Genomic DNA, 72,089 nt, shown 5'->3' on the forward strand with positions numbered 1-72,089 from the left:
CTCCCCCCACTACAAAGTATCACAAACCTCACTGTATTCTGGTCTAAATGCCCGTTGCATCACCTTGCCTTCCCCCGGAACAACACGTAGCGCATTGATATACTCCAACATTTCTGCACGTGTACGCTGCACGTAATAAATGTGGAGAGGCGAATGGGAAAGAACCATGTTTGATAGACATTAGTCTCGTTGTTTCATGGGAGTCCTGCATGAGAATAGAATAGAATACAATCCTAAAACCAGTGAATTCTGATACCTGTAGGAGGATAGAATTGAAACCTGAGGATCATGTGCCTAATGATACCACTGGTAAATGGATGTAATTGCCACCCCTCATGCCTGCCCCTTCTGGTGAGGAACAAAGCAAGGGAAGCTGTAGTCTTAGCTGAGTGTGGAAAAGCCTGTGAAATCTGAGTGGAAGAGCTACCTCTAATGCTGCAGGTGCCGCCTAGCCCCCATTGGCAGAAGACATGACAGTCACATACATTTCCAAGACACCTTTTGGCTCTGCTAACCCCTTTCTAATGCACAAGAGACTGCTGGGGGCAGGGATGGCACTGTTCAGATCCCCATGTTTAATGCTTTTCTCTTTTATTTCTCATTTTGTTTTACTGCCCTTGATGCACATTTGTTTTGCTTTGCCTCAGAATAAAACGAGGACACCCCACCTTTCCTTTTCTTCGCTTAGAACGGAACACAGTTTCTCCAAACAGCACTGCTCTGATTAAATCAAGCCGAAGACAAATTGAAAAGGCTTGTGTCTGATTTGTAAAGCTCATGTAGGCATTAAAAAAAAGGAGACAGAAACATCCATTTCCATTTTCAGACTAACGAATGCATCAGATGCAAAAAACAAATGTCATTAGCATGTTCTTTGAATAGAATGAGGGTTTCTCTCATTTACTCACACAAGTTTTGATTAACACCGCATCAAAAGAGCTCAGTGAACCTGCGAACCAAGCGGCTGTGGCTTAGTGTCTAATTATCAGACAATATTGTCTGCAGCTAAAGCAGATAGGCTGTTATCTCTGGGGACAGGCACTGTTTCTCCACGGTTTCTGCAGAGCTGGTTGGAAAGTGCTGAGAGTAATGTCAAGCGAGGCTCTGTTGGACACGGGGTGCAGCTGCTTGCGTTACTTCCTGGGATACACCCTGGAAAAATAGCATCTCCAAGAGCCATCGGCAATGCAGTGCTCTCCCTCTGTGGGTGTTTGTGTGACTTACTTTCTTTGACAGTGATTGAGTCTTATGGATTTGTTCTTTCCCGGCCCCCAATAAGCTGCACTTTAAATCCAAAATCCCAAAGCAAAACAAAACACCTATTTGGAGAGGTTGATCTTGTGATTGAGCCAAAGAACTGGAACCAGGAGATTTGGGTCCAGTTCCTCCTGGCTCTGCCACAAGACTCATTGTGTGATCTTGGGCAAGTCATATAATCTCTCTGTGCCAGATCCTTATCTATTAAATGGGGATACTGATCCTTCTTTTCAGTCTATTTCAATTGCCTACTAAATGTTTGTACAGCACCTCGCACAATGGGGCCCTGATCTCATTTGAGGCTGCTATTGCAATACACATGATATCACTGGACCCAGACACACTCAGAAAGTTCTAGTGAAAACTGACCATAGACTGATGACCCCAGAGACTGCTGGCTTAGAGAGGACAGGTACCACACAGACACTGCCGTTTCCTCCCCACCGTACACCAGCCAATAGGCCTCACCCCTTTCTAGGAGAAGGCAGTTTTCTTTCCAAGGCCCATTCAATCCTTGACCTCTCTGGTTCCTCTAAGTCAGCCTGTGGAGGGTGTTTTTGACATGAGCACTTGGAAGGTTAGACTCACCAGTCTCACAGTGATTTAGCTCCTTCAGTTGTTGAAATGTTTCTGTGCCTTTTACACAATCCTCTATTGAAGTCCCCCTCCTGTTCCAAAAGTGGTTTGCACCAGTTCTAGGAAATATTCAAGACGGAAAATGAGCTAAAGGCAGAGGCATAATTTCTACAACAGCTGCCCCCAGAGCCCCTCAACTGTTCCTATTAATAACTCACAGCATCTGCGGAAGGAGGAAAATAAATTTAATGCCACAGAGGTTTTTGATCATGTAAACATGAGATTTTTGTTCTCTCCAATGTCTGTATTCCAAGCAGCAACCCTTGGCAGCAGAACCCTTGCGCTTTTTGCTTTCCTACAGCCTCTCATAAATCCATCACTTATCTGGCTTTTTCTTCTGAGCTTCTGTAGTGGAAGGCAGTGGGGTGCAATGGCTAGAGTCCCACCATAAGAGTCGGCAGACCTGGGTTCTGTTCCCACCACTGCCACTAATCTGCTATGTGACCTCCAGCAAGTCATTGCATCTCAATCCTTTTGTTCTAGCCACAGCCCCTGGAAATATTTCTGCCCCAAACTGCAAACGCTTCATAGAGCACTAGCTGGAGGCTGCCTTGATCCACTAGATCAGAATGCCCATCCTGAGAAAGGAACCACTTGTGTGGCTGAGACACTGACAGCTCAGAAGTGTTCCTGAATTCTGGAACAAACTGGTCAATGGCACCCCTTCTTGGACCCTGCTCACTGTAGTTCATCTCATTAAAAAAAACCCATGTGTCTGAGTTGGCACAGCCTGTGAGATCAAACCAAACCCTCCCAAAATGCGAGAGGCACTTTTCTCTTTTTGCTCATGGGGCTGGTTTTTGGTTCCTAAGCTGCATGCATTTTGGAACAATTCTGTATTATTTATTTGGAGATTAACCTCCCACGTTTACCAGTTCCCTCTGAATGGCTCCGGTTAATTGCCTCCTGGAAAGTGCAGCATTATGGAGATGGCATTCATACAAAAGGAAGTTCTTCTTCACACAACACACAGTCAGCCTGCAGAACTCGCTCTCATGGGATGTTGTGAAGGCCAAAAGTATAACTGGATGCAAAAGAGAACTAGGTAAGTTCATGAAGGATAGTTCCATCAATGGATATTAGCTAGGATGGTCAGGGCTCCAATTCCATCCTCAAGCTGGGACATGATGACAGTGGATGGATCACTTGATAAGTTGCCCTGTTGTGTTAATTCTCTCTGAAGCATCAGGCACTGGCCAATGTCAGATATTGGGCTTGATGGAGCACTGGCCTGATCCAGTATGGCCATTCTTATTCCAGATGAAATGACAATGTCTGAGCTTTTGTTTTCCAAAGACAACTTTGTCTAATGATTTCACGGATGCAGTCCAGTGATAATCAGAAGGCAACTGTTGCTTTGATGGGCAGTGCCAGAAACCAGGCTGGGGTAACTTAGGTAGCTCGCCATTCTGATCCGAACATCACTGATCTCATCCCCTCCCCTTCCCTCGGCGCCTGGAGACATATGCCTGTCGGGAGCCTTCAGCACATGTTATTAAGCATGCACTCGCATTTCATGGGATGCCTGCACAGGGCCCTGAGTGACTTTCCTTTGGGGCATGTCTCCTGTTGGGGAATGCATGGGGAACCCGTTTGTCAGTGGTGGAGTGCAGGAATGGGGTTGTGAGCACTTTTCTACAGGTAGTTCCGCTTGGCGCACCTACTCACTGGCTCCTTAGCAAAGGTGGAATTGCACAGGCTTATTGGGCGACGCAAGGCAGCAAATCCTGTCTAAGGGAAAGGGTCTATGCTAAAAGCCACAGCCTCCCGGGAACACAGTAAGGATTATACACTGACATACGTTCTGGATGGACACGTGGGGTCAGATCCTCAGTGGATATGAGTCGTTGCAGCTCCTTTGCCTTGTACTAGCTGAAGATCTGGCCCTAGGTGGACTGCGCTAAAAGGCAACCTCTGTGTGTGATTTATACAAGGGAAAGCCGTTCCCTAAGCCAAGAGTTAAACAACATGGACATAAGATGCTGGTGCAGCAGCAGCTAGAGGGTCCCCAGTGCAAACAAGATGCACTGTTACTAATCACATACTGGTACCAAACCAAGACCTTTGCCTTGTACAACAGCTGAGGGCTGGAACTACTGCTTTATCAACCTATGCCATAACCTGACTGATGCTGTTTTAAGCTGCTCATTGATTGAAGTGATCGCAGGACCAACAGTAGCATCACTAGAGTAGGGACACCAGACAGCACCCCCTGACAGCTTTCTTCTTTGAAATGGAGAGATTTCAAAATCCTCTATACATTCAAATGAACAACAGTCCTTAGCCTTTTACTGCATGTCATGCTATACCGTGAGCCAATGTCTCCTTCTAGCTACGCTGCTACAGTTCCACTAAAGTCAAGGCACCAGTGTAAATGCACACAACTCTATCCTCACAGCCCCCCTACCCAGGCGATAAGATCATAGTCCCCATTTTACAGATGGGTAAATGGAGACATGGAGCAGGGAAGTGATTTGCCCAAGGCCATGCAGTGAGTCAGTGAGGAATAGAAGCCAGGAGTACTGATGCCCAGTCACATGCCTCATGAGATGATGGTCACACTCCTCCTGACGAAATTAAAGGGAAAAGGGGGAGCAGGCCCAAAATGTGCTGCTCTGCTGGAAGGATCCTGATCCCTGGGCCAGTGCAGGAAGCACCCTGCAGGATGGAAGGAAGTATACCACGACTCAGGCTAGCTGACTGTACCAGGTATTATCACTGGGACATGGGGTGCAATTATGGTGGCCTGGGTTGATGGGGTGGTGGGAAGGGCATAAAGGAAAGAGAAGCAACGAAGAGGTTCTGGAGGAGAGAAATCAGTATCAGTCAGTGCAAGAGCACGTCGGCATTGGATTAGTTACCCAGCTAAAGACAGGGCCTCACTGTTTTCTCACTTACCCTGGTTTTATGCCTGGTGCAACCCCCCCTCACTCCATTGCATTTGTTCCCAATTTACAGCAGGGTGAGTGTGATCACAGTCAAAGGCAGGAAAGAAAAGCACCAACATTTGTTTCTCATCAGAAGATGGATTGTAAAAAAAAACCTGTCACAGTTCATTGCACCTGGAATTCTGTGTCTGTTGATTTCAAATGAACTTTGCCTCTTTAGGTGCAGAGGGCACTTCAAGCAGCAACACACTCCATGTCAGATCTGCCCTGGGACAGCTCCTTTTATACTTGACCAGGGTCAGTTCCATATATATTATGCAACTGAGACCCATGAGTTGCTGTCTGGGGCAATAATTTGGCGCAGAGCCCTAGTATCTTTATGTAAACCCTAAGGCTCATTAAAATCATGTCTGTAAATATTTGCAGTTTTGAATCTTATCCAGAATAAATCTACCAAGACAAGTAAAATTCCCCAAAACCAACACTCCATAAACTGTAACTTTAGGCACCATTGAAGCAAGCTAGGATTAGACTGCTTTACAGATGCATAGCTAGGAGTAGCAAGATTCTTACTGATTGTAGTATCCGCTCTATTGTAAATGAAAATATACAGAGGTCAGTTTTGATGATCATCTTTAAATCAATAGCACAACTGATGTCCACCAAACCTTAGCAGCCTGTGACGACCATTCCATCTGGGTACCTGCACCAACAAAATATACTCCATGAGTGAAATTCAAACACTTTGTTAATGTTCACCATCAATATGAGCTGGAAGAATATCCTCAATTTCAGCATATTTTATGGGACACCCTTTTTCATACCTGACAGAGCATCCGAGGAATGGGTACACTCAGTGTAAGTGAGTTTGTTATGAAAGTAACAAGAACTTTTAATTAATTTTAGCTTTGTAAATTAGCAGAAACTCTATTAAATCAAATCAAAAGGTGTACTTCACAGTATATTACCTGCAAAGAGAACATCAGCCCAGCATGATATCAAGAACATGGGTATTGTATCTGAACAGAACTGAAAGTCTCGGCCTGGAAACTTATGCACTCTATGCTAGTGATTACGGGACTATGCCTATCAGTAAAGGTAGTCACATATCTCCGGGCCTGAGTGATGGGGACCATGTTACCTCCAATATCTGCACATCAGCACATTTATCTACGGCACATTATAAATAAATACATAAATTACAGCAAACACATCCAAGTGCTTCTTGCAGATCTGCAGAGAAAGTCCCCTCTCCCACGAACGTTTGAATTGCAACCTTTGACTCCATACAATCTGTGTGGAGCTCATGCCTTGACCATTGACACAGCCAGAGAGCTCACATTCTATAAAGACAACGATTACACAGGACGTGTGATTAACACTCTTGGCACCACCTAAGCTGCTACATGTGCCCAGCGTTATCCCAGCTCGGCTCTGATTTAGTTCATTCTTCTTCAAGTGACATTTTGGTTGTCTTCCCTAATACCAGCAAAGCTGGTTGCAAACAGCGATTTCCAGGTTGCCATGGATAAGGAATGAAATATTAAAAGGGGCTTGTGCGCTAATAAGCTCCAGCAGGTGATTTTTAATTAAGTTGCACCTACCAAAGAGAGTGCCAGGAGGATAGTTCCATCAATGGATATTAGCTAGGATGGTCAGGGCTCCAATTCCATGCTCTGGGTATCCTTTCTAAACCTGCTAGAAGCTGGGACATGATGACAGTGGATGGATCACTTGATAAGTTGCCCTGTTGTGTTAATTCTCTCTGAAGCATCAGGCACTGGCCAATGTCAGATATTGGGCTTGATGGAGCACTGGCCTGATCCAGTATGGCTGTTCTTATTCCAGATGAAATGACAATGTCTGAGCTTTTGTTTTCCAAAGACAACTTTGTCTAGTGATTTCACGGATGCAGTCCAGTGATAATCAGAAGGCAACTGTTGCTTTGATGGGCAGTGCCAGAAACCAGGCTGGGGTAACTCAGGTAGCTCGCCATTCTGATCCGAACATCACTGATCTCATCCCCTCCCCTTCCCTCGGCGCCTGGAGACATATGCCTGTCGGGAGCCTTCGGCACATGTTATTAAGCATGCACTCGCATACCTTCCCAGAGGTATTTTCCCCAATCCAGTGCAAATCACCTTTTCACGTGGATTATCTTGCACGCTGGTGACAGTCCTGGAGCGTGAACTGTGCTATGTACCCAGAATATCAACAAGCAGGATGCAGGCTCTGCCATCACTTTCCCCACAGAATTCCTTCCTCTGCCAGTGTGCATCACCTTTGACTAGAAGAGGCCACCAGAAGAAGAGCATCCCTAATATAAGAAAGGGGTTGATATCCTGTTCTTAATCCCTTAAATTAGCTATTAGATGGATAGTCTAGTGGGTAGGGCATAGCCTGTGAGTTGGGTGACCAGGGTTCTATTACCTGTTCCACCATACACTTTTTGTGCGACCTCCTGCAAGTCTCTCTGTGCCTCAGCTCCCTATCTGTGCAATGGGAATAATAACACGGCTCTACCTTGCAAGGTACATTTAAATATTAGGGGGTGCTCAGATACTGTGGTAATGGGGACCCGAGACAGGTTCCCTTCAGTGCTGTAGGCTATGAAAGGCGAGCAACTGTCTCTGCCTCTTGCCAAGTTTACAGTTCAGATTAATGGCAACTTTGGGGAATATACTGAAGGTGGACTGAGCACAATCGAGGTGATCTTGGTTTGCAGTAGAGAGGAGCTCAACGAGCTTGTGGGAAAGACATTTAGCCCGTGGGGAAGAGGGAGCGCCCCTGCTTGTTCTCAAGCAACTCTTGTTGGTGAGCAAACCAGCACTGAGGAGGGGACCCTCAGTCATAAGGATGGATCAGGCCAGTACAAGGCCCTTCTGGGACACATGGGTCTATTGTATGGCTCTCCTCCCCTACTATAAAAGCACTGTCTAGCAGTGGCAATATTTTATAAATAATGATGGTTGATTTCCCTTCCTGCTCTTCACTCATCCATTGTAGCTCTTTTAATAACAGCTTGCCTTCTGTGTACCTGCCTATTAGGCGATTAAAGAGATAGTAACTGGGATTGCTTGTTGAATGGAAATACTCAGCCCCACTTGACACCACTGTCTAATGAGCATGCCTCCCGGCGCCACTCAAACATGGAGATAGAGACAGAGATGTACAAATTGTAGTTACAACATTTACTCACTAATCTTAATTCTGATACCAGCCATGGCTCTAGGCAGGTAATTATAGTATTTGTGTTATCTCCATCTGAAACGGTTGTCGGTTGCAACGGGGTATGTTCTCAAAGGAAGCAAATCATAGAATCATAAAATATCAGGGTTGGAAGAGACCTCAGGAGGTCATGTAGTCCAACCCCCTGGTCAAAGCAAGACCAATCCCCAATTTTTGCCCCAGATCCCTAAATGGCCCCCTCAAGGGCTGAACTCACAACCCTGGGTTTAGCAGGTCAATGCTCAAATCACTGAGCTATCCCTGAATTCCTTTTACCTAGTGCACATTTGTGTGATTGATCTGACATGGAGCAGGAGGACAAGACCAGATTCCCATATGTGTTTGCTACATTCCATGACTTCCCCAAGGAAATGGATTTACCTGGAGCAGTATTCACAATTTAGCATTATTTCTAGAGTTCACTGGGGAAAAAAATACATTTTTTCTACAAGAAATATCAAACAAAAAAATGTTTGAAATGTTTTGGTCAAAAATATCTGTTTTCTCAGAGGAAGTTCTGAAATGATTTGAAACATAAAAGGTTCTTCAAATACAAATGTGGAGATGAAACATTTTATTATTAATTATTCTTATTATCGTAGCACCAAGGAGCTCTAGTCATTGATCAGGACCCCACTGTGCTAGGCACTGTACATACACAGAATATTAAGATTTGGTCCAAGCTGCAATGCACTTACACTATCACTACAAGCCAAGAGATAACAGATGGATACAGACTGATGGGGGAATGCAAAGGGACAATGAGACAATATAAGCGACAGGCAGTTGTTAAGTTTCTTTAGTTTCTTTTTTGGTTTAAAAAAAGAAATGACAGTTTAACTTAAAACAAAATGATTTTTTCCATTATTTTTTGAAAGATCCATCCAAAATCAAAATGTTTGTGCTGACAATTCCAGCAGGAAAAAAAGAATTTTTTGGTCAGAATAGATATTTTCCCATGAAAACTTTCGGCTTGAACAGAACCATATTTTCTGATGGGAAACATTTTTGCACTAAAAATGTCAAGCCCCTCTAAAAGTTTCCATTTGTGATTTAGTGACTTGTGCCCGTTTGAACTCTAGTCTGTAGCTGATCTGGAAGTGATTCTCTTGCCTCTTCATTGTCCCATTTTAAGGTCAGGAAGGCTGCCTCTTCTAGTTTCCTCGCCTGCCATGGCATCAGCCTGAATTGACATTCCATTACCTGGCTCTGTTGCGTTAGCAGTCGCTACCCCTGCTTGGTGTAATGAACTGTCACTTTTAGCTGCTGATTGCTATATCATCTCGCCACAATACCTTGTTCCAGATAGAATGCACTTTTCCTGTTAGAGATGGTAGCTGGGCCCATTTGAATGCAGCACAGATGGGGCAAAGGGAGGTGTTAAGCTTCTGACAGTGTGGTAAAGATTTCAGGTGTTTTTCTACAGGTGGTGGCAGGAAGATGATTATCCCACTAAAGAAAATGGGTGGAGTGGCAAGGAGCCTTAAACTTTGCCCTGGGACATTTTCCTCACCCTGGAAATGTATCTACATTGGGCAGATCATTGCTTCTTTACTATGTAATGAACCTATTTTTCCATCTTCCCACACAGCTGGCTCTTTGTCCTTCCCATCCCCACTTGCAACCCCATGGAATCTCTGCCATATCAGGAGATGGAAAGGGAGGGCATGTAATTCCTCACAGCTCCCTACCAGGTTGCTGGGTACCAGCCAGCCATGTACACTTCTACAATGATCTCCTCTTACTTCCATCCACAGAGGACAATGGTAAAGACATGTGTTACAGTCTTCCTCTGTGCCCGATCTATGGGGTATGTGAGTCTATTACAGCCCCAGCTGTAATCTCCCCTCTGTATTTTCCACCAAATGCATCCGATGAAGTGAACTGTAGCTCACGAAAGCTTATGCTCTAATAAATTTGTTAGTCGCTAAGGTGCCACAAGTATTCCTTTTCTTTTTTCGAATATAGACTAACACGGCTGCTACTCTGAGCCCCAGCTGCTATGCTTTTAGCTCTGGGCATCCCTGGGATGTCAGCCAAGGGGGCAGCTGTCACTCCAGCCTGACCAGAGGAGAATATACAGAGCTAGGCATTGGTGGGCACAACCCACATTACTTAGTACAACTGGCACTAAAAAAGCCCCTAGCTGCTGGCCTGTACAGAGAGGCCCAGAGAGGCCGAGGGTTGAGTTCACACAAACAGCATTTAACACAAGGTAAAATCTGGTCTTGATGGGGGCAGAGAAAAGAAGCAGTGTCCAGGGATCAGGTAATTAATGAGCAGGTTATGATGGTACCTGCTGGCAGAAGGTGACTCTGACCTATGGGGACCAGCAGCTCTAAGAACACCTCAGCTCTCTCAGCTGAGTGGCTTGCAATGTGCATGTGACCATGATGGAATGGAGCTGTAGGGAGACTCCTCCTACCACGTCTAATCCTGGGAGCAATGGCTGCCCTTTCCTATGGCGAGCAGCAGCCTGCAGCTCATCCGCTCCCTGCCGTTCTGACTCATGTCTCACTGCACAGCTCTCTGGTTTTTCCCTCCCAGGTCTCTTCTGCCAGACTAATTCAGTAGCCTCTGGTTCCTGTCCCCACACTGCAGGGCTTAGCTCCTGCTTCCCCATTGCTTGCACCATGCTTGCCTGAGGCTTGGTGGCTGAGGCTGTCACCTGTACACTGAGTGCAGCTGGAGTTTTGTATCATAGAGAATCCCCCTTGTGGGAGGGAGGAAGGGAGGGGTGTGGGTGGGCATATGCAGATCACAAATGCTGTTTTCCCCCCACTCTGACTCTTTGATGTCCATTTGTTCAGCTGAATCAGTCTCTTTCTGCAATGCATTGCCACGCTGCTCACAATGCCCTCGCTACTCCCCTGGCAGGAGTTCTGCAGGGTGCCCTTTTCCACAACTTTCCCTATGCTGCTCCCAACATCACTTTCCCCAGTGCAAAAACTAAGCTTGGACATGCTTCTAACCATTTCAGCATGGTACTAAAGAGAGTCCTAGCAAATGTAGGACCTGCAATAGGCCAGACTCCTGGCTAAACATCTCCTTAACTTGCTAGGATTCATGCAAGCTGGGAATTACACCCCCAGCTCACAGTGTAGATGTAATCTTAAGGAGCTATTCATTATCATAACCTTTATTTCAGTTTGGAATAAATAAAAGCACCTGCTCACAAGCTGTGCGAGCCCTGGCCCAATATTTAAAACCAACAATGGGAGGGAAAGTGACTTGCCCAAGGTCACCTAGCTGAGCTGGGAATACAATGCAGGTCTCCTGACTTCCAGTCCAGTGCTCTAGCCACTGGACCATCTCCCACTAACTACTCCCAGTCATTCAATGTAAATAAACAAAATACAGGCCTGATGCTTTTCATGTGCAAATAGACATGATGCAAGCCCCGCCAGCAAGCCCCAAGCCAACAAAGCTTTTCTGCCAGCTAGAGACCAACCTCTGCGCCTGCTTAAGTGAAGAGAGTTCTTGCGAATTGCAACTATAAGCTACCTTGTGATTCACTTTAATTCCAGCTGTTGCCAGCCCTGCATGGATACTTGATGGAATGGGCTGAGATCCAAAGGGCCCAAAGGAGAGGAGGCTTTCACGCATCTTTATTTTTACTTGTTACCCAAACCTTGCAATTGTGCCAAGCAAGACTTGGTTACATGTTTTGTTCAATGAAGATCTGAAGGAAGCAAAGCAATATACTGGAGTGCTGCAGGCACAGGCCTTGTATAATAACCAAGAGGTGACAGGCTAGAACTATCCTGTTGTTAGGCAGGTTGTCTGAACACTCTAGCTTGGTGATTTTTACAGCTCCGGGTTGCAATCTCACAACCCCCTGGATGCCCGCGGCATTACTCACAGGAGTACAGGTTTGTAGAACTAGCCTCTGGATTATACTGTAACATTTGCTGTTCCCAAATGCTTTTAATGAGCTTTAATAGCATCCCTTTTCAATAAATAGTTGCTCTTGTTCTATAAATTAGATGACTGTCAGCTCTCAACAGCAGCAATCCCTAGGTACTAAAACATCCTTGGAATTTCTAATTATTATAGATAACAATTTCCTAACTCAAAAATGGTTGCATCCAACATTGGAGAATTCTGTATTAGACCTTCTCTTAACAGATAAGGAGGAATTGTTCACAGAACTAAAAGTTAACAGTAACTTAGGTATAACTGATCAAGACTTGCAAACCAGAATAAAGTCCAGACCAGTGATATATATACCTGGTGCTTTAAAAGAGCTAGTTTCACAAAGCTGAAAACAGATATGAGCCAACTCAGCTAGGAAGAAGAATTTAATTTAATTAAAGAAATTAATTTAATTTAAAACTATGAATGATAATTGGGAATTGTTTAAGCACACTTTACTAGATTCCCAAAAGGCCACAATCAAGGAAGGAGGCTGTACTGTTTAAAAAATTGGCCTGATTCAGATGGGAAGTAAAGGTAAGTGTAAAAAAATAAAATCCTGTCAAACTAACTTGATACCTTTTTCTGATGAGAAAGCACGTTTGGTCGATAAAAGTAACTGTTGATGTAATATACTTAGATTTCTGTAAGGCATTTGATTTGGTACCACATGACATTTAGATTAAAAAACTAGAAAAATAAAGTTAACATGGTACACATTAAATGGACTAAAAGCTGACTAACTAATAGGTCTCAAAATGTAATTGTAATGGGGAATCGTCATAGAACATGTTTGTTTCCAGCAGGGATTCATTCTTGGCCTTACACTATTTAACATTTTTATTAATGACCATTTTATGAAAACATAAAATCTAGGGTTGTCGATGAATCACAAAAAGAAAAGGAGTACTTGTGGCCCCTTAGAGACTAACAAATTTATTTGAGCATAAGCTTTCATGAGCTACAGCTCACTTCATCGGATGCATTCACAGTTAACTCACACAATTAACTCAAAAACATTAATCTCAATTAAAAAATTAATCTTGATTAATCACACTGTTAAACAATAGAATACCAATTGAAATTTATTAAATATTTTTGGATGTTTTTCTACATTTTCAAATATATCAATTTCAGTTACAACACAGAATACAAAGTGTACAATGCTCACTTTATATTATTATTTTTAATTACAAATATTTGCACTGTAAAAATGATAAACAAAAGAAACAGTATTTTTCAATTCACCTCATACAAGTACTGTAGTGCAATCTCTTTATTATGAAAATGTAGCTTGCAAATGTAGATTATTTTGTTACATAAATGCACTCAGAAACAAAACCATGTAAAACTTTTGAGCCTACAAGTCCACTCAGTCCTACTTTTTGTTCAGCCAATCGCTAAGACAAACAAGTTTGTTTACATTTACAGAAGATACTGCTGCCTGCTTCTTATTTACAATGTCACTTGAAAGTGAGATATATATATCCGCATGGCACTTTTGTAGCTGGCATTGCAAGGTATTTACGTGCCAAATATGCTAAAATTCATATGCCCCTTCATGCTTCGGCCACCATTCCAGAGGACATGCTTTCATTCATACTGATGATGCTCGTTAAAAAAAAAAGTGTTAATTACATTTGTGACTGAACTCCTTGGGGGAGAACTGTATGTCTCCTGTTCTGTTTTATCTGCATTCTGCCATATATTTCATGTTATAGCCGTCTCGGGTGATGACCCTGCACATGTTCGTTTTAAGAACACTTTCACTGCAGATTTGAGAAAACGCAAAGAAGGTGCCAATGTGAGATTTCTAAAAATAGCTACAGCACTCGACCCAAGGTTTAAGAATCTGAAGTGCCTTCCAAAATCTGAGCGGGACGAAGTGTGGAGCATGCTTTCAGAATTCTTAAAAGAGCAACACTCTTCAGATGTGGAAACTCCTAAAGAACCCAAACTACCAAAAAATAAAATCAACCCTCTGCTGGTGGCATCTGACTGATGATGATGATGAAAATGAACACGCGTCGGTCTGCTCTGCTTCGGATTGTTATCAAGCAGAACCCGTCACCATCATGGTCACATGTCCTCTGGAATGGTGGTTGAAGCATAAAGGGACATATGAATCTTTAGCGCATCTGGCATGTAAATATCTTGTGACATGAGCTACAACAGTGCCATGTGAATGCCTGTTCTCACTTTCAGGTGACATTGTAAACAAGAAGCGGGCAGCATTATCTCCTGAAAATTGTAACTAAACTCGTTTGTCTGAGCAATTGGCTCAAGTAGGACTGAGTGGACGTGTAGGCTCTAAAGTTTTACATTGTTTTATTTTTGAATGCAGTTATTTTTGTACATAATTCTACATTTGTAAGTTCAACTTTCATGATAAAGAGATTGCACGACAGTACTTGTATTAGGTGAATTGAAAAATACTATTTCTTTTGTTTTTTACAGTGCAAATATTTGTAATAAAAATAAATATAAAGTGAGCACAGTACACTTTGTATTCTGTGTTGTAATCAGAATCAATATATTTTAAAATATAGAAAACATTCAAAATATTTAAATAAATGGTATTCTATTATTGTTTAATAGTGCAATTAATCGTGATTAATTTTTTTTATCACTTGACAGTCCTAATAAAATCATCACTGATAGAGTTTGCAGAAGACACAAACATTGAGGGATTAGTAAATAATGAAGAGGACAAGGCACTGATACAGAGTAATCAGGATCACTTGGTAAACTGGGCCCAACCAAACAATATGTTTTAATATGACTAAATATAAATGTATACATCTAGGAACAAAGAGAATAGGCCATACGTACAGGATGCGGGACTCTATCCTGTGAAGCAGTGACTCTGGAAAAGATATGGGGATTGTGTTGGAAAATCAGCTGAACATGAGCTCCCACTGTGACACTGTGGCCAGAAGGGCTAAAGCAATCCTTGAATGCATAACAGGGGAAGCTCAAGTAGGAGCAGAGAGGTTATTTTACCTCTGTATTTGGCACTGGTATGTCCCCTGTTGGAACACTATATCCAGTTCTGGTGTCCACAATTCAAGAAGAACATTGATAAATTAGAGAGGGGTCAGAGAAGAGCTATAAGAATGAAGGGTTAAAAAATGTGCCTTATATTGATAGACTCAAGGAGCCCAATCTATTTAGTTTAACAAACCAAAAATTATAGAGTGACTTGATCACAGTCTGTAAGTACCTACATGGGGAACAAATATTTAATAATGGGTTCTTCAATCTAGCAGCGAAAGATAGAACATGGTCCAATGGCTGGAAATTGAAGTTAGACAAATTCAGACTGGAAATAAAGCATAAATTTTTTTAACAGTGAGGGTAATTAACTATTGGAACAATTTACCAAGGGCTGTGGTGGATTCTCCATCACTAACAATTTTTAAATCACGACTGAATGTTTTTCCAAGAAGATCTGCTCTAGGAATTACTTTGGAGAAGTTCTGTGGCCAGTGCTATGCAGGAGGTCAGACTAGGTGAACACAATGGGCCCTTCTGGCCTTGGAATCTACGAATCTAGGATTCATTCTCTTCCTGCATCTCAACATCTTGGCTATTAATGGAATACATGAACAGGCTGCACAGTTCTGAGTATTTCTGTCCCCTAAAATAAATTCTAGAAGCTCTGACAAATTTAATTAAGGGTTGGAAGTGGGTGTTATTTTTACTGTCCTTATGTTGTACTGCGGTACTGAGCTGCTGGACAGTGTTACGTATGTTTGTACAGCACCCAGCACAACGGGGCCCTAGGCCACGACTGGGACTCCTTGGTGCTACTGCAGTACAAATAAATAATACAAATAATAATAATTATAATAAATGGTTAAAGTAATACGGGTAAGATTTAATTTAGCGGCTAAATTTTTTTACTTCAAAAATCTGTCAGAGTGGAGACATATGACAAGTTAGAAATACTGTTCTGTGGCATTAGAGTAGGACCAAAGCTGTATAGATAGAATGGAAGGAGAGTTTTATTCACTGATGCCTGGAGGGTCAGCAATGATAGGAACGGAAGTACCAAGAAATTAAAAGGGGGTCAGGTATGACTGTGATGACCAGCATAGACAGACAGGAAGAAAGGACAGCAGTTTTGATATAAGAATACATGATCCAACCTGTGGATCAAATTTGGTGATGACCTCTGGCAATGTGCCACCTGAGGAATGTTGCACATAGGATAGGAAGATTTTTAAAGCTCACCTGAGCTTAACTGTAGCTCTTTAAACTGATGGAAGTCCTAACACAACAGTGTTTTGCATAAATGTGCACACTTCTATGGTCCAGATTCAGTAGCAACTTAACTCTGTAAGGTAATTCCAACAGGACCATTTATAGACTAACATGCTATACCGGTTGATTCAAAACTGGCACTTAAACCCTTTCTGCTCCAGAATGGAGATGTGAAGCTTTGCAGGCAGGTGTTTGTGTTGGGGTGTGGGTGTAAAGAGGAAGAGGCCACAGGACAAACTGCTGCGCTGATCCCAGCAAATGGAACTTCAGTGCCTCTTGTTAAACAAGGCTGCAGCCTAAGAGCAAAGTTAAAAGCATTAGATCTGCAAATCAATATTCCACCTGGAGAGGGGGAAATAAACCCAGCCCCTCCCACAGATTCAGCCAGCTTCTCAAGCTGTTGGTGGAGTCCATTAGTGATGTTGCAGTTTGATATTGTAGGTCATTCCATCAGCATTAGCATATTTAGCCACAACTTGAATATTGAAATCATTGGGGCCACTCTCAGTCATTAATCTCACTTCCCCTGCAGACAAAAGACATTCACATCCCAACAACAAAAAGGCCTGTGGGGATGATTGAGTTACCAGAGTAGCTTAAAAGCTGCCTGTGTCAGTGAAAGCAGACTGGAGGTCAGAGGTTGAGTTTGTCACCTTTCTAACAATTAATCAAGGGGAGAAAACCAAAGCATGGTCGCTATTGAGCACTGAGTCAAAGCCTATGGTGTACTGCGTCTTGGTGGGATCCCAATTTAGATTCAGATTAAGACCAGGAGGACTTGGGAAAAGTCGACAAGGAGAGCAAAATTCTTTTGTCTTGGGGAGGGAAAAAACCGGGGGGTTATTATTAAAGAGCCACTGAAAGCAAAATTGTCGCCAAGTCGCTCTGCCAGTGGGACCTTTCATGAAGTCACTAGAGAATTTCAAATCCAAGGGGTTGAAAAACTAGGGAAACTAGGAAAACCATAAGGTGCCATACACACCCGCCTTGCCAGCTGGAGTGGATGAGTGAAGTGCTACCCTGGAAGAAGCCAGATGGCAGCCATGGCTAGGCAACACTGGAGGGGTGCGTCCCTCCCCTTCCAGCTGCACAGAGGAATAATCAGATGTAAAGGAGGCTGCAGTGGTGTCAGTCTTTTGTGCTGCTTAGTGGGACAGGAGGCAAGAGTACCAATGATACTGGAGTGGGAGCTGGTCTTGCCCCTTGAGTTAAGGTATCAAAAGAGTTTGTCTTGTCCATGATGCACCTTTCTCTGAAGCATCAGACAACTGTCCTGGTTCCTGCTGGAGAGAGGACACTGGACCATCTGTAAATTGTTACCTAGCCCCACTTTCCCTGTGCTGGCTCAGCTACTCTGGCCAGTGTGTGGGTGCCAGGACAGTTCTGCCCCGTTCCACTCACATGGCACCACATATTCCTATGTACCGTGACTCTTGGGCTGAGTAGGGCTATCTTTGGGCTTCTTCCTCCTATGCGTGGGTCCATAGTTCAAGTCAGAATTTACCCCAAGTTAGACAGCCCCTGGTCCACAGGGATTACCATCCTTTCTACTCCCTGGGCTGGCAGTTACTAAATGATCTGGCTTGAGGGAACCTCAGAAGAGAGGGCTGTGCACTGGGACAGATGGAGTTTTGGCTCAGCCTAGAGGGGACTCTCTTGCTCGCTGCTGTGCTTCAGCTTTGCAGTTTCTTTAGTGCAAACTCTAAAGAAGAGTTCCCTGCAAAGAGCCCCCTTGAAATCAGCTGTTAGCAACATTCGCCCAGTCTGCAAAAGCATTTGCAGCCTGTGATTCTCCTTATCAGAAGCAGTCCATTAACAACAGGTAGCAGCTAGTGCCATAAGGAGGACATTACCTATTCAAAAAAAAAAGAGCAGGAGTCTTGTGTATAGGTGTCTTTCTGCAGCTGCATAGTCTTTAACATGTACTTTGTGGCCTAGATCGGCATGGGGCACTTAGCTCTAGCGGAACCAGTTGCCCGTTCTGTTCTGCTGTTAATATGCAAGTGACTGAAATTGCAGAGCCTCGTGGTTTACCTTCCAGTAGCAGCCTCATCCAGCTCCTAATTGTCATTTTTTACACATTATTTCTCCATGGATTACAAAGGACACCTGAGATGCTGAATGTTTTTGTGCAATAGCATCCCTGACAGCTAATAGAAAATATCGCACAAATGAGGTGCTGAGCTGAAGTGTGAAGCTCCTTTCATTGCAAAGATTTGGTTCATGAGATGAATTAGTTTTTGCCCCCAAAAGAGCTATAGACAGGGAAACGAAGACAACACTTCAATCCTGCATGGCTGAATTATAGCCACTAGGGCCTCCATCCTGTAATTGGATCCACGCAGGCAAGCTCTGTGGCATCAAAGGGGCTCCATATGGGTGCCAGGCCCTGCCTGCATGGATCCAGTTGCAGGATCAGGGTCCAGGAGCATAACTCTGGAGTAAAGCCATGCACCACATGGAAATCTGGAATACAAAAATAATGGGATTTTTGTGCAAACTTGCTCCAGATCAATAATCCACAGTTTGAAAGATATGATGATGTAGCAAGACAGGGTGAGATTCCAGCCTGGAACAGCCTACGGCTTTTCACCCATTCCACAAAGATCCTTTTAGTTGCCAAAATCCATTTTACCCTTTAAGGATGAGCAAGCTTCACTTTGATACCCGGGCAGTGGGTAAAACAAGTCAGATCTGTGCCAATGGTGTGGAGATTTCTTGAGCCATTTGCAAGCCAGCACTTCAGACTCCTACCAGGTGTGATAAAGTTCCTCCTCTACCTTGGTGGGTCCTGCGCTTATTGGTGGATTTTGCTCACCTCAGAGATTCACAATAGTCCTCAGTTTGGCCACTTTCATGGCTCTAATTTGCCGTTTACTCAGATAACCTCATCACTTGCCAGCATGGGGAAAAAAAAGTAAGAACAATCCCCGCAGTCTCTGCTGATCCACCATGTGGGTCAGGGAACAGCCTAGAGACCTTCCCCTCGGTGGAACCTCCAGGAGTTGGGAGGTTTGGGGGGAACCCGGGCCCACCCTCTACCCCTGGTTCCAGCCCAGGGCCCTGTGGACTGCAGCTGTGTAGAGTGCCTCCTGGAACAGCTGTGTGACAGCTACAATTCCCTGGCCTCCTTCCCCATGGCCTCCTCCCAACACCTTTGTCCTCACCACACAGGACCTTCCTCCTGATGTCTGTTAACACTTGTACTCCTCAATCCTCCAGCAGCACGTCCTCTCACTCCCAGCTACTTACACATCCCACAAACTGAAGTGAGCTCCTTTTTAAAAACCAGGTGCCCTGATTAGCCTGCCTTAATTGATTCTAGCAGCTTCTTGATTGGCTGCAGGTGTTCTAATCAGCCTGTCTGCCTTAATTGTTTCCAGAAAGTTCCTGATTGTTCTTGAACCTTCCCTGTTATCCCTTATCCAGGGAAAAGGGATCTACTCAACCTGGGGCTAACATATCTGCCTTCTATCACTCTCCTATAGCCATCTGGCCAGACCCTGTCACACAGGATACTGCTGAGAGGTATTAGACCTAAACTGTCTCAAAGTCCTTAGATCAGGTTCTCCTCCAACTTCCATTGTGTCAAACATGGCAGGATGAAGAGTACAGCCATTCCAGTTATTTATGTGAACCACATTCACTATATGAAAATCACTTATAGATTCCAATTGCTAAACTGCCTTCTAATTAATGACTCACAGAAAATTATTAATTACCAGCCACAGAACAAGATGCAAACTGAAAATAAAGCTCATCCCGAAGAGACGATACTATTTTTAACTCCACAAAATGATCGCAGGGACCAGGTGCCATTGCCCAGAGGAAGGGACAAAACATTAAGACAAAAGGTCTTATCCCATAATGGAGAGGAGGGTATCACAGGATTTTGAGACTCTGTCCAGAGTTTTCAGTCAGAGCATATGGGAAGTAGGTCATTTGCGCGTGACAGACAAATTCTCCCTTCCTCTTATTTTGAACACCCTTAGAACATTTCTTTTAACTCCCATTTAATTCATTACAATGAGGAAGTATGACTGGGGGTAGGAGCAGGCCAATGATGGATTTAAAATCACTTCCCAGGATAGATTTAAAAAAATCATTACAACCAGAAGCAAATGCCTTTGGCTTTTTAAACTCTTGACTTGCAGTGCCAGCAACATGAGCTACTGACAAAGCTGGGTGAATAATGGATTTTCTGGTTTGCTGTCAATTTCAAAGAGTTGGGGGAGACGTATTTCAAGTTGAGCCAAAAACAAGGTGGTTCTTCCCAAAAACTTTTCAGCAAAAAGCTAAAAAAACACAAAACTTTTTTTTGATTGTGAGCATTTTTAACATTATTTATGTACTTATTTATTTTTAAATAAATTTCAGAAAAAAATTCCAAACAAAAATCCATTTTGAATCCAAACATCAAAACGTTTCATTTAGAAAATGTTGAAATGGAACTTGGATTTTTTCTGATTTTTTTGAAAGGTTCCTTCCCCCTATGCACCCCTGATGAAACAGTCAGGTGAAATCAACACAAATGTTTTGGTGTCATTGAATCGGAATTCTCCCCACTCCCCCCAGAAAAGTTTGTCAACAAATTTAACCCTTTGGTGTTGACTGTATGATCCTGAGCTTTCCTGCTGTCTGGTTCCCAATCTGGTGCTGTCAAAACTGTCCAGACGAGGCAGCAGGCAGGTTCTGACGAATATTACCACTGTAGCATTGATAGCTGCAGTGAAGATTTTTAAAATTTAGATGGACGAGTGTCTCATCCCTGAGTTTGAGACATGTATGGGGATGGGAAAACAAGTGAACTTTCACTCAACTCAGTGGCTTTCCTTTTGAAACAGAACAAATGCAAGACAGCCCATTTTAATTTTGCTTATGGAGTATGCTGTAAAATGGACTTGAAGAAAAGCAAATGGCAAAGGAATAGCATAAAAACAGCAGCCTACATTTCCTGAACCTGCCCATGAAAGCTCCCTTTGAAGTGAAGCCACATCAGTTGCTTGTACCCACAAGCTGAGGCCTGGCCAAAGCTCATTTTGGGAGCTGTTCAACTCTGATTTTCAGGCACACTTCATGCTGCTTGAGTTTCTCCCCTCTGGCCCTGCCTATCCCCACCATGAAACGTGACAACCCTGTTTAGGAGACAAGTAAAGAATGCAACGTACAGCTTGAAAAAAACCCTGGAGTTGCTAGTTGGACAAATCAAAGTTTATTAGTGCAGAAAGGGAACTGTGGAGCCTTCCGTTCTTGAAAATGCTTTACAGCTGGAGTTCATTTAAACAACCACCACCACAATAATATTTATTTGTACTATCAAAGCACCCAGAAGTCCAAATGAAATCAGGGCCCCATCATGCTAGGCACTCTATGATGCATCCGATGAAGTGAGCTGTAGCTCACGAAAGCTTATGCTCAAATAAATTTGTTAGTCTCTAAGGTGCCACAAGTACTCCTTTTCTTTTTACATGCATATAGTGATAGCATTTGGTAGAGGTCATTGATCCAAGTTGGATCCAGGCATTGCTACCAGTGGGAATGGAAACTGCAGACAGAAATCTGGAGTGTGCTCACCCAGAACTGGTTTAATTTATTAAGGGCACATCTCCACAATGCATTGGTCTGTGCCAACGGGGTATAAACTCGTGTGTGTCGTGCACCAGCTGGCCCGTGTAGATGCTGCTGGCACACTCTTTAAGTTCCCTAGTGAATGTAAATATAGTGCTGTTTGAACTGGGACTATGTCAGTGTGCACTAGGGAACTTTTAGTGCCTGCCAGCAAGGTCCATGTGGGCCAGTTAGTGAGTAACATGCAGGGGTGAGCTAGAATTTACAACCCGAGGTGAAGACAAGCTCCTACCATTTCCACCCACAGTCTCCAGAAGGGCCGGACTAGGGCTCCCACAATACAGTACAATAGCACTCACAGAACAGCATAGGTTTCAGAGTAGCAGCCGTGTTAGTCTGTATTCGCAAAAAGAAAAGGAGTACTGGTGGCACCTTAGAGACTAACAAATTTATTAGAGCATAAGCTTTCGTGAGCTACAGCTCACTTCATCGGATGCATTTGGTGGAAAAAACAGAGGAGAGATTTATATACACACACACAGAGAACATGAAACAATGGGTTTATCATACACACTGTAAGGAGAGTGATCACTTAAGATAAGCCATCACCAGCAGCGGGGGGAGGGGGGGGGAAAGGAGGAAAACCTTTCATGGTGACAAGCAAGGTAGGCTAATTCCAGCAGTTAACAAGAATATCAGAGGAACAGTGGGGGGTGGGGTGGGAGGGAGAAATACCATGGGGAAATAGTTTTACTTTGTGTAATGACTCATCCATTCCCAGTCTCTATTCAAGCCTAAGTTAATTGTATCCAGTTTGCAAATTAATTCCAATTCAGCAGTCTCTCGTTGGAGTCTGTTTTTGAAGCTTTTTTGTTGAAGTATAGCCACTCTTAGGTCTGTGATCGAGTGACCAGAGAGATTGAAGTGTTCTCCAACTGGTTTTTGAATGTTATAATTCTTGACGTCTGATTTGTGTCCATTCATTCTTTTACGTAGAGACTGTCCAGTTTGGCCAATGTACATGGCAGAGGGGCATTGCTGGCACATGATGGCATATATCACATTGGTAGATGCGCAGGTGATAGTGTGGCTGATGTGATTAGGCCCTATGATGGTATCCCCTGAATAGATATGTGGACAGAGTTGGCAACGGGCTTTGTTGCAAGGATAGGTTCCTGGGTTAGTGGTTCTGTTGTGTGGTGTGTGGTTGCTGGTGAGTATTTGCTTCAGATTGGGGGGCTGTCTGTAAGCAAGGACTGGTCTGTCTCCCAAGATCTGTGAGAGTGATGGGTCGTCCTTCAGGATGGGTTGTAGATCCTTGATGATGCGTTGGAGAGGTTTTAGTTGGGGGCTGAAGGTGATGGCTAGTGGCGTTCTGTTCTTTTCTTTGTTGGGCCTGTCCTGTAGTAGGTGACTTCTGGGTACTCTTCTGGCTCTGTCAATCTGTTTCTTCACTTCAGCAGGGGGGTATTGTAGTTGTAGGAATGCATGATAGAGATCTTGTAGGTGTTTGTCTCTGTCTGAGGGGTTGGAGCAAATGCGGTTATATCGTAGCGCTTGGCTGTAGACAATGGATCGAGTGGTATGATCTGGATGAAAGCTAGAGGCATGTAGGTAGGAATAGCGGTCAGTAGGTTTCCGATATAGGGTGGTGGTTATGTGACCATCGCTTATTAGCACCGTAGTGTCCAGGAAGTGGATCTCTTGTGTGGACTGGTCCAGGCTGAGGTTGATGGTGGGATGGAAATTGTTGAAATCATGGTGGAATTCCTCAAGAGCTTCTTTTCCATGGGTCCAGATGATGAAGATGTCATCAATGTAGCGCAAGTAGAATAGGGGCATTAGGGGACGAGAGCTGAGGAAGCGTTGTTCTAAGTCAGCCATAAAAATGTTGGCATACTGTGGGGCCATGCGGGTACCCATCGCAGTGCCGCTGATTTGAAGGTATACATTGTCACCAAATGTGAAATAGTTATGGGTCAGGACAAAGTCACAAAGTTCAGCCACCAGGTTAGCCGTGACAGTATCGGGGATACTGTTCCTGACGGCTCGTAGTCCATCTTTGTGTGGAATGTTGGTGTAGAGGCTTCTACATCCATAGTGGCTAGGATGGTGTTTTTAGGAAGATCACCAATGGACTGTAGTTTCCTCAGGAAATCGGTGGTGTCTCGAAGATAGCTGGGAGTGCTGGTAACGAAGGGCCTGAGGAGGGAGTCTACATAGCCAGACAATCCTGCTGTCAGGGTGCCAATGCCTGAGATGATGGGGCGTCCAGGATTTCCAGGTTTATGGATCTTGGGTAGCAGATAGAATACCCCAGGTCGGGGCTCCAGGGGTGTGTCTGTGCGGATTTGTTCTTGTGCTTTTTCAGGGAGTTTCTTGAGCAAATGCTGTAGTTTCTTTTGGTAACTCTCAGTGGGATCAGAGGGTAATGGCTTGTAGAAAGTGGTGTTGGAGAGCTGCCTAGTAGCCTCTTGTTCATACTCCGACCTATTCATGATGACGACAGCACCTCCTTTGTCAGCCTTTTTGATTATGATGTCAGAGTTGTTTCTGAGGCTGTGGATGGCACTGTGTTCTGCATGGCTGAGGTTATGGGGTAAGCGATGCTGCTTTTCCACAATTTCAGCTCGTGCACGTCGGCGGAAGCAGTCTATGTAGAAATCCAGGCTGCTGTTTCGACCTTCAGGAGGAGTCCACCCAGAATCCTTCTTTTTGTAGTGTTGGCAGGAAGGTCTCTGTGGGTTAATATGTTGGTCAGAGGTGTGTTGGAAATATTCCTTGAGTCTGAGACGTCGAAAATAGAATTCTAGGTCACCACAGAACTGTATCATGTTCGTGGGGGTGGAGGGGCAAAAGGAGAGGCCCCGAGATAGGACTGATTCTTCTGCTGGGCTAAGAGTATAGTTGGATAGATTAACAATATTGCTGGGTGGGTTACGGGAACCAAAGTTGTGGCCCCTTGTGGCATATAGTAGTTTAGATAGCTTAGTGTCCTTTTTCTTTTGTAGAGAAGCAAAGTGTGTTTTGTAAATGGCTTGTCTAGTTTTTGTAAAGTCCAGCCACGAGGAAGTTTGTGTGGAAGGTTGGTTCTTTATGAGAGTATCCAGTTTTGAGAGCATAGTTTGCTGTAGTGCTACAAATTACGGGGTGTGCCTGCAGGTATCTTACTGCTGCAAATGGTTGAGTAGAGAAGAGCCAGTGTGGATGCAGGGTGTTACAGCAACAGGTTTCCTCACCTTGAATTAAGCGATGGTGCATGGTGGCTATCTGAGCCACTCTGCTTTCCACTGAATGTGCCCGGCTGCTTCATAACACAGCAGGCTGGAGAAGATGTAAATCTCCATTGATTTCAGTGGCGTGATGATGATTTACACTTGTGAGGATCAGGCTACAAATCAGGTAGAAACCCAAGCAGCCATGGCTTTGCTGGCTGGACAGAGGATCAGGGCCACATACAGTGGCCTTGCAAGATCACTTAAACTCCCCAATGGAACCACAACATGGGGGGATACCGGTGAGATTTCCTTTTGTCCATTGAGATCTTTTCCCTGCTGTATGACAAGCTGCCACCCTTGCATTGCCCGTCCCCAAAGAGGCCAGCTCTGCATTTTCCCATTGCAAAGCGTCCAATTTAGCAGTTTCGGTTAGTTCATCCTTGACAATGCAATCAGGGACTGCGGGGGAGGTGGTGAAAAATTAAAACATGTTTTTCAGACTCTGAAGTGAAAGGCTTACAATGTTGTGTTATACCAGCTCACACAAATATTTCTCTTACATGTGTGAAATTAAACCTCTGCTGAACAAACTGTCCGTGTGCGTGCATTGTGTTATTAATAGTTCACGGCACATTGAGGTGGCAGCCGTAGCCTGAGCAAGTCCCTGTGGCCAGGAGCTGATCAGTGGCCTGGGTGTTAATATCAGACTGGTGCTGCTGGTACCCAATCAACCAACAGCCCTTCCTAAAGTCTGAGAGTAAAATTACATAACAACTTATTGCCATGGGGCACCAGCCACGGTTGAACCCTGGGCCTTCAATGCTAGAAAGCACAGGATTCTACAGGGTTAAAGGAGTAACACCATTAGCTGGTAGCAAGTAATGGGGGATTCTGATCTTCTAAAGCGAACCAGCCACTAGAGTGGGGACACGCCACACTCTGAACTTTCCCCAGGTGAGGGACAGTTTGTTTGCTTCATCTTAAAGAGCCTCTGTACCACTGAGTCTTGTTTTGGCATTTAGGACCAGTGACCGTGATGGGAGTTTTGTCACAAGGATTGGCCCTTAGCCGTAATAATGTTCTGTGCGGCGGCTCAACACAAATATACCATTTAATAACGTAATAAGCGAGTGTCCAGAGAACTCTCTTTACCAGACACACAATGCACAAGACATTTGCTCCTTTTGTTGCCATGGATACTTTGTGATACCTTACATTTGCGTGACAAATTTAGGAGCAGAATATTCCCATAGGGGGTTTTTCCACTAAATATGGCAAAAAGAGCCAAGTTCACCCTAGTGTAACTGCTTGGTGATCCCTGGAGTTACCCCACGGATGAATTTGTCTTCATGTGTCTTTTCTCAGAGGATTTACCCAGCCCAAGAAGGCTATTGCTGTTGCTTTTTCCTTTAATTCCTTAACTGTTGCTCTATATTTAGCGATCAGCTAAACCCTGAGCATATGGGCAAGATTCACCAGCCAGATACTACAGAAAATTCTTTCCTGGGTAACCCAGATCCCATCCATCTAATATCCCAGCTCAGGGGATTAGGCCTATTTACCCTGAGTATTTAAAGATCAATTAATTACCAAAATCACATTATCCCATCATACCATCTCCATAAACTTATCGAATAGAATCTTAAAGCCAGATAGATCTTTTGCCCCCACTGCTTCCCTATTCCAAAACTTCACTCCTCTGATGGTTAGAAACCTTCGTCTAATTTCAAGTCTAAACTTCCTGGTGGCCAGTTTATACCTATTTGTTCTTGTGTCCACATTGGTGCTGAGCTTAAATAATTCCTCTCCCTCTCCTGTATTTATCCCTCTGATATATTTATAGAGAGCAATCATATCTCGCCTCAACCTTCTTTTAGTTAGGCTAAACAAGCCAAGCTCCTTAAGTCTCCTTTCATAAGACAAGTTTTCCATTCCTCGGATCATCCTAGTAGCCCTTCTCTGTACCTGCTCCAATTTGAATTCATCCTTTTTTAACATGGGAGACCAGAACTGCACACAGTATTCTAGGTGAGGTCTCACCAGTGCCTTGTATAATGGTACTAAAACCTCCTTATCCCTACTGGAAATGCCTCTCCTGATGCATCCCAAAACCGCATTAGCTTTTTTCACAGCCATATCACATTGGCAGCTCATAGTCATCCTATGATCAACCAATACTCCAAGGTCCTTCTCCTCTTCCGTTACTTCTAATTGATGCGTCCCCAATTTATAACTAAAATTCTTGTTATTAATTCCTAAATGCATAACCTTACACTTCTCACTATTAAATTAAATTAAATCTCACTATTAAACTATTAAATACTATTACTATTACTCCAGTTTACAAGGTCATCCAGATCCTTCTGTATAATATCCCGATCCTTCTCTGAATTGGCAATACCTCCCAGCTTTGTATCATCTGCAAACTTTATTAGCACACTCCCACATTTTGTGCCAAGGTCAGTAATAAAAAGATTAAATAAGATTGGTCCCAAAACTGATCCCTGAGGAACTCCACTGGTAACCTCCCGCCAGCCTGACAGTTCGCCTTTCAGTAGGACCCGTTGCAGTCTCCCCTTTAACCAATTCCTTATCCACCTTTTGATGTTCATATTGATCCCCATCTTCTCCAATTTAACTAATAATTCCCCATGTGGCACGGTATCAAACGCCTTACGGAAATCTAGGTAAATTAGATCCACTGCGTTTCCTTTATATAAAAAATCTGTTACTTTTTCAAAGAAAGAGATCAGGTTGGTTTGGCATGATCTACCTTTTGTAAAACCATGTTGTATTTTGTCCCATTTACCATTGACTTCAATGTCCTTAACTAATTTCTCCTTCAAAATTTTTTCCAGGACCTTGCATACTACAGATGTCAAACTAACTGGCCTGTAGTTACCCGGATCACTTTTTTTCCTTTCTTAAAAATAGGAACTATATTAGCAATTCTCCAATCATTCGGTACAACTCCTGAGTTTACAGATTCATTAAAAATTCTTGCTAATGGGCTTGCAATTTCAGGTGCCAATTCCTTTAATATTCTTGGATGAAGGTTATCTGGGCCCCCCGATTTAGTCCCATTAAGCTGTTTGAGTTTCACTTCTACCTCAGATATGGTAATAACTACCTCCATATCCTCATTCCCATTTGTCATGCTACCATTATCCCTAAGATCCTCTTTAGCCTTATTAAAGACTGAGGCAAAGTATTTGTTTAGATATTGGGCCATGCCTAGATTATCTTTAACCTCCACTCCATCCTCAGTGTTTAGCGGCCCCACTTCTTCTTTCTTAGTTATATGGCTATAGAACCTTTTGCTATTGGTTTTAATTCCCTTTGCAAGGTCCAACTCTACTCGACTTTTAGCCTTTCTCACTTTATCCCTACATGTTCTGACCTCAATAAGGTAGCTTTCCTTGCTGATCCCTCCCATTTTCCACTCCCTGTATGCTTTCTGCTTCTTCTTAATCACCTCTCTAAGATGCTTGCTCATCCAGCTTGGTCTACAACTCCTGCCTATGAATTTTTTCCCCTTTCTTGGGATACAGGCTTCCGATAGCTTCTGCAGCTTTCATTTAAAGTAATCCCAGGCCTCCTCTACCTTTAGATCCATACATTCTTCAGTCCAATCCACTTCCCTAACTAATTTCCTTAATTTTTGAAAGTCAGCCCTTTTGAAATCAAAAACTCTAGTTGCAGATTTATTTTTGTTAATCCTTCCGTTCAGTTTGAACTGAATTAGCTCATGATCATTTGAGCCGAGATTATCCCCTACAACCATTTCTTCTATGAGGTCCTCGCTACTCACCAAAATTAAATCTAAAATGGCATCCCCTCTCGTCGGTTCAGCTACTACTTGATGAAGGAATCCATCAGCTATCGCATCTAGGAAAATCTGAGCCCTATTATTATTACTAGCACTGGTCCTCCAGTCTATATCTGGGAAGTTAAAGTCTCCCATGATCACGCAGTTTCCATTAGTATTTACTTTATTAAAAACATTAAAAAGGGCTCTATCCATATCCAAATTAGATCCCGGAGGTCTATAGCACACCCCAAGCACTATCGTAGGAGAGGGTCTACTATTATCTTCCCCAATGTAATTTTTGCCCAGACGGACTCTGTCTTATTCATTGCATCGCTTCTTATTTCTTTACATTCTACCTCATCATTGATATACAATGCTACTCCATCACCTTTACCTTTATTTCTGTCTTTCCTAAACAGCACATACCCTTCAGTACCTGTAGTCCAGTCATGACTACTATTCATGATGATGATTTAAAACTAATTTAGTTATGTTGGTGCAAAAGGCCATGTGAATGCTCTTATGTCAGTTTAAACCAGTCTTATTTTGGTTGGTTCAGAGCTTAAGTCTACGAGAAACCAGTGTAAACTAAACCAGTGTAAGGCATTCATCCTAAACACGAGGGTTCACACTGCAGTTTTCACCAGTTTAACTCAGTCAAGATAAAAACCTAATTTAAATTAAACCCTGCAAACTTTCTCAGATAGACACGGCCTCTGTCTGTCCATCCCCCTCTAAGGAGTGGTGGAGAGGGATTGCTCCCCTCACCAAAACATCATGAAGAGCATGAACCACAAACAGACTTGGGAATTCCAGAAAGAAAATCCCCTGCAGTTACAGGTAGGTAGCGAATATCTCCACATGACAGGTGTCTCCTCTTCAATCTCTTCTTCTTATCTCCTCTCCTTCTGTAGTGTGTGTTTCTCTCTCTTCCTGCTTCTCTCCTCCCAACACCACCACACATTCATTTCTCAATTGCCTGAAACTCTTTCCAAAAACCAGAGCCTCCACTCCCCAGAGAAGCTCCCCTTTAGAGCAGTTCTTATGGCAAGGTCCAGGGGTCCCATCTGATTCTCAGCTAGCAGGGAGTTCAACTCCTGTTCAGACTTTACTCAAGTTGTCAGAGGGGGCAGTAATGAAGCAGGGGGCAGTGCTAACACCCACACAGACACCAGGGGGAAATACAGAAATTGCTGTACGTGCAACCTATTGCCACACAGAAGGGAGGTTGCTGTAGTCAGTTGTTGTGTTTTTTGGCTGTAACTGCAGCTGAGGGAGTTCTCTCTTTGTTTTCTCAAGTTGTAAAACCAATCTTCTTGTCCCTATGGAAATCCAACGCTCCCTAAGGCCTCAAGAATTGAACATCAGGGAGAAACACTCACTGACTGCAACAGACTGTTATTTCTGATCCGTTCCACCAGCTGCTGCTTTCAAACACCATTTTGAAATGGACCACAGAGTAAGAAATTAGCATTTAAGTTTCCTTGATCCTCTCTCCTCAATAAAGAAGAAGCGGTTGAAGCTTGAAGCTTACTTCTGAACTGGGGCTAAAATGAAATTATTAAGTGAGATAGCCAAGGCCAAGGTTGCTTAGTGATCTCTTTGATTCACTACTCAGCCCCGGCACTTCAACTCAGATTAACCTAAAATTAGTGCCTCAAATTGGCAACCTAAATCTTAAAAATATCACTTTAATGTAAAATGTCAATGTTAAACATTTAGATATAAGCACCTCATAGTTAAAATGACCCTTTAAAAAAATCTTTGTCCTTCAATGGTAAGAGACCTGATTCCACAATTTACATGCCCATGCACATTAAAGAGCTGGCACTTATTGCCACGAGCCAATAGCAAAGGATTACAGATTTGTCAGAGTGCTGCACTCTGGCTGGCTACTGCAGCATATTAAAATCGCTGCTCAATAATAATTCCCCTCTCCAAACCAAGGGCTTAAAGGTGCCATGAACTCTGCACTCAGAGTTCTTGGTTTTATAGCCAATTACCCACTGCTACCATGGATTCAGAAATAAGATGTCACAGGAAGATGAGATAAAGAATATTAAACAACAAATCTCTCCTTTGCCTCTTCCCATCAGCTTTGAGTCATTATCTGCTTCTGACTTCAAAATCAGACTATTAAAGTTGATGACAATTGAGATAGACATATGTGTATTGGGAAGGAAGGGATGTGACTCAGAGGTGGTATTATAAGGAATATAGAACCACTTTCCTCTGCACCACTAGTCTGAAACCAGGAGCTGGTAATCACCAAGGTCCAGTCCCTCACCTGGTGTAAATCAGTACTGGTCCATTGAGATCAGCCATCACAACTGGTCCTTTTGTTGACAGTTGCAGGAGAAGCCCCACGACTGAATGAGCCATGGAATCTGAGCTGTACAGAGATTTTTTTTAAAACAATTAGAAGTTATTTTAGAAAAAAATTAAATCTGGGGATGACAGGCTAAGCCATTGGATTGAAAGTTCTCAGATTGCTGCATTTCTGCCATGGTTAATAAAACTGCTCTTTCATGCAGATCACACCTGCTGTCCCCAAAGGATCCCAAAGCACTGACACTGATATGCAAACAACACAGAGGGACCACAGAATCCCAAAATGGGAATGCAGCCACCTCTGGAATGAAATGTGGCTACTGATCAGCAACACACTGCGGTATAGGACAGGAAGCGATGAACACCTTTCTAATGGAAATGCCAGGAGGATTTGGGACAGCAGAATGTAGTTATCTAAATCGGAATTAGACTACAGTTCTGGAAATAATATCTTTAGTGTTATGAAAAGAGCCGTGGGATCTTTAATGACCACACATGCTCAATACCTTGGTTTTATGCATCATCCAAAAGACAGCACCTCTGTTATTGTATTATAGCTGCAATTATAATGAGCTATCATATAAGTATTCCCACATGCATCACAGGCCTTAGGAAAGTTGCTTCACGTCTCTGTGCGTCTGGTTCCACACCCTCCATTAATCTATCTTGTCAATATCCTGTTCTGTGTAGGGAGTGTCTTTTTACTCTGTGTCTCTACAGTGCCTAATACAGTCCCGAACGCATTTTGGTTCCTGTTGTAATAATGATGATAAGCCCTGTGAACATGGCATATCTCAGACTCATCATTCTTTGGTATCCTATAGTCATCCTGCACGTTAAAGCCACACAGAGCTCAGCAGGTTTGGCTCACAGGGATTCACACAGACCTTTACTTGGTTTACTTGGGTCACACCTTCAGACTTTTGCTTCAAGTTCTGGGTGCTGATTCCTTTGGGAAATGGTGTTGACCCATCCCCAGCATCACTTCCTGCAGCATGTGGGTCCTCCTTGGAGATCTCCCATCCTCATATCACCCAGACCAAGCCCTGCTTAACACATAAATATCTAACTAGAACACAGCTGCCTGGATACAGAAAGGCTGTTAGCAATTCCACCTATTCAGATGCATGTGAGAAGCACTAACATAAAAATCTGTTATGCTTTCTTCTCCCTCCACACCCCAATATTAAAACTAATAATATTTCTTGAAGCAAAGAGAAGGGTGATTTTAAATGGAACATGCTTAACAGATGGGATTTGACTGGCTCTAGCTGATCTAATTATTTTCTGTCTCTGCCCATGGTTCTATGGCAAACTTCATTGCCTTACACATTTCTTGTAAATTTTGTGCTTTTATGGACCTAAGAAATGAAACAATAATATTAATTGATTTGGAAAGTTTCCCACCAACTGCACTAATAAAGGCAGCGAGAGGCCAGTTGTGTCGGTAAGTGAATGCCGATAGAAAAAGCCAAATTAAAGCCTATAACTCCAGTGACAGCTGCTCAACCCTTACAGTGTCAGCATTATCAAACCAGCTGAAGGTCAAAGTTAATAGGTAGCAGGTCCATGGAACCTAGAGAGTTAATCCTTATAGATGGTCAACTTTTTGGGGGGGGGGAATCCATTAAATATTAACAAACCATAAAAAGCCCCTCAAACACTGAAGAATAGAGAATAAGAGGGGCAAAGTCATGGAATTAAGGTACTGGACAGGGATTTAGAAGATTTGGGCTCAATTCCCAACTTTGTCACTTGGCCATGTCACTTAATCTCTCCTTGCCTCAGTTCCCCATTGGTGAAATGAGGCTAATACTATTTCCTTCCTCCCACCTTGTCTCTGTCTTATCTACTTAAATTGTAAGCTCTTTAGGGCAGGGGCTGTCTCTTACAATATGTACGTACAGCACCTAGCGCAATGACACCCTGGTCTCAGGTGCAGCTTCCAGATGCTGCTGTAATATAAATAATATCAAACATGTATGTAGAGATGATAAGGAGAGGGACCCAAATACCAGCCTGGCTACGAGAATACACAGCATGAGGTTGGGAATGAGCAATGGGCCCTCTGTAAGATCAGTCCATTCGGAACTTTCATACTCAGAAGACGAATGAAACCAAACTCCCTAATGCGTCTGAAGTTGGTTGTTTCACAGGACATGATGGGGCGGCATTCCATGGCTCGGCCCATTAGCGGCAATGAGGTCCCTTTCCTTACACCACTACTATCCTGTTTCATTTTTGTAAGACTGAGTTCAGCACAGCAGGAGGGAGGAAGCTCATCACCACAGTGATGTCCACAGTGATTTGTCCAATAGCTGATGGATGACCCAATTGTCCTTCCTAAGTATCGGCAGAGGAGCAGTTAATCAATGCTCCCTTCCCTTACCCTTTCCTCTCATATCTGTGCCATCTGCACCTTGGAGCCGGCGCAGTTGGAAAAACTTACGGCAGCTGTGCTGGGTTAGAGGAATGAGTAAAGTCCTACAACAGGACATCCTCAGTGAGGGTGGCCTGGCAGCACTTCTCTGTGGATAGCAGATCCTGCTCTAAAACCTATTGGAACCAGCCTGTATTCTTTACCCAGAGCCTGCATTCTGCTGACGGCCTGGATTCTTCTGAAACCAATTTCCACCCAGAATAAATGTCTCCCTTGGGAGCATGGCTGCGAGGGGCTGGAAAGCTTCTCTATCCGATGGACTGTTTGCAATGACTTGTGGCAAGTGCTGATAACAGGAGTCACAGACTGGTTCCTCCTGGGATCCAGTTTATGTCACTTTCGCAAAATCTATCATTGCAGTTGGCACTAACTGGCCTGATTGTTCCCAGTCTCAGCAGAGGGGGTAAGGTCCTGGATGGGTCATGGTGATCAAACTCCCCTCTCACCTTGCAAAGAGGGTATCTGAATAGGACAGTGGAGTACACTGGGGGTATGTGGTGTGTGTATTTTGGGGAAAACTCTAACAGCTTCTGCCAGGGCTGTTCCTACTCTGTATGGATAAACAGACTCCGCTTGCCAGGGCTGTCAGCAGGGCACTTCCATCAGTGCTGTGTTTTCCTTTAAAATTAAACATGAATATACATTGGAGCCTTAAAATGACAGGGAAGCAGGCACTCAGGCCTCAGAGAAGCTATTGACTTTGACAGCCAACAGCTAGTAGGGTGCACATTTTATTCGGCAACCCAGTTGAAGAGACGCCTCCATCATCTGGCAGGGGAGGAAGGCAGAGCTGTGGCGTGCCAGGGCGTCAATGCCATTTATTGTCGGAGTGACACCATCGCATTGTTCAGCCATGCATCACTGAGGAGTTTTATTCCAGGGCAGGCTGCCGATGCCAAAGCGTGAATGGTGCATTGTCATTGCCCAGCGTCACCCTGACCTGCCCCTTGCATGCAGCTCACTGCATCGACTGGAGCCTATTCACCATTTTGTGCAGCTCACTCTGGAGTGGATCATAGGTGCTGTCTTCTAATTGATTTATTTCTCTGCCACACCTCTGCAGACTTGCAGTGAAGTCCTGGGCTGCAAGGGAAATCTGCTGGCCTCCTTGACAACTGACATGATGGAGAAAATTGCCATGTCACTGCTTATTAGAAGAGATATATTTCACCACCTAATAGAGACGATAGAGATTGAATTAGTCCTGGGAGGTCCTGAGCGAACAGCCAGGATTCAACTGGAACTGGTCGCCACGGGACAAGCAGTGAGCGTTCTGTAAGCTGTACTCTGCAGTTGGACGCTGACTGTGGGAGAACTCTCCTTTGCAGCCGTGTGTGGGATATTACAGCCGCTCCTCATGCCTGACCTCCCTCTCACCTCTCTCTTTGCCAAGACATTCCATTCCATGTGCGGGTCCTTTGAAATCTCACTCTAATTTGTTAGGAGTGGGGTCATGGAAGGAACATGCTGAAAACAATTCCCTAGCCTCTTATTATATTTTATTCCCATGTCTCACCCAGAGCTGGTTCACGAATGGCTGGTGGTCCCTGAAAAGACATTTTGGCGGGCCCTGTGGTTAAAGGCAGTTGGGCTGGGACTCAGAAGGTTTGGGTTCAATTCCCAGCTATGTCACAATTCCCTGTGTGACCTTGGGCAAGTTGCTTAACTCCTGTGTATCAGTATCTTCCAGTGCACTCAGAATAACCGTTCCTTTCTCTGGCGTGTTGTTTATTTTGTCTGTTTAGACCGCAAGCTCCATGGGGCAGGGACCATTTCTTACTAGGTGTCTGTACAGCACCCAGCACAAAGCCTGGACCTTGGACAGGTCCTCTCCACAGCACCCTAATGCAAACTACAATAAGAGGTCCCCTGACTTTGGTGTGCAATAGGTATCTGCAAGGCTGGCTCCATATGGATGGAAATGCATTGTGACAGCTTCAGACTTCCATATTGTCTCCACAATGGATTCTGCCTTATTCAAGCAACTCAGAAGCCTGTAGCCAAGTTACTGTCTGGCCCGGGGAGGGACCCACTGAACAGAAAACATCTCCTGTCAAAGCTGCTTTAGAACCTCACCGCCCTTACCTAACTAATGAGTGACTCCACCCTGCTTCCAGGCTGCGGGAAGGGTTTGATCTGCAGGGCTGCTACACGTTACCTGAACGACTCACTTGTCTTCGAAATTAAAGTATCTCTTTGGCTTTTCCACATGCACCGTCCCCAGCAACTGCTCGCAGCATGGGCTGAAGGGGAACTCACGGGGCACACACTGGGGAGGGAGGATTGCAAGGAGTCTTGCCACAAGTCTTAGCTCCCACGGTCTTTCATGCATCTAAGCACCCATTCAGTTTGGCTGGAACTGAGCATGCTCAGGACTGCTGGAAAGCAGGCCTTACATTTTTATTGTGCAGATGAAAACATCATCGATCTCATTGGGAAATCTCCCGAGCTCTCCAGGGGTAACTTCCCATAAGCTCTTGTGGAAGTCAGTCTCACACACATGCAAGGTGTAAATTATCAGGTTGTCCCCCGCAACCTTGTGCAAGGATTTCCCTCTTCCCTTCTCCAACTTTAACAAGGAGAAATAAGTTAAATACAGCAGCATGCCATGCAGTGTATGTCCCCAGTGGGGGAGTAAAGACACTGCTGCTGTTATCCGTAATGGGAACTGCACAATGAAGTGCTCAGGAAAATTCACTCCTCTGTATTCTGAGTTTGTAGACGAAATAATGATCATCAGGGCCTAAGAAGGCTGAAGGAGCTTCAGCAAGAGAATGACTTAAAACTGTTAGATTCCAGCTCGCCTCCCCTTACCCCAAATTTTTCTCTCATATTGCCAAAGATATGAGAAGCCTTCAAGGGTAATGTTATGATGACTACAACCAATTTCCATGCTCCTGGGGATCTGGCTTGCAAAAACCACCACCAACAGTTTAAACACTTCAAAAATTAACAAATCCTTAGTATGCGTAAGCGACAGCTAAGGATTTTATGCATTAGCAGATGATAGCTCCTCCGAGCAGTACAGACTTGGAGTGATAAATGTCTGACATCCAGCTGTCAGAGTTTCAGGGAATGAGAGTTTTAGAAATACAGGTTGCTCACTGAACAATATTTGCATAAATATTTTAACTTCTAGCTGATATCACAGCTCCCCGATTCCAACCCAGCTTGGGAAATGAAATGAGGTTACTGGAGGTTTTCTGCTCTAGGAGGTTCATTCTGGAGATGGTGTCTACTGGAAATACCTCACCTGATGCATCCTAGGATTGCATTATCCCTTTTCACAGCTGCATCACATTGGTGGCTCATAGTCAACCTGTGATCAACCAGTATACCTTCAACCAGGTCTTTCTTCTCTTCTGTCACTTTCACCTGATAAGTGTTATTCCAGATTTATATTGCTGGAGATGAGATCAGAATCAGGATCTAAAGTTTCTCCTCCGGTTATTAGAGCAGCTAGATGGAAACTGACACTGTATTCATCCTACACGACCTCCATCCCCAATGACTCATCCACAAGATGGGTGTTACTTCATGTAGGAGGCTCCCAAATGTGATTACCATTCTGCACTTTACTTTCCCAGCGTAGTTTACAGTTTAGTCCATGCCTCTCACAGTGCAGATGTCCAAACCAATGAGCAAAACAGGTGGCATTTGCATTTAGACTGTTACCCATGAGGCCCCCCAAGTGTTATTCAAACAAGGGTCCACACATGGGCATTTTGTATCGATCCCAATGATCCCATCTAACTGGATCTGGTAGCTGGCTGCACCTTTGTATTAAAGATGTGGGTGGATGTAGAGATGAGAGAATCTAGTTTATAATGCCCTATATCAGTAGGAGTGGCTGCATTTTTCCCCTCACCTTCTTATCTATGCACTCCCTATCTGTGGCCCCACAAAGTCATGGAACCTCCTGGTCACCCTCCTCCTAGCCCTGGCTAGAATGGCCATCTATAAAACCAGGGAGAGGAGGTTGGCCGATGGGGTCTCCTGTGACTGTGGGGCCTATTTCTGATCCTCCATCCGCTCACGCATCCAGACAGAGTTCCGCTGAGCGGCATCCGCTGGCTCCCTTGACACCTTCGAGGAGCAGTGGGCGCTGTCCGGGGTTCTCTGCTCGGTGTCCCCATCGGGTTCCCTTCGTTTGACCCTTTGACCGCACTCCTGTCCCTGTTATCTAATTAGTTGTCCCCCGGAAACATTTGGCTTCCAGGTCCTGTGGATCCTCCTCTTAGGCTGGGGGGAGGTCCTTTAACAGTGGGCGGGCTTCCACCCGCCCACTTCTTGGATCCCAATAGGATCGGTAGGAGTGCCCTTTGCTTAGATCAAGACAGAGCATTCCACCATGGTAGAGACCTGTATTCTCAATGGACAGCTCTCTAGAACTAGAAAACATCTGCTCTTTGGTCACAGCTGTGTTCCATGATATAGGAGCATGTCATAAATATAATGCAGGAAACATAGGAAAGTTGCACTGAATATGCTAATATCTTCCTGCTCTCTACTGTCTTTAGAGGTCATTCAAATGGGGTTATGCCTGGTATTGCGATGGCCCCTGCCTAATTCTTCTCTAAGTGCAAGAATTTAATCATGTAGCAGCAACATCGTATGCATATATTCCTGTGTACAAAGCTGCTCTTAATTATCCCAAACCTTTATTTACTTGGATTTGATTACAGTGGCAGCTCATTGACATTGTTAAGGTTAATAACTCAGTGATTCATAAGACAGGACACATTACCAATTAAATTGATTGTAATAATATGTTGCACTGAACCATGTGAACAACATTTAGTGTATTGTTTAGCAACACTCTCAAACAACATTCTTCTGTGGTATTCAAGTCCTTTCGAAAATTTGCACATTCTGATAGTCTATCGTGCAATACCAGTGTAATGAGGTATCATTTATAAATGATCAAAATACCCCAGAACCCTGGTTTAGTTCCTACTCAGAGAGAAAGTTCACATCTGGCCCCTGTCTCTGTACCAAATCCCCAGATCTCAGCAGCCTCACATGGAGAAGTTTGATTCTTGGTCCAATGACTGTGACTCAAGATCCCTCTCTGTTCAGCTCACTGTGATATAAGTATGAACTGTCAAATAGAAACACAGAAGATTAGATTCTGAGTCATTACCCTCAGCCAGTGCCAGCTATTTCCAGACATTTCTGTGGGCACATGCAGATATCAAAGTGGTCTAGGACAAATATGACATATGACAGAAGCTGTTCTTGGTGTGAGAATTCTGCAGTCCTTATTCCATTGCCCCTTGCGCTATGGAGAGCCATCTCATGTTCATCTCAAGAGAAAGCCACTCTTTTAGACCAATGATCCACTTGCATAAACCAATCCTGCAGCTGGAAAACTGAGCAAAGACTCCGAAAGACTGAACCAGAGTAGCTGGATGGAACAAAGCAGTGGGGAAAGTTTGAGTGGAGAGGAGACTCTACAACATGGATTTATGCTGAAAATAATCAATTTTGCACTCTCCAGAACAGATAGTGATTTCATTTCCAGCTCACTGCCTATCCTTAGCTCATGATAAACAGAGACTCTTTTCTATTCCACTGTCCATACTCTATGTATGCTAGGCTAATGTCCTTGCTGAGGCAACTCCTTTGATTCAACTGCATTACTCTAGCAGATAATCTGGCCCTTTGCTCTTAGCAGAGGCAATGCATGGTGGGGACAAGCTGGGTCACTTGCCCCTGGCCCCCAAATTTGCTGCTTGACTTGTACTGAGCATGCTCACATAGACTGAGCATGCTCACATCTGCTGAAGCCGCTGCCCTCACTCTGCCCTTAATTGTGCCTCCCCACTATCGGCAGGTACGGGTTATCTCTGGCTCCGAGGCTGCCCACCTTTAACATTTACCTGCTTCCCCATAGCCCTGCTGGAGCCATGTAGGTACCCCTCCTGCTCCTCTCCATCACCCAGCAAAGCAGTGACACTGTTGTTTGTGTGTTGAAGTGACTTCTCAAATGAATCTTAATCAGATGGGCTAATTAGAGTCTGTGTTTGTTAACCAGATGTGAATAGCAGGCTGATTTCTCTATTTATACAAATGTCGGCAGGAAAATCTCTTGGCAGATGGGAGAATGTTTGCTACCCTGCGATCTAAGTGGGCAGTTTAGCAGGTTGCTGATGTAATTTCACAGCCACTTATGAACAAAGAGCCTGCCCCTGGTGCCCATTCTGGGAACCCAGACATCTTTATTCAGGTACTGGGGCATGCAGATGACATAGTGAGGCCTCGTAAACTAGGGTCTACTTTGTCCGTTCCTTGGCTGTCTCCTTATGTTCACAACTATGGGCTATTCGGGGGACAGGGCTCACTGGCTGGCATGGCTGACATTAGTGTATGTTTCCTAATTGGAAACATTACCCCTCCTGAGACCTGGCCATAGCTTATTTGGCGGTACGCAGCCCCTAAGCCAAAGGCAAGCTTTCTGCCCAGGCTGAGCCATGAGGTGCAGGGGTAATTCATTCTCATCTGGAAGTTGCCAGTTGCAGATCTCACATACCATACAGCACCTCGGAGAGGGCTCAAGTCCAAATGCAGATCCGTACACATCGGAAGTGCTTGTGCAGCACCTGTGGCAATGGACCCTTCAACCCTGCACCTCTAGCAAACCCCTCAGTTTCCCAGTAGTGTAGTCGAGTGCTAAATACCCTGATCTTATGGTGCACACCTGTGGACTCGGAATAGAGCTTATTAACTGCCTCAAACTGACAACACCCATTTGAATAATCGGGCTTATTTCTTTGCAGGCAATAGAACAATCTTCCCACTATACTAATAAATGAATACATTTACGTAAGTGCATATAAATGATGAGTCTAAACAGATGCATTTCTAGTCCTGCAATATGCATTCTGTACTTAGCTCTTGGGTAGCTGAAAAATCTGCCTTCCCCACGAGCTTTCTGGAGCCTGGTATGGTACAGGAAATAGTGACCCGCAAATGCAAGAAGCGGAAATTGACTAAGAAAGTGAGATGATAGAGCCACCACTTCATAGAGTGTCATGCTCATAGATCTCATTGCCTTCTGAACAGAGCCTCACGGTCACATTGTATTAGCAATAAGTGCAGCCTAAAAGGGAATTCTCTTGTTTTTTGTGAGGAGGAGCTCCTACAGTGCCAGATTCTCCTTTCAATGAATAATATACTGGGTCGCATTACAGCTTGGTGCATTTGCAAAACATGCAAATGCAACACCCTAGATAACACGGTGTCTTATACAGGCACATGTCACTGCAAAAGTGTTAATGAGAAATGGGAGCAGGAAGGCTCCTAGCTTTACAGTATTGCTTTTGTCGTGGTGATGAAGAGCCAGGCTCCCTTCAAGCATCATTCTCAGATAGATTGGATAAAACTTTCTAAGTGTTTGTCTAAAGAAACCAAATTTGTAGATAAGGCCAGAAGGGACCATTATGATCATCTAATCTGCCTTCCTGCATACCACAGGCCAGAGAATTTCACCCAATGATACCTGCTTCTTCCATAGCTTCTCATTGAACTAAAGAGTGTCTTTGAGAAAGACAGTCATTTAAAGACTGAGTGATGGAGAATCCACCACATCCTTTGGTAAGCTGGGCCAGTGGTTTATTGCCTCTCTGCTAAATATTTCCTTTTTGCTTCTAGTTATGTTTGCTAACTTCAGTCTATCTAGCGAGGTTCTGCCACTAGTGCCCATCCCCTCAGTATCTGAATTCTTGCTCCCCATAGGTTGCACTATGTCCTTTGCTTTTTTCACTGTTGCTGGTACTTCAATGAGCAAAAAGACATTGTGTTTCCTTTCTAGCACATACACAAATGGTTTACAGATCCCAGCATACACAATGGGAAGTTTTGCTTTGCTACAGGGCCACAGTTGAATCTACCAGGCCCTCTGCTTTACACCAGGAAAGTCTCATTATATGCATATAGTTGGCTAATTCTAGAGCATGTGGAAGCCAGGTGTAAGATCTGTGCAGAAATAGGTGCACCTGCCATGAGAGATGAACCACAAATTTTGCCCCTCCACATCCCAAGCACTGACTTGATACCTCCTTTGGCTTCAGATTCCACCTGGACCCACAGCCCAATGCATGTGGTGATCTTTCCTTTCCATGCTTCTATCCCTTCTTTACTCTCATAGGAGGGGCTGGGAATGCAGGAATATGAAGATGAGGGCTTATGCAAAGTGTATTCGTCTCTTCAGGCAAAACAGTCCAAGTGTTGTTATTTATTCATTTGAACAACACTTTTCATACATTTCTAAGTGCTTTTAGAAGCAAAAGCAGCATTGCAGATTCACAAGGGCTCTGCCAAGGGACTGCTCATGCATTTTCAAATAATTTTTCTCACTACTGTTTATAAAGCTCTCCTGGAAGCTAAAAAATTGAAATCTGGTTGCCCTCTGATTAGCTTTACTCTCTGTTATGCAAATAATTGCTGGTTTGTTATTGTAGGGTTGCTCACAAAGTCTGAACCAGTGGAATTGATTGTTTCTCTTCAAATAAAGTAAGCTGTTATTATGCTCTGTTAACATTTGCCAGGCTTGTTAAAACACAAAAAAATTTACATTAAAATCTGCTAAGTCTTTTGTTACATTAGCACCTAAAGGTCCCAACCAAAATCACGTGCCATTGTGCTAGGGCCTGTACATACACATAGTAATAGACAGTCTCTGTCTCAAAGACCTTATCATCAAAATAGCCAAGAAATAGGAGAAAAGAAGGATTGTTACCCCCATTTTACAGATGGGGAACTGAGATACAAAGAATGAATAGATTCCAAGGCCAGAAGGGACCATTATGATCATCTAGTCTGACCTCCTGTATAGCACAGGCCAGAGACCTGCCCCAAAATAATTTTTAGAGTAGATCTTTTAGAAAAACATCCCATCTTGATTGAAAAATTGTCTTTGATGGAAAATCCACTATGACCCTTTCAAAATTGTTCTAATGGCTAATTACCCTTATTGTTAAAAATGCATGCTTTATTTCCGGTTTGAATTTGTCTAACTTCAACTCCCAGCCACTGGATTGTGTTAGACCTTTCTCTGCTAGATTGAAGAGCCTATTATTAAATATTTGTTCCCCATATAGATAATTATAGACTGTGATCAAGTCACCCCTTAACCTTCTTTTTGTTAAGCTAAATAGATTGGGCTCCTTAAGTCTATCACTATAAGGCAGGTTTTCTAATCCTTAGATCATTTTCATGGCTGTTCTCTGAACCCTCCCCAAGTTATCAACCTCCTTCTTGAATGGTGGACACCAGAACTGGACACAGGATTCCAGCAGGAATAGCACCAGTTCCAAATACAAAGGTAAAATAACCTCTCTGCTCCTACTTGAGATTCTCCTGTTTATGCATCATCCCGGGATCGCATTCATTCTTGTGGCCACAGCGTCATCCTGGGAGCTCATGTTCAGCTGATTAGCAACCACAACCCCTAATTTTTTTTCAGAGTCACTACTCAGGTGAATCTGTATTTGAGAGAAGACAGAAGTAGGGACAGACAAAGACTGAGTGCCATTGGTAACACTAGGAGAGGATAGGTATTCAAAGCCGTTTATATCAATATCCACAACGAAGCACTGAGACATTATTTATCCTCTCTCTCTCTCCTTGCAGGTGCACTACTGCTGCTACCTAAGATCCCCCCACCCTTGCTCTCTCTCTAAGATAAAGGGAGCTTTTCTAATTAATGTACTTCTTGGTGCTCTACTATTTTGCCCTGTTACTGGCTTTCCATTTATTCCCACCTCTTCGCTTTGGGGTTTTTTCTGAGAACATCAGGCTTTGCAGCTCACCTAGCAGGCTTCCCCCTTTGAGGTTCTTTCATAGCTTAGCTCCTTTAGATGCTGGGCTCCTATCTAGCTGTCTCACTACCTACTGCAACAATGCAATTCAAAGGAACATTCCCAGGCCCTGCTGGTTGCTGCTAGAAAACCTCTGGCTTTAGAGCGAACAGCCAGCATCCTCTTAGAGGACTTTGGCTTCTGACCTTGTTTACAGTCTCTGAAGGTACCTTTGCCTGCCTGATGGATTACCTTCAGTTCCCCAGCTCCATTTAAAACAAGCCCTCAGTCTACTTTATTTCCAGAGAGTCTGGAATAGAAGCAGGTCTCTGCACTTGACACGAGCAAGCTAAGTGGCTGGCTGCTAGAAGCCTGGCTCAAGGTAAGTAGGAAGTACAGCGAGCTTTCTGTTGTTACTTCTGTTTTTTATGGGGTGTTGAGCCTTGTGCTCGTGGAAGTTGCCATCCTTGGATAGCTAAGCTGCTGTTTATTCAGAGACCAAGTACAGCCTAGGCAGGAAGAGGGTGAGCTTCTCAATCAACACCATTATTTTAAGCTAGAGATGAAAGGGCAGGCTATGTGGCCCATTCAATCTGCCAATACTGGCCACAGTGACACTGCTTAAAATGCTCTGAAAGAAGTGTGTTGTGTTCATTCTATTGTCATCATCCAGGAGCAGTAGCTTAGGTAAAACAGTGCTTAAAGTGCACCCTAGCTTGGGTTTAATTTGTTTTGGTTTTGCTGTTTCTGCGACCCCTACCCCTTTAAATACTGCATGAGGAGATGAACTAGCAACCATGAGGTGGACTCCCCATCTACTAAAGAATATCAACCCCCACCACACGTTTCACACAGCCCACTAAATGCCATTATAGCTTCACTATGACTAGCCTGAACTGGGTGGCAATGCCAGAGTAGGATATAGTCACTACCTCCATTAACCCATTTCCCTGCAGGGTTGCCCTCTTGTAGGAGTTTTTCCCAGTATGCCTTTCAGCAGCCAGCCTTTACGTTTGTCCAAGGTAAGCTGCTGCAGACTGAAAAGGAGCCATTTTGTAGCTACATCTTTTTTCCTTTCTAGCTAGGGAGCATTCATAGGTCTGTCTGTGCTGGGGTTGAACAGCACCTGGGCCATGACTGGGGGCTTCACATGATAAACAACAACATTATGCTTCCTCCACTTCCTTTGTTGATCAAGCTAATAGCCTGTGTTCACAAAGCCAGATGAAACGTCTTCATCTCTACCCCCTCTTCAGCATCGGCCATCTTCCTACTTCCCACAGCCCCCCTCCGAGCTGCTTTAAGCAGCTTTCACTGGCGCTGTTAATGCTGCCCTACTGCTAAGGAACTGGGGGATCTGGGAGCGGGTCAGGCTCTCCACATTGTAACAAGGACAGTCTTATCCAGCAGGATTTTATGCGGCTCTTAATGGCTTATAGGTAGGTGTGGTAGATAGTAGGAAGGGCTAATGAGTTAATGATATAGAAATGGAGAAAACAACAGGGGGAGGAGAGTGAGAAGAGAAAAGGCGTAGGCTATGGCCTCCTGTCCCCAGAGGCTGAGGGGGAGGCCATCAGACCACACGCTGGGCCAGAGAAAGAGTAACTGGGAGGAAAAGGCTGGCTGCTGTGGGCAAATACCAGGGAACCCCACCCAACCAACATGCCAGGCAATGCAACTGACTTAATAGCTGGTGAATGGGAGAGCGAGTAACGGGATGTGCATGTGACAAAATGCTCATCGCAGGGGAGAGGCACCAGGGTGATCTCAGTTTGTTTTGTAACTGTGCTTATTGCCTACTTCTGATTACATGCTGGGCTAGAGACGACAGCTGGGGGAAAACTAGGGTTGGTCCCGATGCCCTTGTAAGGAATGATAGCCACTTACAGACACCAGGAGTAGGGAAAGGGACAGAACCTGCTATATTTGTTGGTTTGTTTTACAGTCTCTCAAGGGTCCTTTCAAGGCTGAGATGGTCCCTGCTCAGTTTTGAGCTACTGTTAAGAATCAGGAGGCTATCAGCAGAGCTGTCCCTCGTGTAGGGTGAATTGGGGCGACTACACCAGGCCCCATGCTTTGGGGGCCCCCGCGGGCTGGAATGATTGGCCGGCCCAGCCGGTCCTGGAAGAGACAAATCTGTCATTTCCGCCCCGGGCCCCGTCCCCGCCCCCAGTAGGGACGGCCCTGGCTGTCAGTCACCTGTCAGTGACTCCTCCCAAAATGGGAGCATATGCCTTTAAGGTGGCTACAGCCTGAGTTTGCTGCTCCATGAATATACAACAGCTCCCTTCTCACCTGCTAGAGGGGACAGGCCTAAGCCAAATCAATGGATGTTAGGAGCCTAAATACCTTTGTGGACCTGTCCCATATTGCACAGTTTGCAGAAGGGTTTTGCCCTTTGTTCTCAACCAGGAATAACCTCCAGGCCTTTGCCGGCAAAGATTTTGTCTTCTTGTGACTTTGCCAACTTCCTGCTACAATGTTGTGATTGGTTTCAGAGTAGCAGCCTTGTTAGTCTGTATCTGCAAAAAGAAAAGGAGTACTTGTGGCACCTTGGAGACTAACAAATTTATTTGAGTATAAGCTTTCGTGAGCTACAGTTCACTTCATGTGCTGCAGATCTCCCCTTCTCCACATGCTGCGCCCTGGTGGCAGGACAAGGTCTGTTTTCTGTCACTTCTGTGAAACTTTGTCCTATTCCATGTCATTGGCAGTGAATAGCTTTGTGTATTTCTCCTTGGGGTTTGCTGAAATTGCTGTAGGACAAGACTAGTGTGATTCTGCAAAGGGATGCTTGATTAGGTGTGTTTTGTGTTGGTTCCATTAGGTGGTGCTAAAGAAAAGAGACAAATATTCACTCCAGTAGGGTTATGTAACACAAATACTTAGATGTTATGGCTCTAATCCAGCAAAGTGCTTCAGCCTTTGCTGACCTTTAAGCAGATGAGTAATCCCATTTCGGCTCAGCTAAACACGTGCTTAAGTCCCGTTTGGTTTGGATGGGATTTAAGATCACACGGCTTTTAAGTTAATGAGGACCATAGCAGGTGGAGAGAACTTTTCCTGTTGTTCCCACCACTTAGCATTGTTAGAAATAATTAATTTTCCCTTCAGGATTCTCCATATGCTTCCCACCCAGTTCCCATCTCTGGCCAGAAGCACAAAATCTTGACGCTTGTGCCCTGGGGAGAATTTGTTCTAAAGTTGCATCAAAAATAAAATTGAAAGTGATTCCCCAAAAATGACTCAAAGTTTGAGACACTGACAAAAACAAACAAACAAACAAATCCAAACGGCTCTACACACCCACGGAATCATGACAGACTTGACTGATTTTTGCTTTCACAGGAGGCAGTGATCTTTTGGCAGATTGACAGTTTAGTCCATCCTCCACCACCTGTAGGATCATCCGGCTTGGCGAGGGGGTATGTGGGCATGTCTGACAACAAAGGAGACAGGTGCGTTTACTCATCGGCTCTGATCCATGCAATTTCTCACATTGCAGGGGCTGGATGGCAGGAGTTGCCCCACCGTAGAATTAGCCAGACATTGGCTGAGAAAGCATCACGTGCTCCTCTAGGGTAGTAGCTGTAATTCAAATTTTTCCCCACTGAGAACCTGAGAGCTTTAGATGAACCCTTTTTGCAAGCTGAGGTAGAGGTGAAGCCTGTAATATCTCATTCTTATAGACCATAGATCTCTAAGCACTTTACAAACGAGGTCAGTTGCATTTAACAAAGGGGGAAACGGAGGCACGGGACCAGGATCCTTTCAAGGGCCCAAAGGCATCCAGCAAACCACTGACGAAGTAGGAGTGACAGTCTAGGGCTCTATGCACTAGGCCACGCTGCCTCCCTGTAACAGCCCCAGAATCCTAAGTATACGCAATGTGAAGAATTTTACCTCCTGACTATGTGAGCTCTTCTTACCCCATCTACCAAAGAGACAGAGTTAGGAGTGTAGTGTGGATTCAGAGGTGTGCCAAGAAAGGCGGAAGGACAGGAACACAAAGGGTTGTGCTTTTGCTTTGAAAGACTCCAGCTATATTTATTTCAGAGTGATAACGACCTGGAGGCCTTGTACTTGTGGGGGGACACTGCAGTTTTTCTGCTGAGTAATAGATGTGTGTGGAGGGGGTGTTCCTCTACCCGTCCCTCTAAGCTGTTTGGCACGTTACCATAAAAAACAAAAGAAAATTGCCAAGAAAAACCGACACCCATGGTCTGACTGGAGGGCATCCTGCCCACGAGGCGAAGCAGAATCTCTCAGCCTCTGGCCTGCATAGGCAACTCCTGCAGACCAGAGTTGAAATGTGTCATGGAGCAGAGCTGAGGAGGCTGTGCTTGGCTGTCAACTCCCAAATCCCACATTGATCTCCATCGCTAAATAGATGGCTGCAGAGATCCAGCAGGAGATTTAATGTACTCGAGCTAGTGCAGAAAAATCATGCTCTTTTGCGGGGTGGGGGTGTGTGTGTAAAACATCACCAGAGTCTGCTGTTTAAATACTGCCAATCCATGTAGTATCTATCTGCTGAAATACAGTAAATTCTACCAGTCCGATGGCCAGGCAAATATTTCTCTGCAAACCACATCACAAGGACATGGCGCTAAACTCAGCCGAGACTACGCATTAACGAAGAGGACAGGGGCAATCCCTGAAACAGTGAATCCTGCCGTATTCCTCAAGGGAAGCCGACTAGCTCTGGATTTGACTAGAGCAGCCTGACAGATTTTTTCCTTTGTCAGTGCCGATTATTGTCTGTCTCAGGATATTGCTTCCAGGAAGGGTCCATGCAGCCAACCTATTGCTACTCCTGTAGATTATCCTTTGATAGGAAAAAAGAGGTTAAGAGCAAAGCCAAGCTGCTGTATAAAGAGACCCTTACATTCTTGGAAGAAATGCCTAATGGGCTGCTGCAGCAAGGAGATTCCTCTGTGCCCCTCAACACCAAATCCAGAGCAACTTTGGGCCTGATTTCCAGAGAGGTTGAGCATCCACCAAGCCTACTGAAAATCAGTGGGTGGGGCTGGTGCTTTCAGCACCTTTTGAAAATCTCAAGGCACTGGAGGGACAAATGGGACTCTCAATCTCCAGTGTGTCCTGGGGAATTGCAGTGCCTGTGTGAAACCAGCTTATCTCAGAACTAAGTGGCTTTGAAAAATGTTCACAACAACATCGCCTCTGAAAATACACGGCTGAATATCTGGTTAGAAAGCGTCATTGTGTCTGTGGTTGTTGGCTGAACCTCGGACCTTCAAAGCCGTTAGTTCCCCATCATTCCCCACAACAAGTCTGCCTATAGCAGTTACAAGCCAAACAATAAGTGAGGCATTAACACATGTGAAATAAAAACCATCCTGGTCCTGTTGTCCCTACAGAATTAAATACCAGACCTGAGGAAGACGTAATTTATCCTAGAAACGATGACTTAATGTTTGGCCATTTGGCAAAGGTCCAAGCGGCACATAGTACATTTGGCTTGAAATGAATGCAGGAAAGGACTTTCAGACATTTTAACAGGGCAGAACACTTGGAGAAACTGGAAAGTATTCTTGAGAACATTCAATGTCATCCTAAATTAGACCATAAAAAGTAAGTGCTTTTTAAAAGCAATTTTGCAAAGCAGGGTCTGCATTGTCAGAGCTTCCCAGTGATTTAGAGGTTCCCCTTCCTTGAGACTCCTGCAAATATATAAGAAATGGGAGTCTGGCTGAGGTGAAAAACACCCTTGTCTTTAAATTTGGAGGAAATGCTATATATAAAAATGTGATAAATATCTACAACCCCAAGCCCATAAAACTGGGATCCTGACAATAGAGGAGCAGTCTCTAAAGTACAGCCAGGTAATGAGAAAACCTTGAATTTTAACTCCTTGGGCTTCCTAGCAGACTCTGAATGCAAAGCGGCACAAACCTCTGCTCTTTCTGTTTGGGCTTGGTGCCTTTTTCATTTTGAGCGATAACACTGACTTTCCATCAGACATGAGGATGGAAGACCCAGCAACCACCCACACAGCTCTGCTGTTGCTGTTTTGGTTAATCATTTAAATCACAGTCAAAACTGGGGCCCCGTTGTTCTAGGTGCTGTATGTCCACTGAGTCCCTACCCCAGAGAGCTTTCAATTGCAATAGGAAAGAATGAGGGTGGGAGAGAGGAAGTATCATTATATTGATGGAGAACCAAGGCAGAGAGAGATTAAAAGACTTGCTTGCGGTCACACAGGGAATCTGTGGCAGAGAATAGAACCTATGTCTCCTGAGTCCCACTTGGGTGCTGTATCACAAGACCTTTCTTCCTCTACTGCTGCTGCAGATACTTTTAAAGACCTTTCACCCCAGAGGTCTGTCAACTCTGCCATTTTGGTGATTCCTAGGACGTGTTATGTTTCTGAGACACAGTTCCATTTGGGTTTAAAAACCTTCCAGTCACCAGCGGACGGGGGCTTGTCTGAGGCAGGGACATGAGGGTAGCAAATGATTCTGCAGTGAAATGGGGCAAGTAGAGAGAGGCACCCCTAGAGTTATCCAGCCTGGCCCTTCTGTGTTTTGGACTGACTCCTCCCAGAGTCATTCCTGTGAACTTTTTACCCAGCCAGAGCTTCATTCATGGGCACCCCGTGAAGCCCAACACTGAGATGTCTTTGGGCACGGAAGAGAGTGTGCGGCACTGAATGAAAATGGCTAAATTCAAGTCTCTGCATTGCTACAGGAAATGAGCTGAGCTGGCCCTTCGTGGAAAGGCAGCGTGATACAAAGACTAGAGAGATGATAAATCAGATCTCCTGGCTCAAGAAATGCTTCTTGATGGGGGATTGTCAGCCCAGCCTGACACACTGCAATACAAACACCTACTGCCCATGCACCTGGAAAGCCCCTTGCTTCAGTGCTCAGCTTGGCAAACAGCACATGCTGTCTAGCATCATCTTGTGGAAAGTCCTTGAAGTAGAGTCAAAGTCTTGGGCTTCTCTGATCTGCGTCCCCACCTCAGGGAGAGGCAGCTGGGAATTTCTGCAGCCAGATTACAGAAACAAAAACAACCCTAAAAAAATATGAGCCCTGTGTGTGTCCAACTGAATCCTGGTAACAGAGCTGATGAACCCCCTCGAATGTGCATTGACCCTGGTCCTGAACATTCAGAAGGAAGAGCTGACAGGGGATGGGACAAAGCTAACATTTTTTGTACCTGTGAAGTTGATGCTGATGGAAGTGAAAGGTCCACGATGCAGGTAAGTGCTGCACAAGCTGTTCCTGCACTCCTGTGCCAATGTGCTCTCGTCATGACCTGCAGCCTCCCCTGCTATTCCAGCTCCAGGCTCCCCACACACAGCTCAGCCAATGTAATTCAGATTGGATCTGCAGCACACAGGCTAGTCCAGTGTCTGTCTCATCCTCTCCTTCCCCTGCAGCTCTGCCATGCTATTCACAGCCTCATAGGCAAGGACGGGAACAAGACAGCTATCAGCAAAGACTTAGTCTGGAAATGATCTCTCAAACGGTAGTGTTTACTAAAGCCAAAGCTGGACCCGAGATATGATATCTGGATCCAATCCAAACTTCCCAGGATTTGAAACGGGCTCTACTTCTGATCTCTCCTGTATAGAGGCGTGCAGCTAAGAAACTCGGATCTGGTCTGCAAGTGAAGCTCCCCAGAATTCAACATGGTTTGGACCCTGCGTTTGTAGCTCAGACCCCTCTCCACTTGATGCTTGTTCAGTTAACAAAGAGGAAATGCCAGCTGGTGCTAAAAATTCCATGAGTCACCCCAGCCCCGTGCCCTGCATGGGCGTATGGTAGGCCTGACACCTGTGCAGAGCAGAGGTAAGGATCACAGAAATCCATCACTGCTCTCACTGCAGGATCCGAGCATGCAGGGCCAAGCAGGGGAGCTGACAGAACCATTCCTAGACTGCACAGTGCAGGAGAACAGATAAAACGGGGCAACTGAGTGGATCTGATGAAAGTGCATAAAACTCAATGAAGTGACAGCCGTCCAACTGCAATATTGTTTTTGCTCCATAAACTCCACACAAGCCACGATCGCTTGCAAAAAGAATGAACAACCTCCTGCCGATCTAGCCTAGAAGACTAGAGTAGCGCATTAGACGTGCATCCCAGCAGCACGTTTCGTGGGGCAGCACACATGTCAGCTCTGCCTGCCACCACACTACGGTCGCCACTGAGCAACAGGAAATGGGAGAAGCTCTCCCAGGAAGGAGGGATACCACAGGATTATATTTTAAAATCTTGTTGCTCATGCAGCCTCACTATCCCCAAGCACCACCACATCATGAGATATTTAAAAATGTAATCAGTTCTTTTCCTCTGTTTTTTTTATTAAGAGTTTATGGTTCATGTTTTATGGCTTTTCCCTCCCAGTCATGAGGACTGGAAACTATAACTTTGTTTTAAAGGAAAGCTGAGGGTCTCCCATAATCACCTGACTCCAGGAGCTGGGGATTTAAGAACACTAGCTATCACCAGACTCATGGGGGAAATCAGCAGAGTTGTGAACACCACTCATGGGCCAGAAGATAGGTCGTTCCCAGGAGCTGGGCCTCGACTGTGGAACTTACTGGTGCAAGAGACAAGGATGAGTACGGGGTCTCACTGCCTGCAGAGCTGAATGCAAAGCCACACCTCTCAAAGCATCAGTCATTTTAGTCCCAAGGTGCCCTATGTTCCACACATCATTTTTATGGCTGAAAAGAGAGAATATCCTGAAACCAAGGTTACACAGGCCTTACTTACATAGAAACCCCACAGCCATGGCTTGTTTCCTGCATGAATCATTTTTGTGTGGCCTCTATTCTGGGTCTTCTAGGTCATTGTGGTCTGCATGTGGGCCTTGGCAGGCTGAGAAGTACATGCAAAGCTCATCTCATTGGCTTAGTTTCCCCTTGTCAGCTCTTATTACAGCTCACACACAGAGGTCAGAAGGAAGAAGGAAAGAAATCGATTACATTTCAAGACATTTCTTAAAGAGGGAGAAGGGAAAGAGAGTTTTGTTTGTCAGTCTTTTTAATAATTGGGGAGTGCTTTGTTAAGCTGTGAGGATCCCAGCTTTCAGTGACGAGGGTTATGAGTACCTAGGCAGACACTTCAGGAATAGGTGCTGTGAAAGCCATAGCTAGATAGGACAGAGAAAGGACTCAACTATTTATTTCTCTGAGTTAGACCGCAAGTTTTCTGGGTCAGAGGCCTGTCTTTTCATAGGTTCTCTACAGCTCTATGTACATTTTGCAATGCTAGATAAATACATGACCCTACCAATGCGCACTAGTGGGAGTAATAACAGCTTGTATATGCCACTTTCCAGCAGTAGATCTCAAAGCACTTTACAAAGGAGATCAGTATCATTCCCCACCTGTAAACTGGAGGCAAACTGAGGCACAAGGCAGTGACCGTATATTGCCCAAGGCCACCCAGCAGGCCAGTAGCAGAGACAGGAATAGAACCCTGATCTCCCGAGTACCAGTGCACTACCCTCTAGGAAGCACTGCCTGGGGTAAGGGCTGTTGGCAGCCCCTATACCTCCCTCTTTCCACTGGCCTCTTTTCATTAGCGTCCCAGTTTCTCTCTTGAGGTTTTTAGCCATTCTGGCCCCATAGCTCCTTCACGAATACTTACTAGTCTGTTTGATCAGATTTACACACTGAGAGTGATCAAAACGTTTCCCTGACAGCCCGAGAAATTACGTCCATGACACCTTTAGCCATCAATAACGTATTCAAACAATTCGAACGCACACGTTGGACATAATACTCCAGCTAAGAGTCACTGGCAAGAATAAATAGAAGCCTTTCCCAAATCCATCATCTCTGCAGTTGGGTTCCTCTGATGGGATCTTCCATCTGGCCAGTCCCTGAACTGCTCCTAGATTCTTTGGCTGGAATGTTGATACAGCTGCTGTCTCTGGGGCAGCTCCTCAACGGAGCCAGGCCAGTTTACACCAGCTGGGGATCTGGTCCACTGTGCTCATTCATCAACACTTCTCCAGCAATGTTTCTAGCACCATCCCTTCCTTTCACAAAGATTCCTGTGCAGGGTGGACTGATGGATGGACGTCCTAATTTGTTTAATTCCCTGGTGCCTTGTGAACTTCTAATAGTCCTGTTCACCTTCGACTATGTGCTCTGCTGTGACTTTAAAGCTCTTCGACATTTCATTTTCCTCTGCGGGATAACTCAGGATTCAACCTTCTGCTTGTCATCATGCTAACCTCCCTTGAATAGCCTCTGGTAATCTCTCTAACCCTAGACTTGACGCTCGTATTCACTTCCTCACAGCAGGCCTGCTCTGCGTCTATTTCGTTTTCATTTAATTTCCTGTTTCAGCTGTCTTTAAAACCAAGGATGCATTTAACTGTTTATTATTTTAGGGCTGCTTGACAGTTTTTCTACCCAAACTTATTTCCCCCTTCAGAGAAAAGTGGCCTTTTAAAAAAAATGAAATGTTTCACAGCAAGGTGGCTGGGATTTTTAAAAAAGGGAGGGAGGAATCACCAGAGAATGAAAATGTTTAAATGTTGTGTTTGTTTTTTTTAAAATCCCCAAATCAGAAAGTGTTGGAAATTGGATGTGAAAAATCACTCTTTTTAAGTTAGCTCTATTCATCTTCCTGTCTATTCATCCCTCCTGGCCAATGATCAGATACAGGCTTTCAGGACCAGAGGCCAACCCTTCTAGTTTTAACCCCCAAACTCCCTGGTCCAAACTATTGTGACACATCACCACCGCCCCTCATCCCCCCAAAAATATTTGGAAATAAAGCTTCCGTGAACAACCTTACTTTTGTTCAGATGATCCTTTGACCAATTTTCTCCCTGTTTTTCCCCATTATGCTGTTCAGTAGCTGGCCAGAAACCTCCTCCAACATGCCTACTGGGGACTCATCTTCTTGGCCACTTCACTCTCTCAAGCCTGGCACCTTCAGTGTGATGGTGGCAAAACAATGCAGGAGGTGCCAGGAGCTTTCAAAGGAGGTTATTTTGGGAGAGGAGGATTATTCTGTGATGCCTTGGCTTTCCTGGAACTCAGAGGCTCACAGGGAGGTTTGTGGATGCTGGAGAGGACTAAGGGGCATGCTTGATGCCCTATATGGAGTTTTAAATACACTGGGAGGAGAGGGGATTAGAGAAATGTGGGGCCCGGAGTCATTTTCAGATAACGGTAGTCATCGGCCCCCACAGCCCGCACCCTTTCATCTGAAGTGTGTCTGCAAACAAGCTTCTCTTTAGAATCCTGCTGATTATGGGCGAGTTGAGGATCCTGACACAGGGAAGAAAGGAAAGCAGCAGAATATGGACTCTGGACTTCAGAAAAGCAGACTTTGACTCCCTCAGGGAACTGATAGGCAGGATCCCCTGGGAGAATAACATGAGGGGGAAAGGAGTCCAGGAGAGCTGGCTGTATTTTAAAGAATCCTTATTGAGGTTACAGGGACAAACCATCCTGATGTGTAGAAAGAATAATAAATATGGCAGGCGACCAGCTTGGCTTAACAGTGAAATCCTTGCTGATCTTAAACACAAAAAAGAAGCTTACAAGAAGTGGAAGATTAGACAAATGACCAGGGAAGAGTATAAAAATATTGCTCGGGCATGCAGGAGTGAAACCAGGAAGGCCAAATCACACCTGGAGTTGCAGCTAGCAAGAGATGTTAAGAGTAACAAGAGCGATTTCTTCAGGTATGTTAGCAAAAAGAAGAAAGTCAAGGAAGGTGTGGGGCCCCTACTGAATGAGGGAGGCAACGTAATGACAGAGGATGTGGAAAAAGCTAATGTACTCAATGGTTTTTTTGCCTCTGTCTTCACGAACAAGGTCAGCTCCCAGAATACTGCACTGGGCAGCACAGCATGGGGAGCAGGTGACCAGCCCTCTGTGGAGAAAGAAGTGGTTCGGGACTATTTAGAAAAGCTGGACGAGCACAAGGCCGTGGGGCCAGATGCGCTGCATCCGAGAGTGCGAAAGAAGTTGGCGAATGTGATTGCAGAGCCATTATCTTTGAAAACTCATGGTGATCAGGGGAAGTTCCGGACATTGGAAAAAGGCTAATGTAGTGCCCATCTTTAAAAAAGAGAAGAAGAAGGATCTTGGGAACTACAGGTCAGTCAGCCTCACCTCAGTCCCTGGAAAAATCATGGAGCAGGTCCTCAAGGAATCAATTCTAGAAGCACTTAGAGAAGAGGAAAGTGATCAGAAACAGTCAGCATGGATTCACCAAGGGCAAATCATACCTGACTAATCTAATTGCCTTCTATGATGAGATAACTGGTTCTGTGGATGAGGGGAAAGCAGTGGACGTGTTGTTCCTTGACTTTAGCAAAGCTTTTGACATGGTCTCCCACAGTATTCTTGCCAGCAAGTTAAAGAAGTAGGGGCTGGATGAATTGACTATAAGGTGGATAGAAAGTTGGCTAGATTGTGGGCTCAATGGGTAGTGATCAATGGCTCCTTGTCTAGTTGGCAGCCGGTATCAAGTGGAGTGCCCCAAAGGTCGGTCCTCGGGCCAGTTTTATTCAATATCTTCATAAATGATCTGGAGGATGGTGTGGATTGCACCCTCAGCAAGTTTGCAGATGACACTAAACTGGGAGGAGAGGTATATACGCTGGAGGGTAGGGATGGGATACAGAGGGCCCTAGACAAATTAGAGGATTGGGCCAAAAGAAATCTGATGAGGTTCAACAAGGACAAGTGCAGAGTCCTGCACTTAAGATGGAAGAATCCCATGCACCGCTACAGACTAGGGACCGAATGGCTAGGCAGCAGTTCTGCAGAAAAGGACCTAGGGTTACAGTGACTTCAGTGGGACTAGGATTTTGCCCATAATGCATATATCGCTACAAATGTTGCTCTTGCCCCACCAGGTGTATGGAAATCACTGCTGCTAAGACCATCCACAAGGCCAGTTGCTCTGATTCGCTTTTCCCACTGCATCAAACACAAATTGCTTCTATGTACCATTTAGGGCTCTCCATGGCTCAGCCCCAGTCTGCCTGTCAACTTTAATACATTGTCAGCTCCCAGCTCCACTGGCCAGCCAAGACAGCCTTTATCACCCATTGATCCCATCCCTCCCTCTAGCTTTCCACTTTGCTCTTCTTGCCTGGGGTTCACTCACCATTGTGGCATCTCCTTGCAGCTATTTCTGGGGATTTGTGCCATTCAGGTCAGACATCCCCCCTTCCAATGCTGCTCACACTACATACCCACCTCGCTCTCCAGGACTCTTCATGAGTCATCCCTCCAGCCAGGGTACAATATAGTCTTCCCCTTTCAGGGATCAGCTGTCTGCATGTCGGTCCAGACAATCTTCCACTCCAAGGCCATGCCCTGTGCCACTTCCCCTGCAGCTGGTAAGGGAACCCAGGCCTGCCCACTACTCTGGGTTCCAGCCCAGGGACCCTTTGCCCAGCAATGACAGTCTGCTTGCTCCCAGACCCTGTCACTGTTGCCCTGGACTCCTTCTTACTTCTCTTCTCTATTTTCTGGCCCTTACCTCCCTCTGGATTTACAGTCCAAACTCCATGCCCCTAGGGAGTGACTGCAGCCTGCCTCCCCTTTTTGATTTCTTGCCAGACTCTGCAGCCCCAAACAAACCTCCAGTCTCCCAGGAAGCAACTGCAGACTGCTTCCCCTGCAACCCTCCTCTGCTGCCCCTTTACACAGACCCCATCTACTCCTTTCCAGTTGAACTTCATCTTCCATTCAGCTTTACAGAGGTCAGGTTCTCCTTCAGGTGCAGCGTACGAGGTTAATTGACTTAATTTAAGCTGCTAGCCTTGTGTGGGGTGGACATGGCCTCACACTGCCCCTTAAACACAGAAGGTGTTTCCTATAAAAATCCCCAAAGCCACTGCATTGTCCCGCTTCCAATCATTTCCGCTGTGATGATTCCAAAATAACAATGAACTAGGTGGCAGACATGCCATTGGGTGTACCAGTTATGATTGTTTAAAGTTATCTATCGTGTTTTGAAACCATTGTTAAAATTACATACTATCACTTGAATTTGTAAGAGGCTTCCTGGTCCTGCTTGCAAGCTAGGTGGCTCTTTAGGAAAGCATACAAAACAAACAAACAAAAAGTCTGCAGCCAGCCAGCCCTAGGATAAGGTGGGGTAATCTGTGCTGCTTTGCTTTAGGAAGCAGCCTGCTTTATCTCTCTTTATTTTGGGTTCTGGCATGTTATTGTTCTGAATTCTAAGAAATAAAGTCAACTGTTACCACTTACTGGAGTATTTTATGTTTTTATCTAACTTACTTCTTCATGTGTGTGCCATGAACATAACCTCACCTTCTCCCCAGGTCTTCACTTTTTGCCAGCTGTTGTGTTTTAACGTAGGGTCAGACTATACACTCTTGGGGCAGTTAGTGTCTTATTTTACTCACGTGCCTAGCACAACTGGTGCCAGTCTCTGATTAGAGTCTCTCTAGGCTGCCCCAATACAAATAAATACCAGCAGTGTTTTCCTTAGCCCATCCCTCCTCCCACGTCCCGCTCCCTTGCTGTCCCAACTCCCAGCATGCTAAAACAAAGAGAAATTGTTTCACATGCCATCAGAACCTTGTGCCTAATTTTACCATGAAGGTTCCAATGGGTTAAGAAAACAATGTAGAAAGGAATTAGTGCAGGGCAGTCAGGCATTGGCGTTTCCCAGGGTCACAATGAAAAGCCCTTTTCATAGCCATTTAATTGCCTCTGGGAGTGGGAAGACTGGATGACCCAGGGACAAGAGATTTTGATGTGAACTCCCCGTTCCAGTGCATACTCCATGGCTTCAGGTTGACTTCTGGTTTTAAAAACTTTTCTGAAAATATGCACATGGACAAAAAAACAAATCGACCCAGTAAATAACATTCCCTTCCCCAGCAGGTGCCAAACAGAGAAGAAAGATACAGCTCAAGCACAGCTCAAGTAGCCTTATTCTAATCTCAAATGACACATCAAGCCAGGAACAAATGTAGTATGAGGTTGAGGAGGGATGCTTAGATACCACAGCTCTGAGTAAGACTTTCGGTAGAGAGATCACTTTGTCTAGGTACTTGTATGGCTCTTATCACTGTGGTATCTGAGCACATTATTATAGTTATTGCAGTACTGCCTAGGATTCTCAGTCACAGACCAGGATCCCATTGTACTAGGTGCTGTACAAATGTATTTAGCCCTGCAACAGCCCGGGAGGTAGGGAAGTATCAGCTGCAGGTTACAAATGGGGAACCAAGGCCCAGCAAGATAGAATGACTTGGCCAGAGTCACACACACAGCCTGTAGCAGGGAATCAAACCCAGATCTCTCACTCCATTGCCATACCCACTAGACAATTTTTCCTGCTGTAATGGGTGCATAGGTATTCTCCTGTACAATGTAAGAGGCTGGGGCTAATTCCTTCTGCTGCAGAAATAACTGGGTGAGATTGTGTGTGTTGTGCAGGAGAGGCAGGCTAGAATATCATTGTACTGGTATAACTACATCGGTTAGGGGGGTGATTTTTTTTAACCGATATAATTGTCCCAGTACAACCCCTGGTGTGGACAAATGTAGGATGTCTGTCTCCAGGGCACCTTGCACAAATGCTAAATTAACTTAAAAAACTAAAGCCCTGGAAATACAAGCCTATGCACAGAAGGCCTTTGAGGAACGTTGTCAGACAGGGAAAACATGGTGGCTACTATTGTAGCCAGTAATATAAACATTGTGTGTGTCTAGCATCTGAATGCAGGAGTAATCGTATGCTCTAGTTGTTAAGAGCAAAGCAGGAATCACTGGATGAAATTCTCTGACCTATGTTATGCAGGCAATCAGACCCGATGATCAGAATGGTCCGTTCTGCTCAATGTCTATGAAAAATTTCAAGAAAACCCCCAAACCAGCCTAGGGTAATATCTGTGCAACAGAGATTTTAAAAGAGGCAGAGCGAGCTGTATAAATGCACGTGGAGCCAGCTGCTGCCAACCTCCTCTGCTCCTGCCAGGCACACAGGAGAACTGTGCAACTGATAAGTTATTTTAACAAGGAGGTAAAGGGTAGGCCCAGATTTGCATACAGAATACCGAGATCATGAAAAAAGTCAAATTAAAAACATAAATCAGGTCCTTCATGTTTAATCATGAGAGCTGGCAGAGCTACAATATCCCTTATAGTGGCAGCTGTCTCTGCAATGGCAAAGCCTTGAAGAAAGCTTAGCCACAAGAATCTAGATGAACTCTGACATCCGAGACAAATCTTTGCAGGGTATTTGGTTTTTTCCCCCTTTTCTTATTGGCTTTTGCCTACATCTTAAATATTACTCATGAACCTCTTTCTTTTGTTTAATTATGAGCCTTGTACTGAACTGGGGTCTCCTCCAGTGCTGTGTGAAAGTGGATTGATGTAGGGCCTCACAGGGTGACTGTAAGACAATCAGAAGTGCAGATGGGCACGAATAGAAAACCCTTCAGTTTGGCTTTCCAAAGCAGCTTCTCCCACTCAGCTGATCAATTACATGGGGCCATGGCCCTTCCAGCGGTCAAAGCCTGACAGGGAAGGTTATTGATTTATGATGCAGTGGCAGCAGGAGTACCAGAAAAAGAGGAATCTAAGAATTACAGGCCTCTGAATGGAAGGGAGAGAGCTCGTCGTGGAGACACTGCGCCTGGTTCACTATTGTCCCGTGCAGTGGGTAGTCATTTACACCAGTGTAGAGTGGGTACTGCTCTGATTTGGCCTTGGCACTCACTATACACTGGTGCAAACCTGTCACACAAGAAGCCAGGCAATCCTTTGACCTGTGTTTCACAGAAGGTCAGACATGATGATCCAAACAGTCTTTCTTGTGGCCTCCAAATTTCTGAGGTAACTTGAGCTTTGTGAGTTAGACGGGCAAGGATCGGTGAATGTATGGTGCAACCTGGAACTTTAGGAGTTCTCACCCCAGGTCTCCTGCATGGTGGGTTCATTACACTGAATGAAATAATCAACGTGACTGTGTCAGGATAAGTGAGTGGTCCTCGGCACTAACCTCAAGGCTCTGTCTTCTCTTGCTTAGCTAGTCTGGTCTCCATCTTGAGATTTGGGTTTGAATCCCACTTCTGACCTATCAATATTCGATGCAGTAACCACATGATGAAGTTCTCTGGCTGTGGAGATGATTCTAATGGTCCCTTCTGGCATTAAAGTTGATGAAGCAGCCATGCCTGTTGTGCAAGGAACCCTTGAAGCTTGTGGCTTGAGATTTCTCAGCCAGGTGAAGGGCAGCAGCCCGAGGAACAAAGCGCTAGTTCATTTCTCAACACACCAAAAATCCATAATGAAAGGTTCCCAGTAAACTGTAACCTCCAGTTTCAGAACATGACTGAGACATGCTGGTTTTAAACCTCTTGGTCATTCAATTAAGGAAAGTCACATTTTCTATATTAAAAGTATCTAGCTTCCTATTTTGCATGTAATTGGATATAATTTTGTTCAGAATATTGAACTCTTCTCTCTTGCAAACCTGGGCTTAATTGAAGCTTCGCATGGTGGGTTGTTTCCATTTTAATTTCAGTTTCACCTTGACATTCCAGGGACGCTGTATTTCCTCTGGAGTTCAACACATGTGCGGCGAGCAGTGCCTCAGGGATTGCCTGGTCTTGCAAAACAGCTCTGCCTCGGCGTCAAGCACCTTTCTTTCAATTCCTCCCCTCGTTCTTTAACGTGCAGATTCTTTGCCTGCTGTACATGTGTGACGCTTCCTAGGGATAGCCCGGTTTGTGGGGCACCTTTAGGGTGACCCGATAGCAACTGTGAAAAAACGGGATGGGGGTGGGGGGTAATAGGCACCTGTATAAGAAAAAAGTCCCCAAAAACGGGACTGTCCATTTAAAAACAGGATATCTGGTCACCCTAGGCACCTTGCTACCCCCGTCCTTAGCGCAAGGAAGCCTCATCTGGGCCTTCCCAACTCCACCAGCCTCTGGAAACACAAGCATTGCCTTTCCAGGCCTCCGTAGGCCTTGCTCTCTCCTTATAGGTTATAGTGTAACTCCCAAGCCCTCTGAGTGTCCAGCCCCTATTTCACTAGACACTAAGGCAATTCACAGAGCTGCTGCTCCCAGAGGAATAGTGCACACCGGCCCACCAGTCACACCTCAGATCACCACTCTGCTCAACGCACTTACTTAAAAACAAGATGTTTTTAAACAGAGAACAGATTTGAGAAGCACGTAGAATTCATGGAAACAAATGGTTACATATAAAATAAAACATGGTTTCTAGAGCCTAAACTTAACTAACACCATGTTCCCCTGTGTCATAAAGGTTAGCTCACCCAAAGCTCATGTTCACAAGGTGAAGGATAACTGGGTGTACCTTTGCACCCCGCCTATCATTCCAACCATTGTCTTCACCCATATCAAGCTGCCCCAGGTGCCACAGGAGCATGTGTTCAACCTCAGGGCAGACAGTTAGCAAACAGTTAGCAAACCTCAGATTAGTTGTGAGGTCTAGGCATCGATTTCGCCAACTAGACTGATTCCAGCTATGTTTTTGTCAGTATCCAAGCAAGGCACGGGGACCTTGGCATAAGCTAGCATCTGGTTTGCCAGAATCACAACTTGTAGAAAGCGTAACCCAGGCTGCTTGTTTGTTCCTATCTAGAATCTCCCCTGGAGATTTTAAATCTCTTGATTAGCATGTTGCTCAGACTGTAAATAAGTGTTCCTTGTGAACTATAAAATAATCCATTTACAGATAGTTGAACGACATGTCCCCTGCCTGAAATAAACCCATGTATCCCCTTCTGGTGGCCAGCCCCAACTCATAGACCTAAAAAGCATAATTTTCAATATATAAACAGAACTCTTTGATCTTATATTATCCGTACATCCATTTTGCAATGATTAAGATGATCCATGTGACACACTTTCAGGAGACACCTCACATGACACCCTTTGGCGAACTAGTACGAACCTAGTACATTCTCCCCATGCCCTATGTCAGTTGGCAGGTAGAGGTCTCTGAGCCACAACCACCGCTTTATGACATTGTAACCATCTCCATAGCAACCAACTGTGATGTTAGCAACAGAGGATGATGGTTTCTGGGGAGAGAGAGGGTAGGAGCAGCAGGAGCAGATGAGCTCATTGCTATCCTCTATTTAAATGGGTACCCATCACCATGGAATCTGAACCCTCTGGTTGCTGGGGTAACAGGAGTTAAAGACTTTTTTTTTTAAAGGAAAGCTTTCATTATTTTGCAGATGGTGGCAGCAGTTTTTTGTCCCCCTTCCTCCACTTGGATACAAATCCTGAATGTGGTTTGAGCCACCAAACCTGCCATCCTCTGGATTTCAGAGCTGGAGCTAATCAGAGGGCAGGGCATCCAGCCCCCTGGCTGACTTTTGGTGTATGTATGTACAGAACATGGCCCCACAAATGGCCCATCACGCGCCCCTCTCCCCCTCGCCTCTGCCACTGCTCAATAACTAGCCCCACTACTGCTGGCTTGTTTAACAGCCAGGTGTATGCCTCTGGCATTACAGCTAAGCAGTGAGAGAGAAAGATATTGGATGAGTTCCCTCCCTACCCATCAGAGCCTCATAAAACAACTCAGAACAATACCAGTGTAATGCATCACGCCTTGCCATGCAAGGTACATTTAAGAGCTATCTATAAACCAAAGTATCCCCTTTCTCAAACTCCATTAGGCTATTTGGCTGTGAAAGGAGAGTGTCTAGGCTCCCCCCCGGCCCCAGGCATCTGTGGATTTTATTTCTAACAAAAACAGAGAGGGGAACGGGATCTCCATATAACATAGAGCTGACCCCAAGATTGAGGAAGAGCAGCATATTGTGCGGGAGGGTGGGGCATCCCTACATATCTAATGCAGCTAAGGCTGGTGTCAGAACAAGGGGGAAAGAAAATACAAAATTTCAATCCCTGCTTGTCTCCAGGGTGCAGAAAATCTCTCCAATCTCAGGGCAGGCTGTCTGCCTGCATGGGGGCTGCAGACAGAGTAGATAGAATTCCACCCCAGGGAGAGAGCGATTTCACACCAAGGAGGGGCTCTCTCTTAAAGCTGACCTTTAGCAGATCTTTTATCTGTATTATTCATGAATATATTATTTAATGCAAAAGGCTACGTCGGCTCGGAGCTCTGGCAATTAGCTGTAATAGATGATTACACAGCAGAGGCAGTACATAACATCATTAGTTATTCACAAGAGCTGCGCGCTGGTAAGATTTACCCACTGTCTGCCAAGCTGCAGTTATTGACAATCCGCTGTCAGCCCTCTGAGCCTCGTTGCTCACACTCAGCTCTTTGGGGCAAGCCAGCAAAGCCTAGAACCTGCCGAAAACACTGTTGGGTCTTTTGCTCTTTGCACAACAAAAACAACATGAAGAAACCCTACAGGCTCAGTTGGGTCCCAAATAAAAATTTTTACTAAATAGATACAAACGCATAATACCTTGCTGGATTCTGGCCACTTCTAACACACAGAACACAACAAGCACCACTAGAAGACTCACAAAATATTTAAAGGGATACCACCCCATTACTATCCTCTACAAAACAGGCTGTAACTCTCATGGAAAACGGTTGTGATGCTCACAGCTGGATGCACACAGAGGGCTTATGCACAGCAGTTTGTCCTTCTCAGAGATTTAATGATTCAAGGAAAGAGGAAACAGCTACATATCTCCCAAGGCTTCCCTGCTTTGCCTTCTTCACTCCTGAATTCTCACATTGGCTTCTCCCACATGTACTCTTGTCTACTGGCCTCTCACAGCCCCGCACTCAAGCTGCTTGGTGTCTCCGTTAAGTTAAAATGTTCCACTGAAGTATCAGGAAAGACCTGAGACACAATAGAAGCATTGCTCTGAGGTTTAATACTGAGATATCTCCCCCAGCGTCGGGGCTGGTGAAAGGTAGATAAGAATGATCTACATAGAGTGACCAGGCTCCAGCAGCTGGGCAAGCAAGGATTGCACAAAGCATGCCCTGTAGGACAAATATGGCCTGCCAAGTCCTACGAGGGGGTCAGCGGCTGCCCCTCCCCATTATAAACACAGACGTGAAGCCTGCTCCATTTTCTCTCAAGTAGCCTGGCTACATGCTGGGATCTGCATCCAGGGAGGTGCATCTGGATTAATGATAAGGGCTGCTGCAGCCTTCTGCTGCTTTCATATGATTTTAGGGCCAACCCTCGGGCTCCTGAGAACTTGCCAATGAAGATTCTCCTTTGAGTAAAACCTGAGCCTTCCCCTCGAGGCCGTACAGCTCTGAGCACAATGCTACATCCCATGGCCCTGACCCATAGCAGGGTTAGCCCCTTCCAAAGAGCTGACCCCTCCAGCTCCTTTGATTTCAGGGGGATTCAGCGGTGCTCAGCACTCTTGAAAGTCAGGCCATAAATGCCCCGCTTGCATGAGCACCCCCAGCAAGGAGCAATTCCCATCGCCCATGGCTGAAGGGGAAACTGGGCAAACATTCCTTGCTGTGCCAGATGGAGGGCTGCTAGTGGTTTATTGGAGGACCCTGAATGTGCTGAAAATGAGGTAGATTGATCTGCTCCAACAGCAAGGCCATGCCCACTGCAGAACTTAGCCTGTTTCCAGCGAGACCGGAGGCAGACAGAGCTGCCAGCAGCTGGAAGCTCCACTCGCTGAGTTTTCCAATTTATTCAGTGCCTGACAAAGTCGCTGCAAAAAGTGCCAAAGCCTCCATTCAGTTCAGTGGCTGAATCTCGTTAGGAAAAGCCCTCCCCAGAGCCTCACAAAGCCCTGAGCAGAAAGTTAATAGCCGCAGGGCTGCAGTGTTTACAGTAACTGCTGAAAAAGGCCTGTTCCCAGCTTTATTTTGACCTACTTGGTGGTCTCCGTCCAGTGAGAAATTCCTTTTGTGGAACAATAAACAGGGTGTAAAGCAAAGAGAATGCTACTAACCCCTCCTCCCCTGAGAGACATAGTGCCAGGTTTCTCCTCCTCTCCCTTTCTCAATATAGGGGTGGGCAACATGGAGGTCGTTTGCACGGCTGTTCAGATAAAGGATGTCGTTCTCCAGGTGATGTCAATCAGGCATGCGTTGGCAGCGGGGAATTAACAGCAATTAAGAAACAAACCAAACAAACCCTAATTAGGAAGCTGTTTGCAGGGCAGGTGAGTTGCAAATTGGCTGCAGGTTGTGAGGATTTTTTTTTTCCTGCTAAAACACTGAGCTGGGTTTTTTTGTTTATTTTTTTTCCCTTTGGGGCAAAGCCCTTTGGTTCATCTGATGAGGATCTGAATTGCTTCCCATCAAGCTTCTCTGGAGATCACAGAATTACCCACTGAGGTTTCAATCCGGAGAGGGGTGGAGCACCTCCCTGGATTGGGTCCTGCTAAATTGTAGAGTAGGATGTCTATGGGCTATTGTTAGGTAGGAGTCCAGGCCAAGAGTCTAGAATGCTCCTGGGTCTTTCTCCCCCCCACCCCGCTCAGTATCTCAGAACACTGTAGGCAGCTGGACGGGATGGAACCAAACACCCCTCCTTGTCCATCTCCACAGGACCTATGCACCTAGGAAGCCAGCGGAAGCCCTTCTTTTTATTCTACTTTTGCCTTAATCTCTACTCCCATAGACTGCACTTCATACAGCCCTGGGGGAAGCAGCCCATGCTAATAACTGGGCAAGCTTTTCCCGCATTCCATGGCTAAGGCTGTCACATCAAAAGTGATACAATACGGTGGTGAGGAATAGGGCATAAGGGTCAAACTCTGAGAGGCAGTTTGACTGGCTCAAGGTGGTGAATAGGCCTTATACCAGCCCTCTGCACAAGGTATGAATTCCACACTCAGATCCTCAGCCAGTTCCGTTGATTTCCATTGATCAATGCCCTTTTACATCTGCTGAGGACCTGGCCTTCAATGTACCGTACATTGATACATCCCCTTAGGAAACTAAAACATCTGGATTAAGATTCCTACTCAGTTTCCTTTTACGCCCAAATTAAGCCCATTTGATTCCAGAGCTTGGTGTTCCAGAGTTCAGCGGGCCTCAGCAATAACAGCTGTCGCATTTTATCCAGTTCAGCCAGGTTCAAACCCAAACGAGATTATTTCTTGTTTTAACCAAACCTCCAGCCATTATTTATTCCTCTCTTATCAGGTGTTTTAGTAACTGTCGGGATAACCCAGCTCTGTCTGCCTCTCCCTTATCAAACCCACACTCCAGCATTTAAACCATGCTGCAGTTGCAAAGCCCTCTTCCTAAGCAGAAGAGATAGCCGAGTGCATTTCATCTTTGCAGCCATTCAAACAGGGCTGCATGAGGACATAAAGGCAGTGCCTCCTCTGGCTTTCTGAAGATATCATTGGTTTTCTTTTTAGAGGAAGTCATTTGGGAATTACACAGATCATTTAATTTTCTCTTTCTTGATGTTTTGTCTGACATCTGCTTCCCCCACGCACACACCTCTCTGTACAAACGCCGAGCATAATGGACCCCATATAAGGGTAGCAGAATATTAAATAGCTCAGAAATCCTCCAGGGAATATCTCTGCTTTAACTGCATAGTCATCACCAGCAAAATTTTTAAATAATTTATTCTACCCCTTCCTCTCAATGCCTTTCTATTTAAAAAAAAATGTGATTAGAGCTGTATGTTCCATGTTTTTAATTTTACTTTTAATTAGGTGTCTGGAACTGCATTGTTAAGGTCATTCGATGTCAGTTCCTGGATGAAAATAGCTCTGTTATAGCCTGAGTGCCACCATGGTTTATGCTGTTTTAGCTCATGGAAGTATATTTTAAAAGAACATATTTGAAGACATTTAAATACAATTTTACCCTCAAATTGGGTTTTGTACCTAGGCTAAAACCCATCTTCTATTATTGGTGAGCGAGTTGAAACATTGTACTTGGACAGAGAGGTGTGTACTTGGACTTTCAGAAAATATTTGACAAGGTCCCACACCAAAGGCTCTCAAACAAAGTAAGCTGTCATGGGATAAGAGAGAAGGTTCTCTCATGGACCGGTAACTGGTTATAAGATAAAGAACAAAGGGTAAGAATAAAGAGTCAGTTCTCAGAATGTAGAGAGGTAAATAGCAGGGTCCCCCAAAGATCTGTATTAGAGCTAGTGCTGTTCAACCTGTAAATGATATGGAGAAAGGCATAAGCAGTGAGGTGGAAATGTTTGCAGGTGATACAAATTACTTCAAGATAGTTCAGTCCAACACTGACTGCAAAAAGAAAAGGAGTACTTGTGGCACCTTAGAGACTAACAAATTAGGTGCCACAAGTACTCCTTTTCTTTTTGCAAATACAGACTAACACGGCTGCTACTCTGAAAACTGACTACAAAGAGTCACAAAGGGATCCCACAAAACTGGGTGACTGGGCCACAAAATGGCAGATGAAATTCAATGCTCATTGGAAAACATCATCCCAACTATTCATACAAAGTGATGGGGTCTAAATTAGCTCTTACCTCTCAAGAAAGACTCTGAAAATATCCGCATAATGTACAGCAGCAGTCAAAAAAGCAAATGGAAGGTTAGGAAACATTAGGAAAGGGATAGATAATAAGACAAAATATTGTAATTTCACTACATAAATCCACGGTATACCCACAATTTGAATACTGTGTGCAGATCTGGTCTCCCCACCTCAAAAATATATTACAATTGGGCATGAGCAACAAAAATGTTTAGGGACACCAAACAACTTTCATGTGAGGGGAGATTAAATAGACTGGGACTGATCAGTTTAGAAAAGAGGTGGATCTGATAAGTCTATAAAATCCTAAATGGTGTGGAGAAAGTGAATAAGGCAGCGTTATTTACCCCTTCACATAACACAAGAATCAGGGGTCACCCAGCAAAATTTACATACAGAAGGAAGAACTTCTTCACACAATGCACAGTCAACCTGTGGAACTCATTGCCAGGGGATGTTGTGAAGTTCAAAAGTATAAGTGGGTTCAAAAAAGAATTAGCTAAGTTTATGGAGGATAAGTCCATTAATGGCTGTTAGCCAAAATGGGTCAGGGACACAACCTCATGCTCTGGGTGTCCCTAACCCCTGACTGCCAGAAGCTTGGACTGGATGATAGGGGGTGATCACTCAGTAATTGCCCTGTCCCGTTCATTCCTTCTGAAGCATTTGGCTCTGTGCACTGCTGGAATACAGCAGTGGTTCTCAACCTTTCCAGACTACTGTACCCCTTTCAGGAGTCTGATTTATCTTGTATACCTCCAAGTTCCACCTCATTTAAAAACTACTTGTTTACAAAAATCAGACAAAAACACAAAAGTGTCACAGCAAATTATTACTGAAAAATTGCTTACATTCTCATTTTTACCATGCAATTATAAAATAAATCAATTGAAATATAAATATTGTACAGGTTTCAGAGTAGTTGCTTGTCACCATGAAAGGTTTTCCTCCTTTCCCCCCCCTGCTGCTGGTGATGGCTTATCTTAAGTGATCACTCTCCTTACAGTGTGTATGATAAACCCATTGTTTCATGTTCTCTGTGTGTGTATATAAATCTCTCCTCTGTTTTTTCCACCAAATGCATCCGATGAAGTGAGCTGTAGCTCACGAAAGCTTATGCTCTAATAAATTTGTTAGTCTCTAAGGTGCCACAAGTACTCCTTTTCTTTTTATAAATATTGTACTTACATTTCAGTGTATAATATATAGAGCAGTTTAACAAGTCATTGTCTGTATGAAATTTTAGATAGTACTGACTTCGCTAGTGCTTTTTATGTAATCTGTATAAAACTAGACAAATATCTAGAGGAGTTGATGTACCCCCTGGAAGACTTCTGCATACTCCCAGGGGTATGTCTACCCCTAGTTGAGAACCACTGGAATGCAGAATACTGGACTACATGAACCATTGGTCATACCCAGTATGGCCATTCTTATGATCAGGGACTAGATATTACTTTCCTACTGGACTGGAGCGAAGAGTAAATCCTCTTGCTAAAATGTTCAATAGTCTCCACTACTTGAGGGTTGCTAACTTCTGGGGACTCCAACCTGAGGAAGCTTGGGGTTTTCACAGGTTGCAAATATCTCTAGCGCCTGTTGAAGTAACTGGACTTGTGAGTACTCAGCACCTCTTAATCTTGGTCTACGTGTGCTTCCATAAAGTGAGGTGCTCGAAATTAGCAGACACTTATGAAAACATGGGGCTCTCTGCTTGACTAGGGATCACACTGACTGGGTACCTGCAGGAGTTTTTTTGGGTAAAAGGTCCTATAACAATACCAACCAAACTTATACCATTCCTCTTGGAGAGAGCATCCAGTGTCCAGGGCCCTGCCCATGGAAAACTAATAATTTAGCTTTGTTTTCAGCCTTCTTTATCACCCTTCTGAATCAGGACACTGGACACTCTTGCTTAGGGTGACCAGACAGCAAATGTGAAAAATCGGGATGGGGGTGGGGGGGTAATACGAGCTATATATGAAAAAGACCCCAAAATTGGGACTATCCCTATAAAATCAGGAGATCTGGTCACCTTACTCTTGCTGTCTGCAGTGTACGTATCTTTGCTAGGAAAGATGCTCATCTCGAATGAACACCTTGCGAGGTGTTTAAGCACTCTCTCACACACACAGGATTCTACAGGGAGTTTCCCCTCTTATTGTTCAACTGGAAGTGTATCTTCAGCCCACTTTGAGCTGCAGACAGACAGATGCTGCCTCCTGGCTTCTTAACTCAATATTAAACAGATAAATTACAAGGAAACCGAAAGGCAAAAGCGACATCATAAATATGCCAGTAAAACCTATTGTCAAATTTAAATATCCTTGGACTGATTTCCCCTTGTCCATACTTCTTTCCCACCCCCCACCTCCATTCCCACAACATGTAGGACTCTCTTACATGGCACTTTTCCAACATATCATCAATGCCAGAACTGGAAGGATACAAACCATGTGTAGATCAACTGGACACCTTCAAACTCAGCCATCCTCCGCTTCTCAAAGTGATCTGCTGTGGCCCTTGAATCCAAACAGGTCCCATGAACTGCAAGTTTGAGTCCTGTGCTGCGCAGCTTGCTGAGAATGGTTTTGGTGTCCATTAGTTGTCTAGTGGCTAAAGACTGGGCCTCAGGAGAACTGCATCCAATTCCCAGCTCTGAGTGATCTCAAGCAAATCACTTCCCTGCTCCATGCCTCAGTTTCTCCATCTGTAAAATGGGTATAATGACAATGGCATCCTTTGTAAAGTCCACTGAGAGCAACTGATGAACAGTGCTATATAAGAAAAGGGATTATTATTATTATAACTTTTACAAACAAACACACTCATTCCAGATGGGATGAAAAATAGTTATTTTTATTATAGTAGCACCTAAGGGTACTAAGCAAGGACAATTATGTTTGACACGGTAAAAACATGTAGTGAAAAGACCATCCCTCCCCAGAGGGCTTAGGCAAAAAGGTTTAAATGAGTTGGGAACCCGTTTCCCACTGAAAGTCAATGGGATTTGGGAGATTAATTTATTTTTACTGTAGGCTCCTTGGAAAATCTTAGCATCTCAATCTACATCTATGTTTCTTTCTGTGCATACATTCTGGAATGCAGTGTCAGTCTGAAGCACATTAAACTCCAACTGCAGTGAGCGGAGTAATAGGAAATGGCTTTTAAATTAATTAGACTGATTAATCAAATGGGCAGACCTGCTGGATACACACAGCATCCATACACAAGAGACTTGACCTATCTGATTCCATTCTAGCCAGTGATTTCACAAGCCCTTGTGACAAATCTAACCCAGCATGTTATGCAGCTGGTATGTCTATCCTGTTAGCTACGGTGGGGTTTTTACTCCTTTGAATGAAAGCTGCTGATCATCTAGAAGAGCTTCCCCCTGAAGCACCCACAGGGTTTTCAGGGAGACACCACTTTGCAGCTATTCATTTAACCAGCTTATTTCAGTATTATTCAAGCCAGGTAAAATTTACATCACTTGCTTTATGAAAATCTAAGAAATGTGCAATGATTAAGGGCCCCATTCAGTAAGCTCCATAAGCACGTGCCCCACTTCAAGTGGGTGAGTAATCCCAGCAGGACTGCTGAAAGGAAGGCATGTCCTAAGTACCTGTAAGTGATTTGCATTGTGGGTGTAAGGATCTCTTCTTGCTCTCCCCTGCATGGAACAGTGTGACATCTTCAGTTTATTCTGCTGAAGCAAAAAGAGCCTTTTAAGCGAATGGAATAATTGCTATGTGAAGTGTTCCTGTAGGGTCCCTAGAATATTTCCATCTGTAACATTACTAGAGACAATGATTTAAAAAAACCTCTCCTGAAATATAATACAATCTCTCCCCTCTCATTTGGTCTCTTCTCTTGCCATTTTATTTCTGAATGTCACTGCCAGGAAGGGAAAAAATTGGGACAGAGATGTGTGGTGTTCTGCGGTCTCCACCGGCATTTCCATCTTGATGCACCATAGCTGCTGCAACAAGCAAGAGGCTGTAAGCCTCCAACTTCCTTCTCAGGGATATCTTGACACTTCAGATGCCACAGAGTTTTTTTAGAGCAGCTTTCATACCCCAGGTATCCCAAACGCTTCATACACAAATGCCTAGCTCTTTGGAGTGTCCACAGAGGCAAACAGTAGCAGCAATTCATTAGTAATTGCTAAGGTGGTGGGAAAAAAGTTTTTTTGTGTCTGGATTTAAAAAAAAAATCTTTTGCAGCAAACATTCACATATCACACACTACTTCTCACCTACACCAAGCTGCTGTGGTGTGACTGTCTCTTT

At 44.6% G+C, this 72,089-nt stretch overlaps 1 long non-coding RNA gene across 1 annotated transcript; it reads left to right on the forward strand.

Annotated features, from left to right (window-relative positions):
* The first annotated feature begins 14,566 nt into the window (after positions 1-14,566).
* LOC122457237 lies at positions 14,567-36,159 on the forward strand. Its single transcript, XR_006276710.1, has 3 exons — positions 14,567-14,694; positions 20,970-20,973; positions 36,148-36,159. It is a non-coding gene; the product is annotated as an uncharacterized LOC122457237 (long non-coding RNA).
* The last annotated feature ends 35,930 nt before the right edge of the window (positions 36,160-72,089 follow it).

This window comes from Dermochelys coriacea, chromosome 22 (assembly GCF_009764565.3).
Source record: "Dermochelys coriacea isolate rDerCor1 chromosome 22, rDerCor1.pri.v4, whole genome shotgun sequence".
Taxonomy (NCBI): domain Eukaryota; kingdom Metazoa; phylum Chordata; order Testudines; family Dermochelyidae; genus Dermochelys; species Dermochelys coriacea.